This window comes from Silene latifolia, chromosome 11 (assembly GCF_048544455.1).
Source record: "Silene latifolia isolate original U9 population chromosome 11, ASM4854445v1, whole genome shotgun sequence".
NCBI classification, from domain to species: domain Eukaryota; kingdom Viridiplantae; phylum Streptophyta; class Magnoliopsida; order Caryophyllales; family Caryophyllaceae; genus Silene; species Silene latifolia.
In genome coordinates, this window is record NC_133536.1 from 123,375,862 (window position 1) to 123,447,950 (window position 72,089).

At 37.4% G+C, this 72,089-nt stretch overlaps 1 protein-coding gene and 1 long non-coding RNA gene across 3 annotated transcripts; both read right to left on the reverse strand.

Moving 5' to 3' along the window:
* Positions 1-6,270: 6,270 nt before the first annotated feature.
* LOC141615065 (protein disulfide isomerase-like 1-3) lies at positions 6,271-33,236 on the reverse strand. 2 transcript variants are annotated; one of them, XM_074433635.1, is made up of 12 exons: positions 32,516-33,236; positions 31,707-31,836; positions 9,559-9,724; positions 9,028-9,146; positions 8,870-8,950; positions 8,570-8,656; positions 8,412-8,486; positions 8,245-8,313; positions 8,075-8,155; positions 7,807-7,941; positions 6,691-6,747; positions 6,271-6,577 (listed from the first exon to the last, which is right to left on the reverse strand). In XM_074433635.1, the coding sequence occupies exons 1-12, from the start codon at positions 32,974-32,976 to the stop codon at positions 6,449-6,451; spliced, it is 1,590 nt and encodes a 529-aa protein (XP_074289736.1). In that variant the 5' UTR covers positions 32,977-33,236; the 3' UTR covers positions 6,271-6,448. The 2 variants fall into 2 exon arrangements, with proteins under 2 accessions (XP_074289736.1, XP_074289735.1); XM_074433634.1 differs by having other exon boundaries at positions 8,570-8,659.
* Positions 33,237-35,023: 1,787 nt separating this feature from the next.
* Positions 35,024-37,720, reverse strand: LOC141611893 (uncharacterized). Its single transcript, XR_012528860.1, has 6 exons — positions 37,472-37,720; positions 37,178-37,246; positions 36,330-36,411; positions 36,146-36,235; positions 35,501-35,626; positions 35,024-35,265 (listed from the first exon to the last, which is right to left on the reverse strand). It is a non-coding gene; the product is annotated as an uncharacterized LOC141611893 (long non-coding RNA).
* Positions 37,721-72,089: the final 34,369 nt, after the last annotated feature.

A 72,089-nucleotide genomic window follows, 5' to 3' on the forward strand; every position in this document is an offset into this window, starting at 1 on the left:
ACCTTGAATCTCAAACCATCATACTTAGGGAAGCTTTACATCGAAACTTTTTCCGTCTTAAAGACATTAAAGTGTTGGAAATAATTATCATACTTACCCGCATTTGTTTTTATTTTGTCAAGTCAAATATCGTCTTAATTGCTTCTTAATAATGTAACTTGGTTTGTAATAGCATGTTTCCTCTTATGTTGGAATTTTCCATCTTAAAATTTTCAAGAAATTCGAGACAAATAATCGTTATGTTAAAGTTTTAATATAGCAATTCACATTGGAGTCAAGTTTGAGTAAAATTTGTATAATAAGGAAGAGCATTTTACAAAGTTGCTAGAGTTGAGTTTTAAAGTTGCATCATTTTATAAAGTTCATCATATTTCAAGTGTGCTATTAAGACAAGTTGTGGTTTGGTTAAAATACAAAGGAAGTCATGTCGTAATTTCTTTAATTCCATTCTTCGGATTAAGTAAAATCCATCTCAATGACAAGCTCGTGTCAAGGGCTTAATTTAAAGTGTTGGTCATTGATCTAAGGCGTTGGGAAAAGTTTCCATCTATTCCAAGTTATTTGATTTCCTACCTCTTCCTTATCCGTTCCGGATTGTTTTAATTCCCATTGCTCCTATCCGGAATTTGACTTCTAGATTGAATTCCGGGGCGTGCCGAAGTCATCCAGTAACGCGAGGATCAACCAAGCAAAGGAAGTTTGCTAAGAGCCGGTGGTACCCTATGTGATTGCACCCCCGAGATCTCCGGGCATAGAAGTTGTGTGTGAACCTAATAGATTGATTTACTCACCCTAGCCTTAGGTCTATGACCCTGATAAGGTATATGATATTAGATATAGTCATCGAGTTTGGGAATTTGGAAACACTAGAAATATATGTTAATATATGCAAAGTTTTGAGTTGAGTGAGTAGATCATGAGAGACAATCTACAAATAAGGAGTGGAGTGCGACCAAGGTTAGATATTTGGCGGTTGTTCGGACTCATAGTTAGCGAACGGAATTTAAAGGACATGTGAGAGCGACCTTATTGAGTATGACTCGAGTATTGTGGGATAACATATGTTTGAGTTGGAATTTATGGAATGATGAGATAATAGTGAGGTACCAAGAGTGAAAGGAGAGTAACGACATGAGTTTATAAAAGTTTTTAGAAGGCGTGAGATTTAACTTAAGGGATGGTATAAATCGAATAAATGGTGACAAAGATTTATGAAACCGTAATATAAGAGTGAACACTAGAACGAGGGATGAGTGTGAGTTTTAATAATTGAGATATATGATGGTGAATTTAGTAATACCAAGCTTGGTTTTCGTGATTATGAGAGTAAGAGTGTGATATATAATGTGTGTGAGTTTAATCATATTGTTAAGAGATTTAATCAGTTGTGTTATATAGTATGGTTACTTAAGCTAAGTGTGTATGCATGGAGTGTGAAAGTAGTTGGGCGAGGTTATGGCCTATAAGCGGTAGTATAGATGTTGTTTGTAAAGTTGCCTCCCAATCGTCGAGTGAAGCACCCACGGTGTATCTTGTGATCTTGTTGTAGTGTCCATTTGATGAGCTAGAATGATGGCCTTAGGGCCAAGATTTCGTCTATTAGCATTGGTGTGATGAAATAGGAAAGCTTGGAAGCGAGTTTGAGAATGAGAACCTTCTGCCCAGGTGACACTCAACCGAGTGCACCACGCACTCGATCGAGTGATCGCCTACTCGACCGAGTTGTCTCCTACACTCGACCGAGTGGCCGCGTACTCGGTCGAGTGCCCTCCTACACTCGACCGAGTGGTCTTCCTTGACCATTGTTCTGTCCATACTCGACCAAATATCGAGTGTACACCCGTATTTTCATGATTTATATTGGTTGGGTTATGTCGAATAAACATGTTGACCCCATATGGGTGAGACCTACTGAATTGTTTACGTTTGACCATATTATGTGGCTTTTACTATCATGAAATTATTAATTGACATGTGTAATTGGATGATAAGAATAATATGATAATCTTGTTTAGTTTTGTGTTAATTGAGGTAATTTTATTGTGTACAAGTAAGATGAAAATGCAAGTTATGCGTCACATAGTGGTCATTGCATGATAGTGATTGTGGTCTTTCGTATGAGTGGATGTGTTGAGAATGGATGGGAACGGATATGGAAACACATGTGTGATCATGTGGTGGATTTTCCGCGGTATATGCGTGGCATGATGTCCGGAAATGGGAATGTTGAGCATTGTTGAGTCACATAATGAGTAATTTTGCATTGTTTGATTGTTTTATAGAGTACACGTATTCGGGATTGATGTGCATACATGTGAACATATGAGATTTGACTTGATATAGATAGGTAATAATAATCGAGTTATAACCCGTGATATATACGTATACATATGACCAACATAAATTGGGAGCTAGTCATGGGATTATAGATTGGAATCGTGGGTTTGACATGGCGCTTGACCTTTGGGATGCTTGTAGGTGGGGGGGGGGGGGCTTGAAGAGGCTTCTAGAGTGGGACTAGAGCATGGAACAGGAACATAGGGGTCGTTTGGTTACCCATTATAAAACACATGAATTACAATTCATGGGATTTGCAAAATGGGAGAGTTGTTTGTTTGCCCAAAATCACATGAATTGAAGTTCCATAGGAACTCCAATTCCTCCATGATGTGGGAAGTTGCTTACCTAGGCCCCTCTAGGTAAGTGTGAATTCCTGTGGAATTAACTTCCCACATTCCAACCAAACAACTTTTTTCCATTTCATGTGATTTACAAAATCATGGGAACTCTTATTTCCTTGGAACTTCAATTCCCTTAGCGAACCAAACGACCCCATAGCCATTTATGGAATTTAGTAACGAAAATAAGAGACCACATTTTGAGGTTGGATAGTCGAACTTTGGGTCGAAGTTCTCTTTTAGGGGAGTGGATGTAATAATTCGGAAATTTATGAAAGAGAAAGTACGGAATGTCAAAAGTAATGAAGTTTGAACAAGAACTTTGGGATGAGTGTAATATTATGAATGAGCGTATACGGTTGATAGACATGTGAGGTGCGAGAGAGTGCATGAGAATCGGTGATGAGACTTGAGGAAAGGAGAGAGTGAGGTGAACTTCGGGGACGAAGTTCTTTTTAAGGAGGGAATACTTTAATACCTCGTATTTCTAAGGTGTTCACTCGACCGAGTAGAATGAGTGGACCGAGTATAACCAATACTAGACTTAGTAGAGTTGTTATAATGTCCGTCTATAGAAGGGTCGTCTTAAAACTGTCATAAATTTAGATTTAGATATGTTAATGATGTGATTCTTATTGAAGGTGATAGCTTGTTCTCTTACGATTCCAATGGTAGGTCACACGCTCAAAATGACTAAGAAACGAGTGAGATATGACTGTTTTACGAAAACTAGTCATTGCTGACAACCGCGTTGTACTCAACCGAGTGAAGTGTCACTCGACCGAGTGTTTGGCACTCGACCGAGTGGACTCGGTACTTGGTCGAGTGCACTCTGGTCAGACGAGTTTTAAACCCGCAAACCCTATTTCTTCTATTTCATTTCTATATTCTTCCTTATCACTCTAAACTCTCTCCCTTCTCTCTAAAACCCTCACAAATACCATATTAGGTGATTCAAGCTTGGTTTGGTGGATTTATCACCTTCCTCCTTCCTTCCTCTTAATTTGTAAGTATAGATCTACCCTTTTTATTTAGTAAGAACCCTAGAAATTGGGGGTTTTGTTATGGGTAGTTAATTAATAATTAATATATGTTAAATGGGTAATTAATGGGTAATAATAAGGGGTTTGTATTGTATAATAGATTAGGATGTATTATGATAGTTATTATGTGATTATTGTAGGATGAGATGGTTTTATGAGATGGATTCTTGGTGTCTTGGATTTGCTTATGGAGAATGCTAAAAGGTAGGTTAATCCTACTCGGTTTCAATAATGTTGATGTTTTAGTTAGCCTTGCATCATTAGGGCATTTTCATTATAACATGTTTAATGGTAATTGCATCATTAAGAGGATGATTATGATATGTTGGTTATGGTTCATGTATTGGTCATTATCATATGTCTGAGGTTTGTTGTTGTTGTTGTTGTTGTTGTTATTGATTTGGAGACATAAGACGGTTTGGAGACCGTCTTATGCTTAAGTCGCCTCTTGGAGCTTCCCACTCCAAGAGGGATGTGCACATTAATGGCTTGAGTTACGGAGGGACTCGTGTGGTTGAGACACGACGTCTGGGGATCCGGTTGGCTTCCAGACCCGGTACGTATGGGCGTGTCCTGGTACCTGTTTGTAGTTGTTGGTACGTCTGGGCGTGTCATGGTACCAGTGCGGTTGTCGGTATGTCTGGGCGTGTCCCGGTACCGTGGTGGCGGTGGTTTGATAGCATCTCATTTACATTAGTAGTCATGTTGCATGTTTACACTTAAGTCGTGTCATCCTTTTTTTGTCTATTGAAACTGACATTTGTTGTGTCTGCGTATTTGTCACCTGTCTTTTTTGGGGTGGCTTGTGTTGATCTATATGATGTCCTTTGGTCATATGAGGAGCAGGTTAGGCACAGGTTGTTTGGGTAGTACGCGGGAGACGGGACGAGCTTGATGAGTCACGAGACGTGTGTAGTTAGCTAGATGAGTATAGTAGCTATGAGTTGTATTTCATTCATTAGTTAATGGTTTGTAATCACTAAACTTGTCATTTATAATAAATGTTTCTTTATTGTATCTCTGGCTCACCGCCTCGGGAAACCGAGAAGGTAACATCTCCCAATTACCTTGGTCGGATAAGAAGGGGGTGTTACAACATTAATGACTTGAGTTACGGAGAGACTCATGTGGTTGAGACACGATGTCTGGCAGGCGATCCGGTTGGCTTCCGGACCCGGTACGTCTGGGCGTGTCCCGTTACCTGTTTATGGTTATTGGTATGTCTAGGCGTGTCTCGGTACCAGTGTGGTTGTCGGTATGTCAGGGCGTGTCCCGGTACCGCGGTGGCGATTGTTTGATAGCGGTTCATTCATGTTATAGTCATGTTGCATACTCACACACTTTGAGTTGAGTCACACTTTATTTATTTATTGAAACTGATGTTGTCTGTCTGTGTAATTGTCACCTATTTCCGTGATGGTCTGTGTCGATCCATATGATATTTCCGATCATATATGGAGCAGGTTAAGTACAGGTTTTGCTTGTTGACGTGATCGGGATTTGGGCCGCGCCTTGGACTCGGAGTCGAGAAGCCTAGCATAGATGACATAGATGGTAGTCGACGTGTAATTTGTATAGTTTACATTCATCATTAGTTTATTTTTGTAATAACTAAACTTGTTATTTATTAATGAAGTTTCTTAATTGTAATTACAATTTCACTGCCTCGGGAAATCGAGACGGTAACATCTCCCAATTACCTTGGTCGGGTAAGAAGGGGGTGTTACACTACTCCCCACCTTCAATTTGAAGGAAACAAAAAAACGAATACAAGTTACTTGATGAATGTGTAAATATGTTGACATCAACAAGTATATTATACGAATACGAATAATGTAGCAAAAAAAAACTACGTATTCAATATATTCTTAACATACCTTCTTTTAATTTATAATTGTGATAAATTGAGAACTAGAATCTATTTTCTCGATTGGATTAGTTCGATCCGGCAACTGCTACATCTACACAAGCATCGACGGTGCAAATCGGCGAGGCTGCTGATGAATGGATGTAGAAATTTGAGCAGTGATGAATTAAAGAAGATCGACACTTTCCCTATTCCTAAATTCGATCAAGCACTCGATATTTGAACAAGAGAACATTCACAATTGAAATTAACACCTTATTTTGATTTGAAATGTGAAAATCGAATCTAAGGTTGTTTTTGTGTGGATCGAAATTTTTTTTTTTTTTTGATGAAATGAAAAGTAGGAAGATGAATTGGTTGAGGAGATATGTAAAAATGAGAGTTATTTCATTTTTTTTGTTTGTCGTGATATGATTGTGAGGATGCAAATGATTCTTTCCGATTTCTGGACAAGACACTTATTTTTTTATGCTATCTCGATCTGTTTATTTCCCGATTTCGATTTTTTTCCCTCGATTATAAAATATTTTGTAAGTATACATACTTTTTATTGTTCCATTTCACTTATTAATGTATCACATACTTCATACGGAGTACAAATTAAACGTAATATGATACAAAAAAATTATAAATTTATCAAATAATATCTATTCACCAAAATATATAATGTATTTATACATACCCGTGCAATTTTGCACGGGTTCTAAATTAGTTAGGTTGTATATATCAAAACCCTTAAATCAAATATTTTTCCTTTAATTGAGAAGAAGTTTAAATATGAATCGCCCTTTGTAATTTTTCTCACTAAGATTCCTCTAAATAGTGAAAAGAAAATCCATAAGCGTCCATTCGGACAATGGTTACAATTCATCCTTGTCTTCTTGGATTGTTTGTTCATCTTCTAGCTCTTGAATTGTAAAAGAAGTAGAGGCATGCTTTTTAAGAAAGTTGTACAGAGCCACAACAGCTCTATCCGTGTCGACCATGATCTACATGATATTCAAAAACAATTGCTTCTGTGATTTATAAGCTATTTAAAAATGGCAATGTATTCAACAAAACACATATCTAGAAAAATATTTGAATATTTTTTTTTACTAACCGGATCATATTTTTTATTTCCTGCTGGGAAGAACAGAATTGTAGGAAATACTTCTGCCTGCAACATTTATAATGTATAAACTTCAATGAGAATTGTTTATACAAACAACTAAACTGTATAATATTCTCGTCAAATTTACGAAAATAGTTTAGGACACAAATGAAATCTCGATTCATAGGCGCAAAAATATTTCATCCAAATACTAAATAGTTTGTATAAAATAGTAAAATCTGGCCTAATTTTGTGAACCATATATTCATAGTGGCGGACCTAGGTGGGGGGCCGCGGGAAGCACGTGCCCCTGTAGTTACTTTAGAAATAATTATTTAATATGGTCTATAATTAGCATTATTCTATAGTGGCATAGCTGGTAGGAGTCTTTCCCTTTCACACGAAAGATTGCGTGCTCGAATTCTATGAGCAACCTTTTTAATTAAACTTTTATTTTTGGTTTTAAACTTGGCCCTTCTCATTTACTCATTATTATTTATTAATAGTGAAAAAATTGGTTACTCCTATGGTTTGATCCTTAAACCTCCCAAAGTATATACAAACTCTAAACCATTGAAACACAAACCGTAATTGTTAAGCAAAGTTCTATAGAATGTTACTATATCTTATACGTAGGCTATGTTTGGCAAGACATTTTAGGTACCTGATTTGACCAAGCAACCTGATTTGACTAATATTTCAGGTAGTTGTTTTACCTAGTGCTGTTCGGTAAACTCATTTCAGGTACCTGAAATGACTTTTCAGGTACCTGAAATAAAAAGCTACTTCATGTAGCTTTTTAAAGTTTCAGGTAGCTGAAATGTTCTACTTTACATATTTACCCTTTCTTTAAATTAATTTATTATAATTATTAATGTCCTTTTATGTCATTTTATAAAAAATCAGTTAACTTTTCAGTTAGTTTTACCAAACACATTACAATTAATCAGCTAGCTTATCAGTTTCCAATTTTCAGCTAGCTTTTCAGGTACCTTTTTAGTTTCAGGTACCTTATCAGGTTTCAGGTACCTTTTCAGTCAGTTTTACCAAACAGGGCCGTAGTACTCTTAAGAAACACTGAGCTTGACTATAGAAAAAACTTGCGGCTTATAAGATCAAACGTACCTTGACTTTCGGATGTTCATTTATGGTACCATCCATCTTGGCTATGACTATGGAATCAACTTCTCTCATTTGTCTTGCAAGCTTGTTATATATCGGTTCCAACGCACGACAATGATGACACCACGGTGCATAGATCTATTATTGATCAAGGATGCATACAACAAAGGTAATATAAGATATAGATCTATGAAGGATGACAAATTCGACCTACTTATTAACATAGATTAGTTTAATTATCGTTCTTTACTACGACGACTGAAACAAATACCTGAAGAAGCACATCTTTTGATTCGTCAAGGACAACTTCGTCATAATTCTTCCCCACAACTATTTTCACATTGCTGTCATTCTGGTTAAAATCATTATAAGACAAATATATTTTAGAATAGATGCCTTAACTTACCATAAAACGATTCTTTGGGGATGTCAGTAACTTACAATTTCAGGAATAGGGCCAGATTTGTAAAATGGCTGAAGATTGTCTGCTAGAAAACTCTTGGTGAATGACTGCTCTAGTTGAAATGATTAGCAAATTAAAAATAACAATCTAAAATACACAAACATAATGCTTAAAGATGATTGAGGATGTTTGAAGAAATTTTAACCATAATGTTATCCAGAGTGATATCAGCATCCATCATAAATTTTCTTCCATCCAAATGGCCAGCATATGCAATAACCTAACAATTTTAAAGTATTAAAATAAAAGTTGATAAGGATGTTTGAAGAAATGATCCATCATGATCTCAAATGCACAACTTACAGTAGGCGCATCCTCGACTATGCCAAAGTGATCTACCATCGCCATTCCATAATCTTCATTTTTGGTATCCACATAAACAAATACGATCTGCTAGAATTGCACACATAATGAATTTGGGATATCAGATCAAGGCATTAGACCGACCTTTACGGCAAAGAAAGAATACCATGAACAAAATCAGATAAATATATCAGGATGGATCAAGTACTAGTTATTACTACTGAGCTTTTTTAATATTAATGTTTGCCAGATTATAGCTCTGAATGCATGTATTAGCATTCAAACTTGAACCTTTATTACCTTGTCTTTAAAAGCTAAGGCTGTCTCCGAGAATGAATCCGCAAACTTTTGTCTCTCTTTTCCACTGGTGAAAAGCAGCATCTGTATCATATAATTCCCCTTTAAAACATCCACAACATAGCCAACCATAAACTTAATTTGAACCTTTATAAATATACCTGTTTGTTGAGTGGATTCTCAAATATTAACTCAAGAGTTTCCCTTGAAAAGGTGATCACTAAGGGTAGCTTTTTGGCCGATACAAACTCTGTAATCGCTGATTTCGAAAAATTACCATCTGCAACCAATAACAGAAGAGCATTATTACCTCTTTCTAGTCAATAGTGAATGAAGCTCGCATATATATATATATATATATATATATATATATATATATATATATATATATATATATATAATATATATATATATCAACCATGGACGAGATTCTCTATTATAGCTAATCGGAATATTTGGTATTACTCCCTCTCATCAAACGAATTATATACCAAGTACACTTGTTCAATATATGAGAGTTTACATGTTATAAAGTGTGTTAAATTTATTTGAATTGAGGAAGTATTACTCAACTCAAAAAATTTTAGATTGATGCGATAGTAAATAAGTCAATATATCTAAGTACATGTCACACGTTCAACACTAAGCATGGACTACTAAAAAGGATAGCTACGATGGGGGTCAATGCATACCAAATACAGACAGTTTCTCGGCCTCCTTCTTCACCAAAACTAATGCGGGACGTTTCGCTTTCGGGTCTATCTCAAATAGCATGGCCACATCAGAACTTGTTGTTTTATAGAAGTTTACTTCATCCTCTATTCTGGCTGCCGCATCAAGCTCCTCGCTCTCATAACCCTATCATTTTTAGGATGTTAGTTTTTGATTGAAAATAATCAAGAACAAGGGTAGTGTTTGATAATCGGTTGAACTAGATAATAGAGTAGAAAAGTAACATTAGGATACATAAATCAATAAGAGATTTAGAAAAAACTTTCGAATAAGTAATAAAAAGAAAAAGAAAATTAATGTTACCAAAATGGTAATGAGCCTACATAGTGTTAATTAAACACTATGGTCAATCTACTAACGGGATTTACTAGTAAGCAAAAAGAGTTTTCTTACAAGTGTGACCAATCGAGTAATGGGATTTACTTGACAGACTAGTTTTACGCCTGTGTAAAAAAAAGGCGTAAAAAATGTACGGGTTTAATTTTATTAAATTGGAATTATCAATAAGAAGGTGAATATATTTAATAAAAATATGATTTTAATATTACAGTTATATCGATGTAAGAAGTAAGGAAATTTTATACGCTTAACTTAGACGTAAGTAAAAACAACGCATTAGCTCGACATTATAATGATATTGGTCTCTATGTTAAATTTAGTGTATAATGATATGAATTTGTTTGTCTATATTTTATTTTTTATTATTCATTTGGTTTGTTATTTTCTAATTTATTAGTTTGAAATTTATTAATTTATAACGTTTAACATATGGATTTCTGTACATATTTTCATTTTTTTTGTTTCTTTTTTAGCATATCATAAACTTAACATATGAATATGAATATTCTGAAACTTGTAAAATGGAAAACAAATGAAATTGGAGGAGAGATAGTAATTAATTGGGAGAAATTAAGGTGAGGTCCATTGTCCTAAAACTAAGCAGCCAATAGGAAGTACATATGCTTTAACTTTTATAGATAGAGGATTACAATTGATGCGACTTGCTCGTATTAGATTAGATATATAATTCAGTTATTATTTACTACTTGGCCAAAACATTATTCTAACCATGGTGACCAATCTACTAACGGGATTTAGGTTCTGTTTTTTTGGACTTCTTTTAAGTTCTTATAAGTTCAGTTTAGCTCTATTAAGTTCATTTCTGTTCAGTTCAGCTTCATTAAATTAAGTTCAGTTCAGTAATTCAGTTCAGTTTTAGTTCTTTTCAACATTATTATTATTCTTACTCCCTCTTATTCACTATTTTCTTCCCTATTTCCTTAAACGGATTATTCAGGATTTCTTCCTCTTTCTTATTTTGGAAACTTTTACTCTTATTTTATTCATCCCTCTCTCCTATCACTAAACTCCACCCAACTCTTTTACCCATATTTTATTACTTTCCTTAATGTTTTGGCCCCACAATTACTTATTTAACTCCTAATTATTCATACATCTCTCATATCATCAAACCCCACCGAACTCTTTTACTCTTATTTTCTTCCTCGCCTTAATACACGTGCCCACAAACAAAGGGAAGAAAATAGAGACTAGGAGGGAGTATTATTTATTATATTAATTATATTGTTATTATATTTATATTTAATTTATTTATTTATTTATTATTATATTTTGGTACATTCTACCTGGTACCCCTATGTTTTTGCATATCGTATGAGCTACCCCTCTTTTTGAGCTAAAAATCTTTGACTGTGTAATTCTTGGTCACGAACTCAAAAACGACAATTTTTTTTCAAATTAAAGATGTCCTAAAGACGATCAATTAGAAAAAAAAAATTGTTACTTTATGAACTCGTAGCCATGAGATCGATATAGCTGGTCAAAGTTTAATTGGTTAAAAAGTTTGACCGACCGTAATTTTTACAACAAGTTTCAAATGTGGCAATATTTTTTTGTAAAATTGAATATCTCGTAAAGACGATCAATTTGAAAAAAGAATCGTCGTATTCCGAACGAATGACCACGAAATATGGGCTGTTAAAGTTTTTTCACAAATTCTTGTTTGTGACGGCACATATCCGTCACTCTTGAGTGACGGATACCATTTTACCTCACAAAGTACCTACTTTTTCTCTCTCTGCAACATTATTCATGTGGTCCCCTTTCTCCACTAACCCATTTTGTTACCATTTTAACTCACAAAATATCCGCCACAAATGGTAACCCGTCACAAGGGAGACCAATTGAAGTTTTTTAGTGCGTGCTAAAAGAGAGGTACCCTTTAGAAAACAAAAAAAGCGCGTGGCTAGCACGTAGATTATGTAATACCCGCCCTTTTAGGGATCCCTTTGACCAGCGTTGACTGTCCTTGGGGGCGGGAGTAACCTTAGGGAAGTATGCCAAACCATCTTGGGGTGCGTTTTAAGGGTGGTACTCGATAGAGTAGAGGCTACTCGATCGAGTAGCTAGGGCACTCGATCGAGTAGGGGGTTACTCGATCGAGTATGTTGGGTACTCGATCGAGTGCCTGGTTTTCAGCGGAGGTTTTATATCGCGTTTTGTTAAACCCGCAAATCACTTTCGCCACTTTCCTCCTATCCTTCAGCCGCCTCTTTCCCTTCCCTTTCACCTCAAAACCTCCATGGATGTCTCTTGAAGATTCTTATGCCTTAGGGGGGGCGTCCCTTGAGTCGGGTAGCGGTCTTTTGCCTTGTCTCTCCCTAATAGGTATGTCATAATCATCATCCGTGCCTTTGTTTCCGTAGTTAGGGTTTTGCTTGTAGTAATAGATATTTGCATGATGGTAATAGGCTTTGCTTGTGCGCTGGATGCTGTGTTTGTCGGCATGGATTGGTTGCGGATGCGTAAAGGTAGGTTCGCCTACTCAGTTGCTGTAGATCGTCTAGTGTGTCGGTCGTTGTGATAGTTTGTGGTTGCTTGACATAGTAATTGTATTGTGTTGTGGTTGTGGTTGTGATCGTTGTGATGGTTCTCGAGATGCGTTCTCGGCTGAGTGGGGTCACTTGCGGGAGTGACTTCACGCCCTAGTTTCGCCCTTCGTGGAACCCGCCACGGAAGGGGATGTGCACATTAATGAGCAGGGTTATCGCTCGTATGATGAGCGGGGCTTAGGTGGGAACGGTTGCGGTCCCCCACTGGCAGGACTGGTCCAGTGGACAGTCAGTGACAGATTTGGTTGGGTTGTTGAGGTTGCAGTTAGGACTGGTGTCATTGTTTGTGTTGTCGTTTGTAGTTGTCTTGTCTTGTCTCAGTACTGACCTTATGTGTTGATTGTTTGTTATGTGTCTGCCGTGATCCCTTATGGTGAGCAGTCGGTCTTAGCAGGTGTTGATGTCGTGGATAGCTGGAGTCCGGGCGGGGATGGGTCTTCACGAGATATGATGGTCATAGCGAGTAGTCTTTGAGTTGTACCTTGTATTGTATTTTGGTTTGAATCACTTGTAATATAACTTAATAGTTCTTTTATTGACGTTTGGTAACTGCTTTCCTCGGGCAACCGAGATGGTAACGCCCTTATATGCTAAGGAAGGCCTAGTTAAGGCTCCTCTGGATATGGGGGTGTTACAAAGTGGTATCAGAGCGACGATTTTGGAACCTGTAACAAATGAACATAATGAATGTAGAGAGTCTAATAAAATGAACCTGGTGTATGTGTAATGGGAGCCCCGGCTGATGCTAGATTTTGGGTGAGTAGGCGCCCTCATTTCAAAATTTTGGCCCCATGACACTTAAGCCAGTCACATGGGATGGGAAGGTGGAGTCCGTGTGTCTATGTGCGCTATGTATGTTAATTGTGCCGGAGCTACCTCCGGTTAAGTTTTGTTAGAATTAATAGAGGTGTGATAGTAATGTTTGGGCCGAGTATGGTAATTAGTGACGGGATTATTGAAGCTCGTTGGATGATGAGTGAGCTTATAGGATAGCTAGGAGTTATGTGACGAGATTATACGTCATGGAGATGCGTGAAAGTGTGCATTTGAATGTGTAATATGAGTAGCGAACATGTAAGGGTTTGTCGTAAAATTAATGACAATTATAGTATGGATGAGTAATAATTCGAATCATGGTATATGGTAATGTGTATGTGCTTTATTAGCTAGTTGGAATTTTTCCGCTGCGAAATATTTGAATTATGCAAAATAGATTGCTTAGAATAACATGTAAGGCATAATTGATTAAGTGATTGGCAAAGTATATAATTATGTGATAAGTAAATATGGGGAATTAATGTGAACTATACGTTTCAAGTTGATGTAAACACGAGTTTAGTAATGGCATGAAAAGTAAGTTTAAATGTAATACAATGACACGGCTAGATTTGTACATAACTCGGTGTCAGGTAGACCGAGTTGGGTAGTTTGTATAACGTAACGTGATATGTCTCTTAGTTGTTGGAGAGTTGTATTTTGTGTGACGATGGTTATAAAACGTGATTGAATGTGATGATTGGTGTCGAATCCCGAACATAGTTGGAATCGACACGCGATGTTGTTTTTGCAGGAATCTCCAAGTTACTTCGTATTTTTGATCGGGTACTTAACTATACTTGACCGAGTGCGAGTGCTTACTTGACCGAGTGGACCTCACTCGATCTAATTAGGAAGCTGTGATGTCGGGATGTGGGAAAATTCCCGCAGTTACTCGATGATTTAGCTCCTACTCGATCGAGTAGGGTGGTACTCGATCGAGTACCCCAGGCACTCGATCGAGTAGGTTACTGTACAGTGATTTCTACGGGTTTTCTTAAAACCCCTAATCCTCCTATATCTTCTTCTTATTCCTCCCTATTTCGACACAACCATCTTAACCTCTCTCAAATCCCTTAATCTCTCTCAAATCCTCTCTTCCTCTTGGGTTAGTAGTGAGTCTTGGGGGTTGATTTTCTTGTTAATTCGTTTCTTTATCTTGCTAACCAATCAAGGTATGTTATTCTTCTTAATTTATGTGGTTGTTTCTTTAAACGTGTTAAAATAGAGTAATAATCTGAAATTTTCGATTATAATGGTCAATTTGGTGCTCTTAATTGTTGAAACATGACTCACATGCTTTCTTGCTATGTTTGTTGGTGGTTAATTGCTGTAAATTAGATTAAAAATTGCAAAATTGAACCCGAAATTTCTAGGGTTTCCAAAATTGAAAACGATTTTTGGTTGTTTTATAATGATTAGATAGTAAAATTGAGCCTTAATTATGGTTTATATCATGTTGGAGGATAGATTTTGATGATTTTACCCTTAGAAAGTTGCCTTAAAATTCCGTCTTAAAAGTGTCTTATGAGAAATTCGTGACTTAGAATGAGAAAATTGATGTTGTAATTGACAATATAAGCATGAATTGAACTTCAATATGAGAATAGAAACAACGATTGATGAATACATGCCACAATTGTCACAGCTGTAAAGACCGTCTGAAAGTTTTGATTGAGTTGTTTTACATAATGGTGAAGGGTGATATTGATTTGTCATAAATTATTCGTTCTCTTGAATTAGTAACATGTAATTAGCAATGTACTAGAACAACCTTTAGAAGCATGATAGGGTATTCAAATTCGCTGAACATATGCGGCCATCATGATAATTACTTTCACCACTATGCCTTATGAGTAGTAATAGTATGAACTTGTGTGATGAAATCGTAGAAACTGCTAATGAGCATGTATACTTATCTTAATACTCAAAGTAACAACGTGAAATACGTGCTTCACATGCTGAGAATTTGTTGGTAAATTGGTGTGTAACTAGCGGAGCATCTAAGTTTGGTGGCATGATTTATGTGCTTCATATATGGAACTGGTTGATGAATTAGTAGACTTACCAAGTATATAGAACTCAAAATTACATGAAATATATGCTTGCATGTTTATATAAATTGTTTGAACATATGTCTAAAGCAGATGCCGAGGCTAAACCTTGGAACCCGTCAGAGTAAACGGGGAAGGGTTGATCCACTCGAGAGGGGGGAGGCTAGTGGACCGGTAGTACCCGCAGTCTCTGAGTACCCTTCTGTTGTTTTTGTTGACTTTAAGCAAAGAGAGCGTTTTGTAGCTTTACAAAAACGCAAGATGAGACCCACAAAGCGTATAGACACCGGTGTGCTAGAAGAGTTGGAAATAGAGACGGATGTCCGTCATATTTTCGAGACCTTGGGGTTTACGGGTTTGTACAGGCTAAGGAAGCACACTTACCCTTTTCTTACCCTAGAATTCATGAGCTCTTTTAACTATGACCCAGCGGGTCAGACTGTCGAGTTTAGATTGATGAATACCAGCTTCTTGTTGACCATGGACCTGTTTGCCTCTCACCTTGGGTTGGCCAAGCCTCCCAAGGACTCCATCACCGACATTCCAGCTGAGTGCGGCGTCTGCCGCCTAATGCCTTGCTTGACTGGGAAGCAAGCTCCCACCTCGAGCAATATGCTGATTAACGACGTTCGGCACATCACCTTGAGAATCTTCCTCCGTTCTCTTTCAAACCTCCTCTATGATAGAAAGGATATCAGTAAGTTGAACAACCATGAGGTCTTACTTCTGATGTCGTACCGAACCGGAGCGGACCAAGAAAGTGGTCTTCAACGCTTCTTCCATAGTTTGTGCTGCTCTTGCCTTGATGGCTTCTTCTACTTCTCGATACCTGAGCTGTGGTGCTATTGCCACTCGGTTAGCTGAAAAGCTAACCTCTTTTGAGGCCTCTTCGGCATACGTGCCTCTAGTTACCCCTGTGCCTACCATGGATCGTGAATACTATCTCGACCTGAAATGGTTGAGAACCTTGGCTGACGGTAGCCTAGCATGGAGAGTGTATGGCATGAGTTGGATGAAGATTCCGCCCCTCGAGCACCTCCCCCCACAGAGCCCTTAGAGCCGGCGGTGGTGGATTTGTGGATGGGGACGATGAGGAGGAGGAGGAGGAAGATGAGGATACACCCCGCCACCCGCAGACCTATCTCATTGATGGCACGATCCTCCGGGAGATGCCGGAGCCGACGAAGGGCGAGAATGCGGAAGTCCGGAGGGTGGAGAGACCCAGAGTGGTGAGGGGACCCCGTCGAGTGAGGGAGAGGGCCTCGGGGACTAGGCCACAGCCGGAGGCACCGCAGAAGAAAGCAGCAGCAGCAACGGCCTTTCCCGTACTACCCTTACCTTGACACCCCGGAGACGCGATCCGATTACCGGCGGAGAGAGTGTCATCTACCTTGACACTCCGGAACATGCACGAGATGGCGTACGCTCAGGGGATAGGTACAGAGGGACCGCATCCAGTTTGGTGGAGTGGAGTTGGGGACTACTCGGGGGTATTCCATTCCTACGGGGTGGAGCAGTCGACGTGGGGGACACCTCAGTCCTTCCCTTACGGCGGCTTGACTCCATGGTACGCAGCCCGGGAGCGGGAGGAGCAGGGGCGGGGAGTGGATGCGGGGATTGGGACATCAGGAGCTGGTACTTCGGGTGGTGGTGATGATGAGGTGATGTTGGAGCAGCAGCAGCAGGAGGAGTGATACTCCTCGTTCTTATATTTGTTGATAGTAGTTGATGTTAGATGGTAATGTTGTTGTTAGACTTTGGTAGTTATTTCCTTTTATTTTTCAGACTTAGTCGGATTTGTATGATTGGCCATAAGGCCGGAATTGCTACTCTAACTTGTTGCAGGATTATTGAGAGTCGGGGCATCATCCCGACTCAATTTATGTGACAATCGTGTGTTATATGTTGACTTACGACGGGTTATGAAAAATACTTGACCTGCAGGTACTCGACAGAGTACCCCACACTCTATCGAGTAGCTGCAGGAAAGGAGGTAAGGAAACATTCTGATCTAGGGCTACTCGATCGAGCAGCCAACACGCTCGATCGAGTAGCATGCTACTCGATCGAGTAGCGATACTTACTCGATCGAGTGTCACTGTTACAGGGGGTTTTTGAAAATTGAAAATGTTCAATCGTTTTATAACGGCAAGTTTAATGTTTAATGTGGTTATTAGAGTGTAGTAACACCTTTGAACTGTTACATTCATATGTTGGAGGTCGTGCTTAAAGTTTATAAGCGTATTGGTCACAATTAGTAAGGCGTTAATAATTTCTTGTTACGATTAGTGAAGCGGTAGTCATTTTCTTGTTACTTTAATATCGCATACACCTCCTTCATTCTATTTGTCAGCATTGTAACTTCACCTAGGTTCGCGCATACCATTTTAACATGTGTCGACAATAGTAACGAGTTACTTCGGTAACTTGCGTATGGTTTCTAACTTAACAAGTAAGTAATTAGCAAGTAATGTCCACAACAAGTAATATGGTCTCCTTTAACATTAAGATACATGTATTAGGTATTACGCGTTGATATTTGGGTGGTGAACTTCGGGGACGAAGTTCCTTTTTAGAGGGGAAGAGTAATGTCGCGAAATAAAAAGATTGTTTTCGAATAGTGTTTTGCTTGTTCATAATTGTTTTCGAATAGTGTTTTGCTGGTTTATAATATTGTTGGTAGTTGTTTATAAAGGGGTTGGTGTCATGTGTAAAAAAAAAAAAAAAAAAAAATTTGTTGTTGAAGTATAACGACTTATTTTCTTTAGTTCTTTAAAGCGAGTGTGATTGTATCTGAATCATGTTGCCAAGTAACATGGTGGCATTAGTTGTACCACATGAAAGTTGATATGAGATATGTTCTAGGTGGATGGTTGGACAGTAATTAGTGTATGTTGGAAGTTCGTGAGCGGCGATTCGCACTGGGCGTCGGATGTTTTATGTGTATATAAAATAACGGTTGACTGTGATAAAACTTGCATGATAGTGACAAGAGTCGATAGATTTATATGTGGTCGGTGATGATGATGACATGGGGGGGGATGGTATTTTCAGGAGGCAATGGTTTGGCCGGGAAGTTTAGTAAGGTCGTGTTGTTTCCATGTCGCAAGCGGGAGAGGTGAGTTGAACTTCGGGGACGAAGTTCTTTTTAAGGAGGGAAGACTGTAATACCCGCCCTTTTAGGGATCCCTTTGACCAGCGTTGACTGTCCTTGGGGGCGGGAGTAACCTTAGGGAAGTATGCCAAACCATCTTGGGGTGCGTTTTAAGGGTGGTACTCGATAGAGTAGAGGCTACTCGATCGAGTAGCTAGGGCACTCGATCGAGTAGGGGGTTACTCGATCGAGTATGTTGGGTACTCGATCGAGTGCCTGGTTTTCAGCGGAGGTTTTATATCGCGTTTTGTTAAACCCGCAAATCACTTTCGCCACTTTCCTCCTATCCTTCAGCCGCCTCTTTCCCTTCCCTTTCACCTCAAAACCTCCATGGATGTCTCTTGAAGATTCTTATGCCTTAGGGGGGGCGTCCCTTGAGTCGGGTAGCGGTCTTTTGCCTTGTCTCTCCCTAATAGGTATGTCATAATCATCATCCGTGCCTTTGTTTCCGTAGTTAGGGTTTTGCTTGTAGTAATAGATATTTGCATGATGGTAATAGGCTTTGCTTGTGCATTTGGATCTTTGTGTTTGTCGGCATGGATTGGTTGCGGATGCGTAAAGGTAGGTTCGCCTACTCAGTTGCTGTAGATCGTCTCGTGTGTCGGTCGTTGTGATAGTTTGTGGTTGCTTGACATAGTAATTGTATTGTGTTGTGGTTGTGGTTGTGATCGTTGTGATGGTTCTCGAGATGCGTTCTCGGCTGAGTGGGGTCACTTGCGGGAGTGACTTCACGCCCTAGTTTCGCCTTTCGTGGAACCCGCCACGGAAGGGGATGTGCACATTAATGAGCAGGGTTATCGCTCGTATGATGAGCGGGGCTTAGGTGGGAACGGCTGCGGTCCCCCACTGGCAGGACTGGTCCAGTGGACAGTCAGTGACAGATTTGGTTGGGTTGTTGAGGTTGCAGTTGGGACTGGTGTCATTGTTTGTGTTGTCGTTTGTAGTTGTCTTGTCTTGTCTCAGTACTGACCTTGTGTGTTGATTGTTTGTTATGTGTCTGCCGTGATCCCTTATGGTGAGCAGTCGGTCTTAGCAGGTGTTGATGTCGTGGATAGCTGGAGTCCGGGCGGGGATGGGTCTTCACGAGATATGATGGTCATAGCGAGTAGTCTTTGAGTTGTACCTTGTATTGTATTTTGGTTTGAATCACTTGTAATATAACTTAATAGTTCTTTTATTGACGTTTGGTAACTGCTTTCCTCGGGCAACCGAGATGGTAACGCCCTTATATGCTGAGGAAGGCCTAGTTAAGGCTCCTCTGGATATGGGGGTGTTACAGATTATCGCTTATATATTTTGGTGTAACGTAAGCTTACATTAATTAAAAAAAGATCATATTACAACCTAAGGTATGACTCATCCCAAATCATAATAACATGCATCAAAAAAATCAATCACTATCAATTACCCGGCACAAACCATTCAACGTCTCTTTCGCTCAAAGGTTTTCCACCAAGAGCAAAGACTATCCTCCAGATCAACAAAAAACAATTTGTTTACTGTTGCGTAAGGAGAAGCTACAACAGCCTTCCGACCACAATTTTTCCTGACTTGCCAAATGCTATAAATCAAATCCACAAACATAACAAATAGACCTGGCAAAACGAGTGAACGGGTCGGGTTCCATTAAGGCCAAATCAGGTCAGGCTAATTCGGGTTTCTCATTGATTTCAGGTTAATTCAGGTCGGGACGGATCATTTTCGATTTCGGGTTTGTTGGTCGTGTCTGTTTCGGGTCAAGCGGGCCGGGTTGTTTTGGGTCGGGACATTTTCGAGTCAATGAATAATAGAGAAATAGTCATTTCAAGTCTTTTCGGTTCAATTAGAGTTATATTTTGTCGGGTCATTTTCAGATTTGGTGGTTTCGGATTGGGTCATTTTCGAGTCGGGCCAGTTGCGGGTCAAAAAAGCTCGAGTCATGGTCGGGTCGCGTCAATTCGGGTTTTCGGGTCACATTCGGGTGATGTTCGGGTCAACTTTGGGTCTCGGGTCAGCCTTTTCGGACCGGGTTAATCAGGTCGGGTTGCTTTTGTCAGGTCTAATAACAAACATGATACTCCTTCTGCCATTAGCATCTTTATTATAATGACACTATTATTTTATTTTGTACATATTGTATTAGATTATTATTATTATTATATATTATTATTGTTATAATCTTTTTATTGTTGTTATTATTTCAGTTTAGTTCAGATAAATCAGTTTAATTCAGTTCAGGTCAGTTTAGGTCAGGTCAGGTCTATTAAGTTCAGTTCAGTTCAACTCTATTAAATCAAGTTCAATTCAGTTCAGACAATTTCTATACAAAAGAACAAAACCTTACTATTTATCATTCGATTGGTAACTATGCTTTTTAGACCCATGATTATGCTTGTTTTGGTTGAATAACACAACTACAAGATGAGAAAAGTAACACATATGAGTGATAGAGAAAGGTAAAGTTGGGTGAGTGTTTTATAGGCAATAAGCGAACGCCTATCCAACTTAATTGCTGAATAATTTCAACACATGAGAAAGTTGTTCTTTGATTGTAGAAAAACAAGAGAGAGATTTTGTATATAGTACCTTTGTGTTTTTGCGATTTAAACGTATTATCCTTATACTTTTCAAAATATACATGATATCCTAAACTTTTATGAGTAACTATAGTTATACCCCTAAACTCTTACTCCTTCAATATATGTGTAATTACTTCGTTAAGTGTTGTGGGTGAAGGTTACATTAGGAGGGGTTTTGAGGGTCATTTTTATTGTCATCTTTGTGACAACTTGATCATGGAATCTTGTGATCATTTCTTTAGAGAATGCCTATTTGCTAATAAAATCTGGGCAGGAAGTATTCTAGGGATACATGCATGCTCATATTGGAAAGGTGCTTAGCATCCAAATTTAGATTATTAATTGGTTGTCTTTAATTCAGAAATACCCGGATTGGGAGTCTTCTACTCATTATTTCCTTTGTATTCTATGGGCTATATGGGGGTGTCGATGTAAAAAGATCTTTCACGAGGATGCTACCTCTCCTTATGGAGCTATTAAAGTTTATGAAAACTCTTACAATCTGACCTTAAAGCTCAGGAGTTGAGGTTAGATCTTGTAGGTTGAATTCCCAGAGAAGCTTGCATTAAATTCCCGTTAACAATCAATTGTTAGACTTAAGGAATAGTGTTTCCTTTGCTCTTATCCCAGCTAATAAGCATAATTGCGACCATCTTGATTTGTTTGTACGTGATATATAAACCTTTCCGTGGGTCTAGGTTAGGTCATCAGAAGGAATTTCGGAGAAGTGATTTGGCAGGGTAGCCGTTGCTTAGCTGCACAAAGTGCAGAACAAGCGGAAGCTCTGGCTATTCGCAGAGGTTTAACTGATGCGTTGAGATCTAATTTTGTTCATATCCCTCTCTTCTCTGATTGTTTGCAAGTGCTATCCCAAGCTCTAAAAATTAATCTACTTCATCATGGAACGAAGATTATCATTGAAGACATTTTTAAGCTGGTTTATAATTTCCATTGCATTTCCCTGTGTTATGTACCTAGAAGCTGTAATATGGTTGCTCATAGATTAGCTAAAGGAGCAACTCGTTTGTAAGTTTTACTCGCTTTTCAATTGTCATATATATATATATATATATATATATATATATATATATATATATATATAGGGGTGGGATCCCGTGCGAACTGAGTTACGGTGCGAACCGTACGAACTACCTAGATACATTTGGTATTACTACCGGATACATTTAGTATTACTACTGGGTACATGTGTATCCAGTAGCACTACCAAATGTATCCAGTAGTAATGCCAAGTGTACCTAGGGTGTTATTTTGTTTATTCATTGTCACCACCATCACCACTTCTCTCACCACCACCACCGCCACCACCACTTAGATACACATGTACCTAGAGCACTTATAAGTGTATCTAGTCTCATATTACATGTATCAACCAACTATGACTGCCACCACCACCCTCACTGCCCACCATCGTCGCCACTGCCCTTACCACACCACCACCACCCCCACCACTGCCACTTCCACCGCCACCTCCACCTCCACCTCCACCATTACGAAGATGATCCCAACTAACACCACACAACTACCACCACCATCCCACAGACAACACCCCACCACCGCCAACACCACTGTAATCACCACCACAGTGACCGCACCACCTGCAGTACCGACGAACCCGACAAACCACCTGCAGCACCGATGAACCACCGCTTCTCAACCTGACCATATTGCAACAACAACATTTCTTGACTCGAAATCCCTCAACTATGCCATTGTTGCGATTACATTTTTGAAATTCGATCACATTTTTAGTAGATCTAGGATTTAAATTACTGTCTACAACGCCGTCACCACAAACCCCACAAGACCATTTGACTAAATCTCACAACCACCAACACCCACACTCAACATCAACATCACGCTTATCACATGAACCACCACCACCGCAGACCAAGCACAACCAAGGCCTGACACCACCAATAACACCAGCGAACAAATTTCCGACCGTCCAAAACCTTTTTTGATTTAAAATGTTCCAACAACATCCATAATGTCCTTATTTTTCATCAATTATATACCATTTTTGGTAGATCTGAAAATTGAGTATCAATATTTTTTATATATGTGGTTGTCGGAGGAGAATATGATTGGTCAGATAATGACAATGAGTTTGCAAAAGGGGAAGAGAAAAGAGGCGTATATTAATGGCGTTGTCGGCGTATGGTTGGTCGGAGGGAGTGTCGGCGTGTATTAATGGCAGTGGTGGAGAGAGTGTGCATTAGTGAGTGACGAGAGGTTAAGGTGAATGACAGCAGGACATCCGCCAAACGTTTAAGGACGGTGCTCGCCGGAGACTCGCCGGACGGTAGCTGACGGTGGCAGGAGGTGAAGAGAATGAGGATGGAGATGATGGGAGGTTTTTGGTTTATTATTGAGTTTGCGTGAGATATGAGTGTTTGTGTGAGTTAGGTAGAGTAATGTAGGCCGTGTGATTTCTTCAATCTGACAGTTTATATTCAGTTCGTACGGTTCGCACCGTAACTCAGTTCGCACGGGATCCTGATTCTATATATATATATATATATATATATATATATATATATATATATATATATATATATATATATATATATATATATATATATATATATATATATATGAGATCTAATGAGTCCACCCAAATTCATTGAGTCCATAAGTCCTCTTAAGGGTCATTGAAAAGATAGGATGGAGGGTTGAGATTTAAGGGGAAACGGGAGGGATTAATGCTAAATAGAGGGGATTGAAGCTAATTAATCACTTTCCCTCACTACCTTCACTAATCAACCACTAATTTTACTATATAACATTTATTTTTCACTCACTTCTCTCTCATCTCACACAATTATCATTCCTCTCATCTCTCTAAAAATCAAAAAAATTCAAAAAATTCAAAAAAAAAATTTCCACTCATTCTCTCATTATCCTCATCAGTCATCACCCACCACTCACACACCCGCCACCACCACGACACACCACCCACCACTCACACACCCGCCACCACCACCACGACGCACCTTTCCTGCCCGCCACTCACACACCACGCACCATCCACCCACACACCCGCCACCACCACTCCCCGCGACAACCACCACCAGCATTACCAAAAACACTACACACCACCCGACCAAAAACGCCACACACCAGATCTGAAAAAAAAGATCTAAAAACCCTTTCCTCCCCTCCTCTGCTGCCTTCTCCCTCCCCCTCTCCTTCTTGACTTCGCTTCTCCTTCTCCATTTCGCCTCTCCGTCGCATGCCACCAACCAGTCACAACCAACAACCCGCCAGAACCGCCCACGATCTCCCACAACCACCACCACCACAACCCGACAAGCTCATCTTTCCCGTCATATCCCCAGGTCTGCCACAACGTACCAACCACCACCACCACCACCACGAGCAAACCACCGCACACCCAGATCTGAAAAAATAAAAGAGAAATAAGAAGAGGCGGCAAGAGGGTGGCAAGATCTGAGGAGGTGACGACGGTGGTTAGAAGGTGATGGAGGCGACAAAGATGTTGTTGTCCAGTTGTGTTGTCGGTCCCTGGTGTCGACGGTGGTGGTGCTTGGTTTAAATTTTGTTCCACCTTTTCTCCATTCTTTGTTTTCGTTCTTTTTTATTTTTTTATTTTTTTATTTTTTCTTCCAAATTTGAAGTTTTATTATGAGATCTAATGAGTCTCATTTTTCTTTCTAAGTCATATTATCAAGTATATTTGGTCTCATTTATTTTGGTTGATTTCTTTTTTTTTTTTTTTTTTTCCAGTTTTCTTTTGTTCTTTTTGTAAATGTTAGTTGGTTTTGTTTTAAGCTTATGTAGATTTTTGTGGTTGGTTAAAGAAGAATGAGTGGATTATGTTTTTTTTTTTTTAAAAGACAATTACCTTTACACTCGTATTTCTTTACCTTTACACTTGTATTTCCACAATTTTCTACTCGTATTCTTTTTGTTTTGTTTTAGTTCTAGTTTGTTTCCTTTATTTTTCATATTTTTGAAAAAAAAAATCGTATTATCATGATTTTTATTTCTAGATCTAATAAATATATTTATTATACTCATATTTTTTTTCATTTACAATCATACTTCTTTACATTTACACACATATTTCTTTACATTTACACGCATTTTGCAGATTTACACTCATATTTTCTTACATTTACACTCGTATATCTGTACATTTACACTCGTTAAAATTATATAGATTTGCACTCATACTTTTTGTAGATATGAGTTGGTGGTGGAGGATGACGTTGGTGGTGTTTATTGTTAGTCGGACTAAAGTTTTACTCGTAAAGGACCAAAGTTAGACTTGTAAAGGACCAAAGTTACACTCAAATTACCAAAGTTACACTCTTAAACCTTCAAATTTACACTCGTAAACCTTCAAATTTATACTTAAAATACTACATTTACACTCGTAAAACATCACATTTACACTTGGTAACATGTTCAGATTATATAAATTCAAAATTTTATATAGAAAATTGCCTAAAAAATCAAATTTATACTCTTAAAATATTTACATTTACACTCGTAAAACATCAAATTTACACTCGTAAAATGTTAAAATTATATAAATTCAAAATTTCCGTCACAAAAAATCAAATTTACACTCTTAAAATGTTACATTTACACTCGTAAAACATCAAATTTACACTTGTAAAATGTTAAAATTATATAAATTCAAAATTTCCGTCACAAAAAAACAAATTTACACTCTTAAAATTTTACATTTACACTCGTAAAACATCAAATTTACACTTGTAAAATGCTAAAATTATATAAATTCAAAATTTCCGTCACGAAAAATCAAATTTACACTCTTAAAATATTACATTTACACTCGTAAAACATCAAATTTACACTTGTAAAATGTTAAAATTATATAAATTCAAAATTTCCGTTACGGAAAATCAAATTTACACTCTTAAACTTTTACATTTACACTCGTAAAACATCAAATTTACACTTGTAAAATGTTAAAATTATATAAATTCAAAATTTCCGTTACAAAATATCAAATTTACACTCTTAAAATTTTATATTTACACTCGTAAAATATCAAATTTACACTTGTAAAATGTTAAAATTATATAAATTCAAAATTTCCGTTACAAAAAATCAAATTTACACTCTTAAAATTTTACATTTACACTCGTAAAATATCAAATTTACACTTGTAAAATGTTAAAATTATATAAATTCAAAATTTCCGTCACAAAAATCAAATTTACACTCTTAAAATATTACATTTACACTCTTAAAATGTCAGATTTACACTTGTAAAACTCATACAACATTACATTTACACTTCTGAAATCTGAAACTCAAAACTGATTAATTAGGGACTGAAGAGAGAAAGAAAAATTAATTAGTGTATAGAAATTTGATTAGTGGTAATTTTTTTTTTTAGTTATTTTCAATCTCAACCACTCATCTCAATCCAACCATCCACATTTTTTCCCTTTTCTTTTTAGTTACCCTTAATCAAATTCATCTCAACCATCCATTGAGTCCATCCAATGGCCCTTAGAGGGACTTATGGACTCAATGACACATGTTGGACTCATTAGAACTCATATATATATATATATATATATATATATATATATATATATATATATATATATATATATATATATATATATATATATATAGAGAGAGAGAGAGAGAGAGAGAATTAGGATCACATGAGTCGACCTTATCTTTTTGAGTCCGTGAATCCAAGATACAATATCATACGTTATATTAAACAATATCACAGCTTACAATATCACACGTTATACTTAACAATATCACAGCTGAAAAAAAAAAGTTTTTGAAAAACAAAATTCAAAAAAAAAATCGTAATATTATTTTGTAATACAATATCACACGTTATACTAAACAATATCACAACTTACACACACAAAAAAAAAAAAAAAAAAAAAAAAAAAAAAACATTTTCGTAAAAAAACTTTGTGACAAAAAAAAAATTGAAAAAAAAAAAATCGAAAAAAAAATTGAAAAAAAAAATTTCGAAAAAAAAAAATTCGTTATATTGTTTTGTATAGTGCGTGATATTGTTTTATGGACTCATGGACTCAAATATATAGGTGGACTCACCGGATCTTGCCAATATATATATATATATATATATATATATATAGAGAGAGAGAGAGAGAGAGAGAGTAAAGTTCTTATAAGTCCTTCATATGTTTTGAGTCCATAAGTCCCTCCCACAACCCTTAGATCATGCTTGGTGGGTGCTTGAGATTGAAAGTAAGAAACACACTTAACACTAATTAATTCACTTCTCTCTCTAGTTTTAATAATACATTTACTAGTTCATTATCATACACAATTAACACCACCTTTTGTCTTATACTTCAAAGTTTATGAAAATTTTGTTAACATTTTTTCTGTTTCGGGTTTTTTTCGTTTTTTTAGACAAGTTTTCGGCATTTTAGGATTTTACGAGTGTAATTCTAACAGCTAAAAGTGTAACTTTAATCTACGAAGCGGTTTTGACGGATATTATTTTGAAATTTGTAATTTTAAGGAATGTTTACGAGAATTTTGCGTTTTACGAGTTTAACTTCAGTCTTTTTTGAGTGATTTTGACGAATATATTTTGAATTTTTGTAATTTTATCACAATTTATTGTAATTTTATCACAACTTATTGTAATTTTAGCATTTTACGAGTGTTATTTTAACGACAAAAGTGTTATTTTAGTCCAGGAAAGTGTAATTTCAGTCCAATGAGAGTGTTATTTTAGTTCAGGAAAGTGTAATTTCAGTCCAATGAGAGTGTTATTTTAGTCCAGGAAAGTGTAATTTTAGTCCAGCAAAGTTTAATTTCAGTCCACCGAGAATGTAATTTCAGTCTATTGAGAGTGTAACATTAGTACAATGAGAATATAACCAAGTCTATTGAGATAAATAAGTGTAATTCTAATGGATATAAGTGTATTTCTAGCAGAAAAACTGTAATTTTAGCAGAAAAAAGTCTAATTTTAGCAAATAAAAGTGTAATTCTAGCAGAAAAAAGTGTAATTCCAAGGATGAAAAGTGTAATTCTACCAGAAAAAAGGTATAATTTTAACGGAAAAAAGTGAAATTTTAACAGAAGTGTAATTTTAACATGAAAAAAATGTAATTTTAACAGAGAAAAATGTAATTCTAATAGAAAAAAGTGTAATTTTAATGAAGAAAAGTGTAACTTTAATAATAGAACTTTAATAGAAAAAAGTGTAATTTTAAAGGATAAAAGTGTAATTTTAATGGAGAAAAGTGTAATTTTAATGGATAAAAGTGTAATTTTAGCAGAAAAAAGTGTAATTTTAGTAGAAAAAAGTCTAATTTTAGCAAATAAAAGTGTAATTCTAGCAGAAAAAGTGTAATTTCAAGGATAAAAAGTGTAATTTTAGCAGAAGAAGTGTAATTAAAACAGAAGAAAGTGTAATTTTAACGGAGAAAATGTAACTTTAATAGAAAAAATGTAACTTTAATAGAAAAAATAAAAAAATGATATTATGTGAGATTTAAAATTTGAAAAAATCAAATTTATTTTCAAAAAATTACATCTAAAATTTAAAAATTATACCTAATGTCATATTTATTTCCAACCGCCTACACATGTAACTTTAACACAACACCCGAACACCACCAATCTTTATAGATCTAACATTAAAATAAAAGTACCTCTAAAAAAAAGACGAAATTTGAAAAAAAAAATATGAAAAAAAAATAACAAGAGATTTGAGAAATATAAAAAAATAAGAAACATTTATTACCCTCTAAAAGGTAGATCTTAAAAATGGAACTCGAAAAAAAAAACAATTTAAATTTGGATCTGAAAAACGAAAATTCAGTAAACCAACATAAAAAAAATTAAAGAACATAAAAAACAGAGATTTGAAGGGAGGAGAAGAAAAAGAAGAAAAAAACATAAAAAAAATCAAAATAACGAGATTTGAAGGGAGAAGAAGACAAAGGAGAGGATATATCCACAATTAATAATAAAAAGAAAAACAAATAAATAAATTTTCAGATCTGGAAAAAAGAAAAAAAAATGAGAAATGCGGCGGCAGTGGCGGCAATGGGGCGTAAGGGAGGGAGGAGTGAAGCGTCAGATCTAGGTTTGACGTGTGGAGGAGGGTGGTCGGGCGGTGGTGATGACGTACGGCAGTGGAGGTTAAATTGTGTAGTGACATAGTTACGCAAATTCAAGAATTTAGTGAACGTTTCAGATTTGAATTTAAGGGGATAGACCCACACAAATTGGGTGAAATTATCAATTAAAATAAGGTAGTATTTATAGTCTGCTTTGCTCATAATTGGTGACGTCCACAAATCACTGTGAATAATATCAAACGGGGCTAAAGTATGGGAATGAGAATCATAAAACGGTAAGCGACGGTGTTTACATTTGACAAGAATGACATAAAGATTTATTATTATTTGAGTTACAATCGATGCTAGACTGAGACTTAAGTAAACTTAAAACATGGGCACCCGGATGACCGAGACGAGAATGCCAAACATCGGAGGAGAAGGCTAAGAGGTGCGGACTGGGCTCGGAGGACTTCGTGGTGGACTCGGCTGACACGGGGTATAGGTCACCGTCACTGTTGCTCCTCAGAATCAGATTCCCATTCGCTAAATCCTTCACAGAAAAACCATGTGGGTCAAATTCGACGGAAACATTATTTTCTTTTGTAAATTGTCGAACGGAAATGAGGTTTTTAATAATATTTGGGGTATATAAGACATTGTGAAAGTGGAGGGTCCTATTCGGGTTTGCTAGGGTAGTATGGCCGGACCCGTGAACTGGAATCCGAGCACCATTACCGACATAAATAGACTTAATCGTACTAGAATTGAGTGGGAATTTAAACGTAGCCGTGTCCGCACTCAAATGGGACGAAGCACCTGTGTCCATGTAGAACGGACTTTGATGTGCAGCCTGCAACTGAAGAGCAGCAAACGCCTGTGCTAAATCCGTAGGCTGCTGCTACTGTCCCTGTCCATCGTCAGAGACGAGATGCGCTTGACCAAAACAAGAGCCAGACCCACGCAAACTTCCACGAGCAGGTGAACTCGAGGTGACCGAGCAGGAGTAGGCCAAGGCTGCCATGGAGCACTTCACCCCGGGTATGTGGGATACGGGCACGGAGGAGGAGTCCACGGCCACGCCGGCATAGCACCCCAAGGAGAGGCTGGCATAACAGGAGCAGATGGAGTCGAATTCTTCGACTGGTGATGAGACCCCCCGCCATTTGAGCCGCCCTTATTATTCCCACGCTTACCACCATGACACTTGTTGGTGCGCGAAGACGGACCAGACTCATCCCAGGCACGAGATTCATTGGCCGGAGCAGAAGGGACAACGAGGGTCGTGGCTTCCTCACTACTAGAGTGACGGTGATTCTCCAATTCAATCATGCTACGCGCCGTCTCGAAATTAGGCATCTTTTGATTAATATATGCAGCCACCGTATCATACTCTTTAGGTAAACCACGAACCAATTGCAGAACCAATCGCGAATCACTAATCACCGCACCAACGTCTTTCAATTGCCCCGACAACTCTCGTAGGCGCTGACAGTGGGCATCGAAAGAGGGAAATTTCCCGAGTTTGAGATTGTGAAATTCGTTTTCCAAACTAGCAGCACGGGCGCCCTTGTTATTAAGAAAAATATTTTTGACTCGATTCCAGGCCTCCTGTGCGGTGGACTCGGGTTCAAGAATACGAGGCAACAAATCATCGGACATGGTGCCGTAAATCCATTGTAAAACGTGGGCATCAATTTCGTACCAGGCGTCATACAATGGATCGGTCTTAGCAGGGGCAGGCGTGCCGTCAATGTGGTGGAGGACCTTGTAACCGCAAGCATGGAGCGTAAAGAGGCTAACCCATGACGCATACGAGACCTTGGTACCGTCTAACACACGGACTTTGTTCTGTATGTTAGTGACGATGTAAACAGGATGAAGAGAAGGTTTCAGAGGGGTCGAATTTTCACCTTCCACCATTGTTGCGAGAGGCTAGGAGGAGGCGAGGGAACGACGGTTTTACCAGGGGCAAAACGAAGGAGGCAGGAGGATCGGAAAATCAACCTGATACCATGATAGAATACAATCCCTTAAATCGGGTTGTTAGTATATTAGCATATATATAGTGATCATTTACAAAGATGTTAGCTAGCTACAAACTAGGAAACAATAACTATAATCTAGGAAACAATAACCATATAATATTAACAAATAAGCTAAATATACTCTATACAAAAATAGGACGAGATATTGACGAATAGTATGGTATAATGTTAAGTTGGTTATAATCTAATATTATTAGAACTTAATTATGTGATTAAATTAAAAGAAAAGTTAAACTGAATAAGCAGCCACATCATTAATTAACCAACAAATTATTAAAATAGAAGTTTAGGGTTACACAGATGGTTGTTGTTAAAATTTAGAGGAACCACGCATGTTTTAAAAAGTAAAAGGGTCATATGTAAAACTCGAAGAAACACATGGACAGCTTGTAAAAAATCCTCAAAAAAAAAAATTCAAATAAGTAACATAGCAACTGTTAAAGATTAGATATGGGGATAAAAGTTACTGTTAAGTCGTCCAGCAATGCAATCACAATTTTAGGCTCAGTAGCCAAGATCTTGGCTGCCTCCTTTGTAGACATCACATTCTGAACTGCAACGCCTATTTTCTTCTTCAACCAAAAAACTATCGCATCCCTATCATTTAAAAAAAAAGTTAATTTCTTGCCCTGTGATTAGTACATGTATTAATGTATCAATGTGTAGTTTTCGGAAAAATAATTCCTTCACCTCATTTTTGGTCTAAGATAGGTCAACATTTATATAGAATAAACAAAAATGTTATGTCCAACACTAGAGAATAACCAAACGGAGGTCCAACAGGGGCGTCTTAAAATAAATGGAGGCCCGGTGCACCAAGGGCGTCTTAAAACAAATGGAGGCCCGGTGCACCAAGAAAAAATGAGGCCCCAAATATGAATGCACAAGGGTATTATACTTCGATTTTTGTATTAAATTTAATCAATAAGGCTTATAAATTCGGTGTCTAAAACCGGAGGCGCGGTTCCTCCGCCGTGGTTGCATGGGGTGTTAGACGCCCCTGAGGCCCAATTTGCAGATAAAGTGATTTGAGCGGGAAAATCTTAGTTTCAACTTTGTTTTAGCAAGTGGTGGACGTGGAAGATGGAAAGAACTGGTGGTAATGGATCACCCTAGGCGGAAGAAGGTGGGTAATACATTCCCCTTATACATTCCCCATAATTGCGCACCACCACCTTGTTCTACCTCCCATCACCACCGTCACATGGCACGTTGTTTAAGTTGTATAGAATGCAAAATTTCCAAACAAAGCAAAACAAGGAGACATTAAACTCACTTGGTTCTTTCACCATCATAGGGCGTGTGTTGACCATTAGTGAACAAGTAAATTGTTGGGAATGCGCCGACCTTAAACTCATCGGCAAGCTGAGGCTCATCAATTGCGTCAACCTTAGCCAACAAGACATCAGATCCTGCCTTCTTGAGTTCGGTTGCAGCAGCAGCATACTCAGATGTGAGAGCCTGACAGTACCCGCACCACGGTGCATAGAACTCTACCATCACGTTCTCCGTTTTATTAACCAATTCCCAAAAGTTGGCATGATTAAGGACCACCACGTCCTTTTCGTCGTATATCACTGGAAGAGGTGCGTGGCTGTTTTCCCATGCCTTATAATCTTCGAAACTCGGATGCTCGTTATCAATGCTAGTTTCAATGTCGGAGGCTGTCGCGGAGAAGGTGTAGCGGAGGAGGAAGAGGGAGAAAATAAATAAGAAGATGCTTTTCGTGGCAGCCATTGTATGTTAGTTGTTCGATCTGGCCGTGAAAATTAGTATGAAGTTAGAATGTGTAGAATAATATGTCTTGAGTTGATGGGTTCGCCTATCGAATCATGTAGGAGTCCAAAGCAAACAAACGTGAAAAGAAGTCGGAGATCGTGACAAGAAGTTGGCGAGGCGGCATCTTTTATTTTCTGCCCCACAAATAGGTGCCACTCCTTCCATTCCAATTAGTTTGACATTTTTTGTGCGTTTTAAGAAGAGCCGATCACGAGTTATACCGTCCAATAACTTGACCCGTCCAACCCTTATTTTTAGCAGATTTGGACACAAAATATTCTAAATAATGGATCGTGGGATGGACAAGCCCGACTTGATTAAGTAAACGGTCCTGACATGAACAGGATCTTCTCCGAATGGGCCAATCCGCCCGACCTATAAAAAATAGAAGATAATAAGATGTTGTTTGGTCTTACTTATATGAGAGAGCTTTCCGTTTTAAAAATGACCTTTTCATTAACTACTTCTGGGAAAATTGCGAGTGTGGCATAATTTAAAAAAAAAATTGTTTTCATTAATTTAATAAGTTTGGCCAAATTTTTGAACAATTTGATTTTTGCATGTGATAGACTATTGTGTAAGGGAAGTGTTAGGGCGACAACGGATGTTGCCCAGTTTCGGTAACATCCTAATTAAAAAAAATGAAAAAAATGAAAAGTAGTTAAAGTTTTTGCGCCAATATAATATGGATAAAATAGTAATTCACCATCAATTATATTAATAAGGTAAAATCATAACAAACACATCTTTATCTTCATCAAATCATAGTTTACCTTACGAAAATTTTTCTCCACTGGATTCATAATTGTTAAGGTAGCTAACAACCGGAAATATATTCCTAACTTAAAAATGTAATCTGATCTTAGATCAACACTGTTGTTCGTTGAGTTTGCACTAGGCGTATGGTTTCATGCAGTCTATTTGAATTGAAGACTACATATTTGTCGTATCAATTTCCACTATTTCTTTGAGTTCTTTCTCAGATTGCTATTTCACGGACTAAAGTAAAATTAATACGGCTAACTTAAGAGGTGCGGTATCCATTTTTAATATCTGCCCCACTGATATCCCTACGGCCTCGCTCCACCACTGCTCATAGAACTTAATACATAAACAAATGTCCGAGACAAAGAGAGTATTTTTTTTGTACTAGCTATTACACGGCGAATAGCCACCCCAAAAATATCCTCCCTAAGAATGGTACGTAACTCTGTAGTTGAAAAATCTAAATGTGTGGGTATGGTACTCGAGGTAACTCCTTTGTTTGCAAGCAAATCCGCTACTCTGTTAGCTTCTCTGAAGGTATGCTCTCGTTTGATCGCTCAACTGTTTCCTCATATCAAATCTTTACACCTTCGGACAATGAACTTTAGATTGTTGATCACAAGCTGATCTTCATTAATAAGGCTCACACAAGGAGAATTGTCCATATGTATAAGTAGTTTCTTTATACGGAGATCTTTAGCCCTTTCTAAGCCGACTAGTAAGGCCAGAATTTCAGCTTTCATAGACGAGCACGAACCACCTAAAAAAAATAAGCTGTAATAAAATTACCAGTTTCATCACGGAAAATACCTCCACCTCCGACTGGACCTGGCACTACTACAAAACTCGTTATGGACATCAGACATTTTGGTATATGGACATCGGATACACACCCAATGTAGAGTTTGGTCATGTCCATTGTGGATTAATGTACATCGGATTTTAAACCGATGTCCATTAAAATTTGCACAACGGATTTCTATATATCTGATGTCCATATATATTAATATACATCAGTGTATAGTTATAATCCGATGTCTTTTAGTATTATGTACATCAGTGTTTTGCTGTAATCTGATGTTTGTTGCTGTTATGTACATCAGTTTACATAGAACTCTGATATCTTTATGTACCTATATTCATCAGTGTTTACCTAAAATTTGATGTACATAATTTTTTTTATATATAAAAAAAATAGAATATTATGCTTATCGTCACCCAAGACATTAGCGCTCCACATTAGCACAAAAACAAGATGACTAGATAATCAACCAAAAAAATCAATTTATACAATCAACCAATTTATTCAATACATTCCTACCTAATGTGTCGATTTTATTTAGACAGCTAACCTATCAACAAAATAGAAACCGGATGTTAAAAAATATATCCAAGAGGCGAGACTATTAGGCGCAACCAACTTCTTGATAGCCTGATCTCGTCATCCATTGGCTGGTAATCAACACGGCGGACATGTAGAACCTGCATAAATAATCAAATTGTCAATAGATAACTTCAGATCCTATACCAAACCAACATTCCTCCTCACATGCAACTTTTCATCTGTCAACTTTGTCAAGTATGTCCATCAAAGATAATCAAAGAAGTAATAGCTTATGCCCATTCATGACAATACCAGATGCACTGAATGAAGTCGTGGATGCAGCAGTCATGACTAAATTTGTTGCCAAATATACACACATTCTAAAAACCTAACCTGTGCATGTGTGCAATGGTGTTTGGGTACTTATGTCCCTTAGCCTGACAGTAGTGTCGCCTGAACCACTGGCTAACATTTTGCCATCCGGACTAAATGCAACTGAAAGCACGGCTTCGGTGTGACCTGCAGAGCATTAATCAAGCGGATAATCAGGATGCTTGAATAACAACATTCAGATGTTTGAGAACTTAATAATGAGCACAATCAAGCCAGCATCACTGATGTATATATATTCTCAATAGAAGTCGGAACAAAGATTGCTAGTTAAGAGGCGATAAGCATAACAAACAATGCTTTTATTTGAAACAAGTAGACAACAAACCTAACTAATGTCATTTTTAGGAAGCAGAAATCGTTCTCTTTTTTGGAAACCATGTTTATTGTGTTCTATTTGTCACCAGGTATGTCCCCTGATTATAGCCTAACTGATGGTGTTTTTACCATTGTATTATCAATATGCTCGGCCAAACAAAATAATTGGACAGTACAAAAACTTTATAGACGAGAACTGAAGTAGGCAACAAGTGAATGGTTCATAAGATGAGATTGCACCAAATAAGCTATTTAGGAGGAAATAGAACATTAAAATTGATCTAGATCACTCAAAATAACAGAGAGGAAGCGGTATTGATAATAAATTACCAGCTACTGTAGCAGAACAGCGATTAACAGGACGGATGCGGAAGATTGCTTGAGGTTGATAAACAATCTGTACTACCTTCTCCACACAAACTGATCATACACCAAGTATCAGTAAACTCAGGTATAATAAATAGAATAAAATTAACCATTGAAACCTGACTAGAATTACTGAAAAAGTATTAACCTTTATTTTTCTGAAGATAATCTCCAACTCCAACGACAAGTTCATGATCGGATATGTAAAATACATAAGGTAGCTTCTCGTCCTGTAATAACAGAAGATCATGGTCATTGTTTACACTAATAGTTGATAAATAAATTGAATAGCAATGCTAGTTCTAGTTAAGCCAATCTTGTATATGGACTGTTATTAGGAGGTTCATCAAGCCACTAAAACTCAAAAAAAAGATGTTATAAAACAACAATGCTTGGACCAATGACAAAGTGAACTTATCATTCCTCAAGTTCAAATAACAACCCACTCCCTATCTCTATCGCATCAACGATCTGTTTGAACTAATAGCCAAATGAAAGTGCAGCATCACCTAAACGAAGCTCTCATAAGTCATAAGTCCATCGAGTATACAAGGTACCCATACCAATTTTCCATCTATCATTCGGCTATCTTCCCTGTCCACCTACCTAATCACAAATAATTCTGAAAGAAGGAATCTTGCAACTCCAACCAATCCATACAAACCCTTCCAAGGGTAATGAACTATCCCCATTTTACCAGTAACAACAAAAATAACAAGGATGCTTCTTTGTAACCGACTTCCCTAATTGACTACCCTCATAATTAAAACATTAAAATGGGGAAATATTACTGACCAAACTAACCTTGCCCACATTATTTTCATGTATTATAAACCAACAAAGTTCCTTATTCAATATTTAACTTAAATGATACTATCTGCAAGTTAAGGTAGTATTGTGATTGCTTTTGGAGCAAAGCTATGAACAAACACAAAAAAAAAATGAACTTTTTTCTAATAATTGATGAAATGAGCATTCAGCTGAACGATCTCATACCTTAAAGATGTTAGCAAGGCACGCAAATCAGATACAATCAAGCGCTCTACAACCTGAATTCGACCAACCCTAATTGGAAACCATAAACCCTAATTAGAAAATCCTATGAGCATTAGGTAAAAATAAATATACGAAGAATCACACCGTAATTTCAAGAGCAACTCGCCCATACAATCATAAAACAATAGAAATAACACTATACTACAACTAGTTTAGGATAAATTCAAATTTTTAAAAACAATACACACAAATTCTAATTGACTAAATTGAAACTACTGAAGTGAGAGTTTATACCTATTTTATGTAGAAGAGAATGATGATTGACGGTTGACGATTGACGGTTGACGATTGACGATAGTGGGGGATGCGATTAGGATTTGCCTGAAGATAGAAGAAAGGGTGGAAGGCAACGCTAGATGATGGAGGGTTCTGCGTTGGAGTTTCTGTGACAAACTGAAGGGTTTGCTTAAGAGGCAACTGATGAATGGTTTTCAGAGAAGCTAAGAAGTTATGTCATACATTGATCTCACCAGTTTCCTCGTTAAAGTAAAACCGATGCTACATAAATATTATTTAAATACATTGACATCGGTTTCAATAAAACCGATACAATTGAAATAAATTAACATCGGTTTTTAAACAATTGATGTGAAAAACTGATGTAAATAATAAAAATAAAATAACTAACCTCGTTTTCTTTTTAAAATCGATGTCAATAAGTAATGGTAGATTATTTACATTATTTTTACTGAGAAATGATGTTATAATGGCGATGTTAATAGGACTTTTTCTACTAGTGAGGGAGTACGGGGTTGAGGACGGGGTTGGTAGCCGGAGGGAGGGAGAGTGAGTACGGGGTTTTGGGGGTTAGGGTTTGAGAGTGAGAGTGAGGGAGAGGATTTGGGAAAGAATGTATGTAGTCGAAATTATAAGTGATGGCGGTGAGGCAAATATTTTTGTCGTCTATAATTTTCACTTTAGATGCACATCGGTTAAATGCAATGTTCCATGTCCATGACTTTTATATAGACATGGGTTTTATTAAACATCACATGTCCTTTAAAATCAGAAATAATGAACATGTGTTTTTTAATGCAACCGATGTACATATAATTATATGCACATCAGGTTTTTGCAAACAACCGATGTGCATGTTATGTACATCGATTTTCCAGATAACCCGATGTCCATCGACTGATGTCCATAACGAGTTTTGTAGTAGTGTGGGTTGCCTTTCGATGCTTTGGACTGGTTTTGTAAAACAATAAAAGTTATAAGACACTTTAATAGAAATATTGATTTATGTCACTTAAATACGTAAAAGTCGTATTATTCCAACAATAGAAATATCACTCCAAGGATCAGTACATACATGTATTGTTCCAACAATATCGCACACGAAAATCGCACAGAATCTCTTAGCCAAAATTTTTAAAACTTATTATTATCATAATTGGTAAATTAATTAATTGTTATGTTCCTAATTTACCCTTTAACACTAATTAGTTCGAAATTTGAATTTGATGGAGGAAAAGCCAAATACCTAAGTAAATTACAATAATACCCCAGGTGTTACTCAATTTGAGTAACACCCGGTGTCGTCATCTCATTTTTCATTGTAAACAAAAGAAGAAGTAGAAGTAGAAACACCAATTTGCTAATTCTACTTCTAAGGGATGGTTATTAGTTTTTAGTTTTTTTAAAAGAATTTTTAAACTCTCTAAAAAATGGTATTTGGCCTAACTTTTATCTTTTCAGTTATCAGAAGCACATATAAAACTATGCCAAACAGGCTCCAAATTTTCAATTTATTTGTGCACCTTGTTTTGTATTACTATATAAAAACTAGTTTAGGACTCGTGCAAAGTTGCACGGGCGTGTATAGATTGTATATATAAAATTTTTCGTAAATTCTTAAATTTACAACATTATTTTGGTTTCTTATTTGAGGTAATTGATTTCCCATATGTTATATGGAAATTATATATTTGACCATTACAATTACAAATATAATACTTTTATAACAATATGATCTACTTATTTAAATTATAGTATTAATTTGTTTTTTCAAAATAACATTAGTATTAAGAGAGTATTAATTGTAAAAACATAGTTACACTTTTGTTGTATATTATGCTTACACCCGTCGTATCTCATATCTTTAATTAGTGCATGCATATGCCGACATGTTTACACCTATGTTAAAGCATGTTAATAATTTCAAATATCGGCAAATTTTACCATATAGGCTAAGTTTTGAAATGTTTGCACAAAAATTAAAATTAAAATGAGGACAAAATAAAAAGTAGAATTACGAATTAAGTCGAAACAATATCAGTTAACATATATACTTACAAACTTGGCATAAAAGGAAAGAACTCTTATGAGTTACACACTATGATATCTCTATAAATTATTGGGTTATTTAACAGTAATACTCCAACCTATTCAAGTGCTTCTCAAATTACTCCGAACTTTGATTTAACTAGCAATATACCGAACTATTACGCCCCTTCACTATTAATAGAATTACCTCTTTTTTTAACCTAGAGCAGCAAGTAAACCGAACGCGGGACCCACAACTTCATCTTCTCTGATCCAAACTTTCCCCATTACTCTTGCTCATGCCCAACGTCCTCCCTATTCAATTGTTTTTACACCCAACTCTCCCTTAATACACCTGATGAGAGTTAAATCAAAGTTCATAATTACAACATTTCATTATAATTAATTTTTTTATATCCAACTCTCCCCAAAATATATGTAAACCCTTATTATTATACTAGGACCAGTCCGCCCGCTAGCAATCAACCACTTCACCTGCAACGCCAGTCGTCATTTGCGACCCTATTCCACCATTTCCCTTCTCTTTCTCCTCTCCATCTCCACTCTGGCCTCCGGCGTCGGACATTATCACCCGCAACAACCTTCTCCATCCGTCTGAACACTACTACAAATCCAGACAACTACAACGCCCCTTTAACAACGTTTATGCACGAAAATCACAATAGACGTTGTAGAATGTATGACGCGATTTTTACTAAACTTAATTACAACGGGTATGGTTATATAACCGTTGTTATAAGTTTTAACAACGGGTCAAATTTGCACAACCGTTGTTAATAATTTGGCGCAAAATTGGTGCAAAGTTAGTGAAAAGTAATCACAACGGGTATTTTTAAACCCGTTGTTAAAACTTATTTAACAACGGTTGTTGTTTAACAACCGTTGTCAATACTTTCCATACTATAAACCACACAAACACAGATCGATCGCTCTGACCCACAAAACACATACATAACCTAACACAAACACAAACACGGACAAACACAAACACAAAACACACTTTTTCATCGTCTCTTTCTCTCTTTCTCATCGTCGCTTTATCATCTCGCACATCCTTTGTTGGTTTCATCGTCTCTTACTTTCTCTAATTATCGAGTAAATCTCGCCGTCCTTCGTTGGTTTCATCGTCTTTCATCGTCATTATTTTATTTTTTAATTATTTCATTTTCATGTATGATGGGTTTTTATCGATCATTATTATGTTATTATTCGCTTAATTAGCTCGTAAAACAAATTAAATAAAATAAAACAAAGAAGAAGCAAGATGATAGAGAGGAATGCATGATAAATTTAATTAATAATTCATTAATATATATATATATATATATATATATATATATATATATATATATATATATATATATATATATATATATATAAATACATAAATTAAAAAAGAATTACATTTCTAAAAATGCAATTCTTATATTTTCATAGAGAGTCTTATTCTCTTCTATGATATCCCTCCTCTCCTCCTTAGCTATTTGGAGGTTTCGTTCGTCAAAGATTGCTATATCGTCATATAGCCGCAACAATCGCCGCTCTGTCAAGCCATTTCTTTTGGCGTCCTTGAGTGCGGCTTGAGCATCCACAAGATAGCTTCTAAAACTGTCCTCGATGTGGAGCAACTGGCGGATGAAACTGTTGTTGTTCTCGGTCATAGTAAGAGTTTTAAGGATGTAATCGTTCATTTTGTTGATGAACTTTGGAGTTGTTTGAAAGATTAATTAGGGTTTGGAGATTGTTTTAGCAGTTAGGGTTTGAAGATAGTGAGATAATGGAATGATGGTTGAGATAATGTATGTATTTATACTAAGTAATGTGTCCTTTGAGTTGTTTTTTAATTAATATAATATATGCATGTTTAGGAAGTTGTGCCATAATCATTATATCTCCCTGCTTCAAATCTTATGTAAACCCTTCTCATTCCATATATTGTCCATTCATATGCAGGGATGACAGTAATAATGCATGCATCAGAATTATAACGGGCCCCATAATTATGCATACATCTAGTAATATTTAATTTAATTTTTTTATTTTTTTTTATTTTGTAAAAACAAACAACAACGGTTATGTAGAAACAACCCGTTGTCTTTAGTTATAACAACGGTTCTTTGTAAAGTAACCGTTGTTATAACTTTCCCACCAAAATTGAGTCACACTTTCCACAACGGGTTTTTATACTTAAAACCGTTGTTAATAGTTTTAACAACGGGTTGCTTAAGAAAACCAACCGTTGTTAAAACCTTTTACAACGGACGCTTTAACAACGTCCGCTATTTTATATAACAACGGTTTTTAACCGTTGTTATAGCCTGTATCTGTAGTACTGGAAACCACCTACTCCACTGGTGATGTCGACGGTTATCCTTCTATTGTTTGTCACCTTTCACGCTCGTCCTCTCTCCTCGTGTAGGTTTCGATTCCGATGCCGCGTGAACTGTTGGTGGAGAGAGAATACGACGGTGCCGCCTTAACTCGTGACCTTCGTTGGATATTGAGCTGTTCTTCGCGTCGAGGTTGTTGGTGGTAGTGCGAACGGTGTGGGGTTATGATGACGTTGCTGCTGAAGGCCAGAGGTGAATTTTGGTCGTCGATGGAGGGAGCAGGGGTAGTCGGAGTGCAGGTTGCTTCCATAGCTGCTACTGTTGCGTCAAATGACGGGGGTATGGTGGCTTGAATCTGGGCTCATGGGGTGACTTGCTGATCCGGTAGATGGTTATCTGAGTATAATTTGAGAAGAGAGGGCTAATAGTATAGTTTATTGTTAGTTAAATTAAAGTTCAGAGTATTTTGAGAAGGGCGACAATAGTTTGGAGTATTCATGTTAAATAACCCTAAATTATTTTCTATTTGATATACTAATCAGTATATGTAAATGATCATACTAAAACCTCTCCGAGCTTTTGAAATTATTTTACGACCCGTTAATCGCGAAACATATTTGGTCTCTATGTCCTATAACATTACTCCTATCTCATATCTTTTGATGTACACATTCAAAAGTCATAAACTAAATTGAATTTATTTTTTAATTTCAAGGTATTCAATATTTGGCTGGTAGAAATTGCTATAAAATCAATTTGAAAATCAATTTGAGGTTCATTTTTGTTAACATGGTGGGCTCATTTAATAGTCAATATTAGTCGTGTATGAGTTATTAGATATAAATTTGATGATCATTGTGGGCCATTTGATTAGTGGGCTAATGAATTTTGGTAAAATTGTGCTTAGTATGAGGTGAATATTTAGGCGGAAAATTTAAAAAGATATTTATGATTTGTGTTTTATTATTTATAATAAATAAGAAACTGATCACTTTTATCAATATAAGTAGAATTTAGACTGGTAAAAGTGACCAATTTATAAAAAATAGTAAACATTATGTGTAAAAATAATTGTTTTTTAAGTAGTCACTGGCAGTAACAAAATAGTGGTAATTTTTAATATCCAAAGCTAAATTTTTACCATAAAATGGTCATTTTTATGTGGTCTCACCATATTAGGGTATCATATCATAGTATAATTTGTGATTGTGAATTAGGTCATTGACACTCTAGAGTGTAAACACCTTATTCATGTTCGCTAACGTTAAATATACATCCAATCAAAACTCTCTAATTCATACCCTTTAATCCTTTATTAATGTTTAAACAATGTAAACCTACTCATAATCAAATTTCATTCGTATAAATTGCATTAACCAATAAAATTTTTTGAGGGAGATCAGAAATAGTCTCTAAAGAAGTTATTGATATAACATTGTAATCATTTATCGTTTTCATGACCATTATATAATTATATTGTTAATCATGACTTGAAACGACTCTTTAACTTTGTATATATTCTTATAATAAGTGTACTCAATTTATTTTTAACTATGTTTTCATTTTTTTATTGCCCGTGGTACTGTTTTGTATTATAGTTATAAAATAAGCTCATAATAAATTTATTATGGGAGCTTCTCTAAAGACATTTACTCAATGCTTCTCAAATTCAATTTGTTAGTTGTTAAATTATTCAATTTACTCGTGCAAGGAATGGGGAGATGCTATAATAACATGATAATCAAAGATCGGCAACAAAACATTAAGTTCATAAGTAAAAAAAAATTAATCAAGATACTATGGCAATTGTTATTGTTTTATTAATTAGTATAGATAGTTAGATTGAAAGTTATGAACACTTCAACATGACTGGCCGCTTTAACAAATAGCTATTCACGCCGGTTTAAAAACGTAAAAGAAATAATTTTGGGACTAATAATTATCTAAATTGCATGATTAAACAATATTGTCTAATCGAGTAAAAATATGATGCTTAAAAAAATTAAATTCATGCCATCAAACAATTGTATATACTATATAGGATATGAAAATTATTTAAAAAAAACCACAAAATTCTAAAATTAATTATGATTTTATGGAGACCTTAAAATATAGAGAAGTTAGTAAAAACAACAATAAAATATGGTGGTATAAATTTTATGTTAAAAACATAAAATAAATTTTATATATTGGGTTATTTAGTTAGTGGGCCTATTTTTAAGGAATCATAAAATCTATGTTAAATGTGGAGTGAGGTTTTGGAGGGAAAAAATATATGTGATGGTTGTTGTTTTATTATTTTATATAGATAGACAGATGATTTACTTACTTAAACAAAAAAAACATACTCCCTCCAATTTCATTTATTGTCCCTCTTTCCCTTTCTATCCATTTTCCTTATTGTTCCCTCTTTTTTTTTTGGACAACTTTGTGTGGTCCAAAATCAATTTGTTGTGGGGTCATGTGTATTATATGGTCCAAATTGATTCCCTTATTTCTTATGCCAAAAAGAAAGGGGAACAATAAATGAAATTGGAGGGAGTACTTATTTAATTAACTAAAACTTAGACACTTTCAAATAGTCCTCTCTCTCTCTCTCTCTCTCTCTCTCTCTCTCTCTTCCTTTCTTCTCTCTAAAAATTCTAGCCTCCAATCAATCAAATTTGGGGCTTCCATCGACTATTGACCGATGGTAAGTCCTCCCCCCCCCCCCCCAAATAACTTTGTTTATCAACTTTTAGTATGAAACTTTATGAATTAATCAATAAAAGTCACCCTTTTGGTGAGATCTGTTTGTCCGTCTCTATTTTCGGAGTTCTTTCATTCCTTGGCTTTCTGGGTTTTAGTTCTATTGGAAAGGTAGATAAGAGTGTCTTGGTCGTTCCTCATATGGTAAAAATACGGAAAATCAATTTCGTAATGGATCGTTATAGGGTATTACATATGTTGTCGATTTTTTGGTTGCACTCAATTTGGTTAAATGAAATCGTCTCTCGTCAAAGCTCAAGATTTTATGGCCATCTTGTGAAAAGCTGTTTGCGGCGATATGATAGAGGGTGTGCTTTGGAGCAATTCAAGTTTACAAATATTTCTTCGAACGAGATTTTATTTTATTTGGTTCTAGTCGAGTTGTACCCGGTCAAATTTGACACATGTTGTAGATGTCGTATGACTATTTATTAATGAATTGATCATTTCTTTCAAAAAAAAAAAAAAGAACTTAGACACTTCATTAAAAATTTAACCTATATTTGTGTATGCTGAATATACCAACCGAGTAAAGTACTCCCTCCGTCCCGGGCAGTTATCGTCCTTTGGTTTGGCACATAGACCAAGGAATGAGGAGAAGACAAATGGTTAAATGACAAGTGGACCAAATTGAGTGTGAAAGATCAAATTGCTCATCAAATGCATTTCTAAAATAGAAAGGACAACCATTGACCAAGATACTCCAAAATGGTATAGGAAAACAAATGACCAGATAGATGGAGGGGGTAGTCTTTACTCATATATCCATGTCTACATCGAAACCGTTGCTTTTAACCTTATATGTCTTTCTTCTCTATTCACGTATATTTTTTACCTCTGACTTTAAATTTCAATGGGATATTTTACGATGTATCCTCGATTTTTTTTGGTTTTCTATGTTGTACCCCTACATTTATAAAATTCTATGGAGTACCCTTGAACTTTATACATTAGTGTACACTATGACCTTATTTATTGTCTTTGCTAACTTAGCTTCTCAATTGATCTATTAAATCATCTATTTATCCTTCCAAATACTCGTTAACCTACTCATTTACCTAATAGTTCACCGAATTACCCATTAACCCACCAAATATTATACGAATTTAACTAAAAATTCACCAAATTACCATTGTTATTTAATGAATCATAAAGAAGGTTTTTAATAGTAATTTGTAGTTATTAAAGGTGATTTAGGAGGTTTCTCATATAAGATAACGATACAACATTAATGAGTAAAAAAAAAAGAGTCAAAATACGGTTGTTTGATAGTGATAAAATTAATGGGGAGATAAAGAAGGTTCTGATGGAGAAATAAGTAAGATGTTTAGGGGTAAATTTTAGAATATAAAAAAAAAGGAGAGGTACAACATAAAAACCCAAAAAATATAGAGGTACATCGTAAAATTTTCCAATTTCATATCAAGACAAGATACAAAAAAAAAAGGATTATTTAACATAAATACTCCAAACTATAAGGTGTATTCTCATAATAATCCAAAATATATTTTTGTGACACCTCTATTACCATATAGCCTTTAGCACGGCTTCCCTAATAAATAAGGGCGTTACCATCTCGGTTGGCCGAGTCAGTACATATCATCACACAATACAAGAACAGTAGCCCCATTTTTCCGGTCCCTAGTTTTTGAGCTTTGGTCTCATTTTGTACATTTGGAGTTTCTTTTTTGCCCATCGGTTACAGTATCGGAGTTATGTACAAGTGTAACACCCTCATTTACCAAGGAACGAGACGATATTAAATTGGACAATAAAGAAACATTTTATTAATTCATTACAACTTACAGCAGAAATAAAATTTATACAACTCTTCTACTCAAACAAAAGTACAACCGATGGAAAACTACTAGTATCAACATTCATGAAACTCTATGTCACGCGATCCCTCAAAAACAGCCCAGCAGCCAACCAGCGCGAACATAAGACATCTGAAAGTCTCACTGCTCACCATTTTTAGGCAATATCAAGTGGATCATTGTAGACACAAACAAAGAGGAAGACAACTAACAAACACCACACAAGGTCAGTAACCGAATACCAATGCAATTAGAAACAATAGTGCAATCCACGAGGGTTTTTCAAACACTTGGAATCGCCATCAAATTAAAGGAAATTTGGAAACCGTTTTAGAGAAAACGGATTTGTGTGAAAGTACGTGTTGGGAAGCTCATTCAAACACCCAACCCCGTCCGTTATAAACAACGGCCTATACTAAGTCAAACAATGGCCAATATAAACAGAACTAGTATTTGTCGATATGCATCCATCATATTAAACCCTAACATGTGACAAACAATTCTACGAGGTTTAAATGCAAATAACTTCGTCAAGTGATTTAAACATGTGAGTTTATTAAGCTATTCTAACATATAAATAAACAAACAAAGAGGAGAGAAAGAAACTTCTTACTCTAGCAGCGCTGTAACAAACATGGGTTAGATCACAATAACAATTGCAATAAAAACCAATAAGCAAACAAGGCGTTAACAAACACCTATAGCAACGAAACAAGGCCTCTTCGACGAACCAAACACACGGACATATTGGCCTACCATGGGTGCATACATGACCTATTCTAAGTCAAGTCGGGTTGCAAACAAGTGACATGTGATAACATAATCATATGCAAATGAAAAGAAGCAAACATGCATCCAAATCAGACAATTGTTTCACAAACGATTGGCATATGATGAAAGCAAATAAGAAGACTAAACTTAGACCTTAAACACAGCCTAGGGAGACGTGCCATATGACTCCACACACACGACACAAATGAACCAAGCAAGCAAGCATACCGATAATTTGATAAACATGCTAACAGTTTCAAATATTCACAATTAAAACAATTAGATCTAAACATGCTTATCTAATCATGTGAATCATACCAAAACTTAGGCTAATTCTTATCCTAGAAATCCGTGACACACGACATACACACGAGACAATCAAATCGACACAAACAATTCCAATGCATGCGATTTCATGCAATTCTAATTAATTAAACCTAATTAACTAAACTAACATGTGAACAAGCAGCCAGATTAAATCATACAAACATGCATAATCTAATTTAAACAAACAAATCTCATGTTCATGTATACATCTCATAAATCATGTTAACATACGAATTAAAATTAAATAATTTCATTATTTAATCCAATTAATCATAAATTAACAACAACAATATCAAAGATGCAAACTTTAATTATAAACATACTAATTAAACATAAAAAGCATGTCATAATTTCAGATTTAAAACATGAACATTAAATTAACCATAGATCTAAACATACGAGGATAAATCTAGCGTAATTAACTATAATCATGTGATAACAATTCATATATCAATATAAATCATTTAATTCCTAACAGAAATTAATCCACATAATTAAGAGGCCATCCATCGGCATTCACAATCATAAATAATCCCGTCCTCCTTCATAATTATCAAAAATAACAATATTATCGTATAAATAACATAATTAATACCAGAAAACAGTGAAAGCGATAATTAATGAAATAAATTGAATTAAGAGAGAAAAGGAGTGATTTTTGGCACCCTCAACTTACATGTATCTCAGATTCAAGCTTCTTGGTACGTCTATGACGGTTTTCAAAGCCATCAAACAAAATCAAACTTTGAACCACACAAACACGTTTCACGCGTTTGGCACACTTGCTCAACGATTTTCAAACGATCACTACGACTTCAATACTCAAAGAATTTTAAATGCGAAAGATGTTTTGCAGTCCTTGAATAACAAAGTTTTCAACTTTGTCAAAATAAAAAACCAGACTAAAATTGCTTTTAAAACGATTAAAAACAACAATGAACAAGGACTGGACAGAATGCGAGCAAGGGTAAAGAATCGAGCAAATTAATGCTCTAAATGTTACCAATTGTAACACCCCCATTTATTTAAGAGCCTTTACTAGGCATTCCTAGATAAATGAAATTGTTACCATCTCAGTTTCCTGATGTAGTGATTACAAAGATAAACAAAACCACAGTACTTTAAATAAAAATAACGTTAAAATGGCCTTATTACATAATCCAACATAAATAACTGTAATTAATTAAATACAACTACAGCGGAAACTAACTAAAATGAATAATAAATATTGTTTGACCAATCTAAGTGATCTAGACAGCTAAGTAAATGTCATAGCCTCATGCCCTCCAGCTCCTCTTCCAAGCCAACTCAATTACCTTAGATCAATCTCCTCCCCAATTGTTGGTTCATCAAAAGGTGTTTAACGAATACACGTTCAACCCAACGGTTGAGTAGGAATATCTAAACAACAAGAATAATACAATAATAAGACAAAACAAATATGCAAATGCTCAATCCCTTTCACAACTCCAATATCCACATATGATCCGAGACACCCATCAATATATATTGCCCGAGACACCCATATCAATAACCCGGGACACCCATATAAATAATATCAATTCCCGAGACACCCTTTTATATACCGCCACCCCTGGACCGGTTCTTCAATATTATCTGCAACCCTTGGACCGGACCTTCATATAAACAATAATACAATATGCAATATAGATAATAATAAATCAACGGATAAACAATAACAATAATAATCCAATAACCAACATCCAATTCCAATTAACGTTCAACATATAAATTACACCAATACACATTCAAGTTGAGTAGATAACCTACCTCAGCAGCAAAATCCAATTAAACAATCTAAAAAAAAATAATCAGAAGTACTCCACTTCAAAACCGTCTAAACGAAATATTTTAATTTAATTATTAATTATTCAATTCATTATATTAATTTAATCAATTATAATTTAATTAAATTAATTATTTCTCGTATGATTATTATTACGTAAAAACCCGTCTTAATAATAAATAAAACCCAATTACCCAAACACCCTCATACAACCGTGGAAACAACCCACAACCTCACCCACATACACGGTTTAAACCATGTACACTACCCCTCTTAAACCCGCTATTCCCGACACCACCAGCCACCTATCGATACCACTAACCGAACCGCCACTAGCCTGCACTACGACGATCCCCGACAACCTCTAATCATTAGCCCAATCGTCCCCTACAACACGCATAAACACGCCCTAGCCATCTCCTTTAAACCCGACACAAAAACAACACAAACCCACACATATCGCCCATAACCACCCTATTGCAACCAGTGGCCACCACTGGCCACCACTGTTGCCTCCCTTAACCACGGTGGTCCCACCACCTTGCCACGACAACCAGGACAACCCACGATACACCCACGACCAGTTTTACATACAAACACACTACAACCACCACCACCCGACATCCACCGTACCAACCACCACCTGCAACCACCCCGACACCACCACTAGGACCGCCCATAACCGATATAACCAACTACCCAGGTCCCACGTCCATTCGACAAACACACAAGGTATAAATTCCGTCTTAAGGCTCACGACAAACACCCCTTTAGACGCCAATTCCGCCACCCACAGTGGTCAACGACGGTCAACAAAGGTCCTAATGAAATCACGACGGTCAAGTGCAACTAGTAAGGTCAATGACGCTGTTCATGGTGGTTTATACGGTGCATAAACGATAGATTAATTGATTAAGACGATATAAAGATAAATTATGACGGTTTTAACTCTTACCTTGAGGCGCTCATACTTTGATGAATTCCCTTATTTTTCTTCCGTAGATCCTTCTCCCTTGCCTTAGATCAATTATTTATTTGGGTTTTTCTACATGGTAACCCTGTGTTTTTATGAATTCTACCCGGTAACCCTTCGTTTTTCCACCACCCACATGGTAACCCTGAACTTATAAAAAAAATTATTCGTGACCCTCAACTTTTATTCCGTTAAAATACTCCGTTAGTTCGCATGTTTATTGGACTTGAACTTATTTTTTAGACATCAAATGCTTAAATGGCCAAGTAATTGTGGTTTTCTCAACTCAATTAAATAAATAAACCTCAAATTATCCTAACAAATAATCAAATTCTAGGTATGGTAAAAGTATAATTCATAATATTTTTATTATCATTATTATTATTATCATCATTTTTATTGCTTAACAAGAATATTAAAGTGGTAAATATACCGAAACAAATCTTATCTTTGTTTTTTGTTACAATAATAATAATAATAATATTAATATTAACAATTATAATCCAATCTAATTTATGACAAATGTAAGATGTGTTTCAGTATATTTACTACTTTAATATTCCTTGTTAAGCAATAAAAATGATAATAATAATAATAATAATAATAATAATAATAATAATAATAATGATAATAAAAAGATTATGAATTATACTCTTACAACACCTAGAATATGATTATTTATTAGGAAAATTTGGGGTTTATTTATTTAATGGAGTTGAGAAGACAACAATTACTTGCCATTTAAGCATATTTGAAGTCCAACAAGCAAGCCCAAGTCTAATAAACATGCAAATTAACGGAACATTTTAACGGAATAAAAGTTTAGGGTCATGTAGAACTTTTTTTGATAAGTTCAGGGTTACCATGTGGGTGGTTGGCAAACGGAGGGTTACCAGCTAGAATCTTAAAAAATACAGGGTTACTACGTAGAATAGCCCTATTTATTTTTTATGTTGTATTAGATTATGGGTAGGTAGAATAGCTTATTTATATAGGTGCAGGAAGGAAAGAGGAAGGAAGTTTCCTTAATCCAATTCTTTTATTATTTGTTTTTCCTTTTCTTTTTATTCATTATTATTAGTAGTAGTATAGAATTACAATTCCTTCAATATTCCCAATATACACGTCCTACACGTGTAACATACACGGTCCAACAAATTCCCATCTCAAACATTATTTAATTATTTTATTTCCCGTCTCAATCATTATTTAATTAACTCTTTCTTCTTTGTTAACTGTTTGGGCTAACATAGCCCCTATCGCAATATCTGTAACAGTTAGATACAATGATAAGGCAACCTGGCTACACGTGGGCTTAAAGCTGGAGGAGAAGACAACACTTCCTTTATTTTATCGAATGCGGCATGACACTGGTCATCCCACATAACATGTTCTCCGACCTCCAGTTTCTTAAAGATCGGTTCACAAATAATCGTCAACTTCGCGACGTAACGGCTTATGTATTAAACTCAACCAAGGAAACCTCGAATTTCTTTCTCGGTATCGGGATGGGGCATTTCCATAATGGCTTTGATCTTTGATAGGTCGATTTCGATGCCACGGTGTAGATACCCAGTATCTGTTGAATCCCTATCAAACACCCGATGATTATCGGACTACAACATGCTTAGGAATCGCTACGTTTAATCGACAGTTTGTATAACTATACGTCCGAAAACTCAAACACTACAAGAAAAACGCGGGAAACTGACGGAAAAATAAAGCCCATACTGACGGCCTTTCCGTCGGTATTTCACTTTACTGACGGAAATTCCGTCAGGAATCAGGGGTCAGCTTATTCCTGACGGAATTTCCGTCAGTCTTCCAAAAAACTGACGGATATGTGACGGAAAATCCGTCTTTATTTATAGGTCAATAGTGACGGAATTTCCGTCAGTGTTTAGCATTACTGACGGAAATTCCGTCAGTTGTGTCTGACACGTGGCATTCCACGTAAGTTTCGAAATCACATTAACGAGAGGGTAGTGACAGAATTTCCGTCGAGTTTTTAGTTTTCCGACGGAAATTCCGTCGATTTGTGGGACACGTGGCGTTTCTAGTTAAAACGGAAAATGGGGAGGAAAACGCGATGACGGAAATTCCGTCGGTATTTTAAAATTACTGACGGAATTTCCGTCAGATGTATTAAATAACAGGCCAGGAAACAGCAGCCTGCTACCCAGCCACGATGCGTTTTTTGCATCGTTTCAAATACGACTTTGCGACCACGATGCCTATTTGCATCGTTTCCAATATAAACAAAACCTGCAAAACACATCCAATCGTCGACCGCCAAGCGGGAATCCATTTTCACGTCGACCGCTAATGCGGGAATCAATAGACAACAAAAGAGAAGGGGACGCAAATTGTTTTACATAAAAATTACTCCTAGTGAGTAATTTTTGAACGGGTACTAGGTCAATATGAACAATAATTTTAACAATATTAAAAACAAAACATACAACAATGACTACTTTTTCAATTAACAAAAACTAACATGATTTACTTTTCATTTTACATATCTAGTCTAATTCATATCTATTCTAATTAACATTTAACAATAATCTAATTTTTAATAATAAAATTAAATATCTATCTTAACTCAACATGCATACATTAAAAAATAAATAAATTATAACTAATAATCTAAATTAACAACATACATCCGTCACAACATTGGCTTCTATCCTAAGTCAACATGCATCAACACCAACCCTTTTTCAACAACAATTAAAACAATAACTAATAATCTAAATTAATTAAACTAATTAAAAAAATTAAAAAGAGTTAAAATCCGTCAGTTTTTCACAATTCGACGGAATATCCGTCGAGAGAAACCTCGACGGATTAAAACAATAACTAATAATCTAAATTAATTAAACTAATTAAAAGGAGTAATACCTAATTAACTTGACCAAAAAAAATGAAAAAGGAAGTGCAGTGGCGGCTGCGGCGGCTGGCGGCGGCGGCTGGGGGCGGCGGCAGCGGCTGGCGGCGGCGGCGGCCTACTATTAACAAAAAAAAAAAGATAAATAAGAAAAGGAGAAGGAAAAGGATGAAGGAGAAGGAAAAAGATAATGGAAATAGAAAAAAAAGATAAAGTTAATTACCTTATAGTGATGGCGACGGCGTGGTGGTGTTGGTGGTGGTGGTGGCGCCGGAAGTGGAGGAGGGTGGTGGTGGTGTCGGGTTTTAAGGAGGTAAGGGGTTAAGGCGATTTTAATTGATTTGGGGGAATTTTAGTAAAGTGAAGGAGGATCTCTTCGCGTGTTGCAGTTAATAGAAACCACTGACGGAAATTCCGTCAGTTAAATAGAAATCCTGACGGAAATTCCGTCAGTATTCTTATTACACTGACGGAAAATCCGTCACTGCTCACTTTATCAGAAAAATAATGCAAGGACTGTACACGTCAGTTAAAGTAAAACTCCTGACGGAATATCCGTCAGTTTTTTCAAAATTCTGACGGAATATCCGTCAGTAGGTTAATTATTGTGACACCCTGTCACACACTACCACCAACTAATAATTGACCAAGTGACGGATATTCCGTCAGTTTTTTGAAAAAACTGACGGATATTCCGTCAGTAGGCTAAAGTGATTTCCAGCTGTAATCCAATTTAACGCGCAAAGACCATTGACGGATTTTCCGTCAGTATTAAAAGATTACTGACGGAATATCCGTCACAGTTCTTTTGGCGCCTTTGACTTGGTCAACGCGCCAATAGATACTGACGGGATATCCGTCAGGAAACTTTACTGACGGAATTTCCGTCACATATCCGTCAGTAACCCGTGTTTTCTGACGGCCTCTTTTTTCCGTCGGTAGGGCCGTCAGTAACCCGCGTTTTTCTTGTAGTGAAAACGATTTCGAAAACAAAATATTTTCAAGTACCTGGAGTGTTTTATCCACGATGATAGGGTTGCAATGACACGAACTAGAGTCCTAACCGACACCGGACAAAAAACCGACTCAAAATTCAAATCCAGAGTCCAATAACGAGTCAAACCGAGTCAAACACAAAAAATTTACATCACAAACCTTCCATGCTAAGTATACACGGTATACTTGATGGTCAAGTACAACACTCATGATATCCAAAACCTGGGATAGAACAAACCATGATTTCAAGTGCGTGATAGTGACAAGACAACTCGAAGACCCGCGAAATGGCTCGCATCTCTTCGAGTAGCCCAGGTGGCCACGTCGCTCTAAACGCACACAACCACACAATCCTCTATAAATACCCTTCAAATGCCAACATTTGAAGGTACGCGACTGTCCGCCCCCTCATTTATCCCTTAAAATTCTAGACTTGACTTCTCAAGTCACAAATCGACACGTATTTTGGACCTACCGATCGAAAATACGAGCCATACACATTGTTTGGTACCGCCATCGTGCATTAAATCACTTGACCGACCATTTCGACCAACTACACAATCACTAAACAAAACAACACTCTTTACATTGCTAAAACGGTTTTCAACCGAGTTTTCCGACCTAACAAGTTTTTACACTTCCGTCGATTTCTCGCCAACGACCTAGCATGTAAGTATGAGGGTGTAATTAATCCTCTTCTTTCATGTTCTTTTATCTGTTTTTATGACCTTAACATGATAAAACACGTAAAACATGGTCCAAAATACGGATCGAAAGAGCCAAAACCGAGTTTTGACCTGAAACAGGAGCCCCTAGTCACAACTAGGTGGCTCACGCCTATACTGGCTATCCAGGTCAGAACTCAAACGTGTTTGAGTTCGTTATTTCCTTTTTCATTTCATTGTACAATCGGTTTTTATCGTTTCAAATTATTTTTATGATAAACCTTTTTAAGCATAAATTATGTTCACCCTTGGTTCTTTATACTATGACGGATTAATCCGTGTTTCGGTGATAATATTTGATTAGCTACATTTTAAAAGGTATTTTAAAGCCATTTATTTATTTGTTTACATTTTCCAAAACAACCATATTAGTCATACATGCATAATCCTCCTTGGTTCCACATACCATGTCGGTCTAGTCCGAGTACGATGATAAATATTGACTAATTACAAAACAATGAACTTAACACAACTCGTTCATAACAAACATATTTACATCCCTTTTCACAAAACTATTCATGTCAAGCTTGCAAAACCGAACCCGACATCGAAGATTATTAACACAATAATGATTATTCAAGTCCCGTTCTTCATATTAGCACAAAAGCTGTCTAAATGACCTTTTCAATAAAGACGGGTTCAAATACCCTTTTACAAACAATTTCATAAACATCTTTCAACAACCAGGAGACACCCCTTTGGGTCGTCTGCTGCCACGTGCCTAAATAGGCCCTCTGATTTCCAATTTTCAAACCTGGACAGGCTTCTCTGCATCGCCCGAAGGTTTGTGCCTCAATAGGCTGCCTGATTTAGGCCCTGTTTCCTTTCCAGCACTCGTAACCCGAATACAGAACGGATCAGATTGACAAGTCCACATTTTACTTCATATTTGCATAACGCTTTTTTAAGACAAATGGATCACGTTATGCTCAATAAACCTAACTCGGTAAATGGATGTTTAATTTCCATCTTGCATGTAAATCAACACTAAATCCAACCTGACATCAATTACTTGATATTTGGATAAACAACCGACATAGAGAACTTCACATGTTAGGTTTAAACTTGTGTATGCGCATTCATGCATTTTCCCGTTTTATCAACTTTTGCATTCAACCAACCAAGATCGATAAGTAGAGGCCGCTATCGCGAGTGGGATTGGGTGTCCGATTAAAGGGCTTCCCAATACATACCTTCACCTCTTACGCAGAAATTTTGAATAGTGGACGACCTTATCCAGGGCGAATGAGAGTCATTCTAGAGTTAGGATGCTAAAGAGGGACGATTTCTTATCTTTAGTACCTATGTCAAACACCGCTTTTGCCTTGATTCACCCAGGTATAAAGTGGAGTCGAACGGTTTCCAAGCATCCCGGAGTTTCTTGGTGGCGACTTCGAACATCTCTAACATCGTTTCGAGGCCCTTGCCGAGACGAAACCGACCGATCTAAAACGATCCGATCAGAACCATTTAATACACCACCGAGCGTGGCTTTCTGACTGCCGTATGTCAACAGATTGGCTTGGCGTGCGGGTGGCCCATGTCAACAGATTGGCGAATCCGTTGGGGATAATTAGGACACTTGTGTCTTTGCGATCTCTAGATGGTGATACTCGAACGAGGTCTTGGTTGAAATGCATTAGTTGATATTACGGTCATAAGTCGGGTTCCTTGTCTGGGCCCATAACCTAACCTTCACCGACCAATTGGCTCGTCTCGTCGGCGTGAGTTTTCTCATCCCCGCGTTCTGAATCCTGATTGCGTCAAGCATACCATTGACGTTATCAATTTATGTTTCGTCAAAGGGCTTTTATTTCCTTCGTGCACGAGGCTAGGGCACTCTCCTTACACATTTTGATTGGATTGGTAACCCTCTCAAAAATCGGGGACTGATCGCTTGGTGTTTAACCACCCTTATTAAGCCAAAACCCGTGTCAACATTATACATAATATAATGAACTCTGAGTGCTTCTGTGCTATGCGATCATAAGTCCTTCTGTGTCATTTTCAAGCTTTCAAAAACACCTTTTTTCTCAGTTATAATGGCCATTTCAAACCTCGGTATTTTGCCGTTCGTTGCACACCTTTTTAGGTCGTCGTAGTGACGATTTCCAAACCTTTCACAACTGTTTCAAAAACACCTTTTCATGCCGTCGTAATGACTATTTTCAAACCGGTTTTTCACATCCAATTCAAAAACACCTTTTCATGCCGTCGTAACGACGATTTTTAAACCACTTTTTTACAATCGTTTCAAAAACACCTTTTCATGCCGTCATAATGACGATTTTTAAACCGGTTTTTACAACGTTTTAAAAGCACCTTTTGAGGTCGCCATAATAAAGATTTTCAAAACGGTTCTCACATACCATTTCAAAAACACCTTTTTACGCCGTTATAATGGTTGCGTCAAGACACGGATTTAAAACCGTCTCGCGCCGACATAACGATCCTTTAAAAACCCGAAAATGACACACCTTTTGGGAGGCTTTTTCAAGTCTCGAGGATAACACACCGTCTTCGAGATCACAGCAATTTCAAACCTTTCAAAACTCGATTTTCAAAACGTTCAATTTTGGATTTCGAAAAGATGTCTTCGGAAACAACACATTGTTTTTAAAGCTGTCGCAACTTTAACTCAAATCGTGTTTTGAAAACAAACCTAAGACAACCCTTTTCAATTGGCTGACTATTTGAAGATCTCTACTCTTCGGAAGCCGTCCATAAAACAACAAATGAATCTTTTTGAAAATTTCTATTTTCAAAAATTTCAATCCACCATTCCAATTCCGCCTCGTGTCTACCAAGTCAAAGCAGACGTACTTATGGGTCTTCACTTATGAGTCGTCTCACCTCGAGACTCGTTCGACGGCGTCACGCCGTTACGTTGAACGTGAGTCAAGGTCCGGTTAACACCGTCACACCATAAACCGAGTTAACACCGAGGCACCACACACGGTTGCCCTCGTCTCGTTGAGTCCAAGGTGTCTTTCTGTGCTTTGTGTTGTCTACGTTTAGTCGTTAAACCGTGTTGGATCGGGATGTAACGTGAGCCATTTTCTTTCTCAGAACCATGGCCCCATCTTCAGCTTCGTCCAACAACAACAACGATGACAACAGAGATCTCACAACTTTTCAGCTAGCCAGCCTGCTCACGGCCCTTAAGGACACTTTGGACCGTGTCGAGACCCGTATCGACACTCTGGAAAACAAGGAAACCGGAGAACACAACACTCCGCCTTTAACCGAATCTCAGAAAAGGCTCAAGCTCTTGGAAGAGCAACTCTTAGCCCGTGGAAACAACATCCACCTTGAAAACAATCGAAGATTCGAACCCGTCGGGGATCAGCTGCCTGAAAACTTTACCTTAACTGATGTGCCTAAGTTCAAGGAGGTGGAGGACCCACTCAATAACATTCGGGCCTTTAACTATTACATGTCCATCAAAGGGGTCAAACATCAACTCTTCACCCAGATCTTTCCATCATCCTTGAAACCGATTCCCTACCAATGGTACTATTCCCTCGACCCAAATAGGATTACCATTTGGGATGAAGTCGCCGTTGAATTTGCTAAACAATATGCCAACAACGTCGAAATGCAAGCCAACACCCGCACTCTTGAGGTCCTAACTCAAAATGACAAAGAGGGATTCACCGAATTTCTAACCCGTTGGAGGAGGGTGAGGACCCAATTGGTCAGTAAACCGAGTGAATCAACTCTGGTGGAGAAGTTTGTCAATAACCTCCGTCCAGTTTATGGAAACCTACTGAGATATCAAAACATCAAAACCTTCCAGGATCTGCAAATCCTCGGGACTCGCATCGAAGATGACCTACGCACGGCCGTTCTAGCCAAAACTACAGGTAGAGGCTAGCAAGGGTCTACGTCAATTGGATCTTGCCCCTACAGTCAAACAAACAAAATCGACGAGGTCAACCTCCTCGAACCAACTATAAAGAAAGCTGAGCGTCCTCAAAGGGCATTCACCAACTTGGGAACAAGCTATGCTAGCGCCCTAAAGAGACTCATGGACCAAGGGAAACTATAACCAATCGGGCCCACTCTGGACCCATCTGAGGACAAGAAAAGCCGCTTCTGACACCCTAACGCCTATTGCTATTATCACTAAGGCAAAGGTCATGACACAGAAGCTTGCTTCAAGCTAAAACACGCTATTCAAGATATGATCGAGAAGGGAGAATTACCCTTAAATCCGCCTAAAAAACTAAATAACAAAACAAACCCCTTGGGAATCCACACCATCTCCAATGACAAGCCAACTCTTGACTGCTCACACCTCATTCTGCCTATTAAGGACGAGGTGAACGCCTTGGAAAAGGACACCCCAGACGGGATGTTCGTATTCAGCGCCGGAACCATGCTCACTATGTTCCAACAAGTTGAAGAAGCCATAGCCAGTCTCTCAGAAACGATCACCCGACTCGAGGATGCCTACCACCGGCTGGTATTCAACCCTCCAACACCAACGCCACACACAAGGGAGGGTTCTCCAAGCACCTAGAACTCCCAATTCCAGAAGGCATTGCTCCCGTAGCCATTCTGGCATGCACCCCATAATAATCAACTCCACAAAAACGACCCCCATAAAAACGTCCCCTACAAAGAATATCTGCCGAGGAATACCCCTCCAAGGTACCTTCGTGACCCCGAAATCAATGGTATCTGGAGAGACGATGTATAAGATGTCTACATTGTTTCGGGAAAGGGCAAACGAGCAAAAGAGATCAATCACCTTACTCGATCCGGACGCCCCTACCAAAATCTGAACAACACAACAAATAATCGAACAACAAATGACCAAACCATCCCGGACGTGGACATTCAACCTAGAGTTCCCAAAAACTCGATCCTTAAGCAACTACAAAAGGCCAAGGCCGAAATATACATTTGGCAACTGATCGCCAAGACCTTCAAACATTGGCAGGCTTTGCTTCAAGCCTTGGGGAAGTTGACAGTGCCCTCTACCTCCTCTCCTCAAGAAGTGATAGCTCATATAACCAGGGATGTCCCCGAACTAAGCAACCATGTCATGTTCTCCGACGAAGATATCCCTCCGTTTGGAGCCAATAACTTGGCCCTGTACATCACTGTGTAGTGCCTGAAGTAGAACGTACCTATGGTCCTAGTGGATGACGGATCTGCAGTCAACGTCATTCCCCTCAAAACGGCCCATAAACTGGGTATCAAGGAAGTTGACTTGATCCCTACTAATCAAGGAGTTTGCGCATATGACGTCACTCGTCTAAGGTCACAGACCTTATCACCCTGACCATTGCAACATGACCCTTGGAAAGACAAGCCAGTTTCCAAGTGGTTGATATCGACACCTCATTGAACATGCTCTTGGGGAGCCCCTAGATACATGCGGCCAATGGCGTCACCTCAACCCTTCATCAGAAAATCAGGGTCCCCTTCAACGAAAAAACAATCACAATTCCTGCATCCCCGATTAAGACTATCATGAAGAAGGGAATTGCCTCCCAAGTCATTGAAGAGGAGGACAGTGAAATGTGGGGATTCCAAGCTGTGAATACCCTAACTGACGAACCATCACCCTTTGATTGTGACCCGTTCTTGAACCTCACAGTCAACCGCATTTTGATGCGCCAAGGTTATTTCCCGGGCCTACCTCTCAACCCACTGAAAAACACCTTGCCTCCCATGAAACATGACAAGGTCCCCAACATCCCTTTCGGGCTAGGCTACGAGCCAACTGACGAAGAAATCCAGGAAATGGGTCTTTTAATGCGGAAGCGCAAAAAGCAAGGAGTCTTTCTCCGCCCCTACCACTTGACTCTCAATGGTTACTTCGTCCCCGAGGGAGAGTCCGATCTTTACAATGGCTTTCCTGAGCCAATCTACGACCCCATAGCAAAGTCCAGGTACCCGGGGGTAGAGGTCTTTCAAGACTGCTACTTCATCTGCGACAACACCAAAGATGCGTCGACCAAGTCTGAATCGACCCCATGTCTAGACGGGCAAGTCGCGAGTCTCCTTTTCGGAGAAGACAACATCAAGCACCTCAACTATAAGGACATCATCAACATCGCTCTCAAAGACAGCCAGTTCGATCCCACTGCTTTGATCTCTGATATTGACCTAGAGAACGCTGCACAAGGCTGGACGAAAATTGTCAATGTAACACCCCGTATTTTATAATAATATTTTATTATAAAAGTATTTTATGAAATTAATTATTTTGAAGTTTAATAATATATTTTGGAAATATATATTTATAGCTTCCGTTCTCTATTTTATTATTTATCGTTTTGACCTACTTTCGGATGGGTTAAAATGTCCGTGTACGATTTTACTATTTTAATTTAATAGTTACTTTTCCTATTTAAGCTTTTCTAGCATTTTAATAATATCCAGTTGGATTTGTAATCAGATAATCCATTGCATGAGCTAATGGACCCAAAGCCCATTAGTTAATCCCCTTATAAATATAAAACCTAACCTAGCAGGCAAGCTTCTCTCCTTTGTTTTCTCACGTAAAGTGCCGCACGACAGCTTCCTCTATTTCTCTCTTTTGTTCTTCTTTTCTCCCTTTGACTCCATTGTTGAATATCTTTCCTTCCTGAAACTCATACACAAATTATATTTTCACAATCCTTACTGTTATCTTTACAACATATTCGTCTCCAAATAATTTTATGAGAATTATTTGTATGGACCTTTAAACCTACCTTTAAGGTCTCTTATTTTTAATGGGTAAAGAAGATAAAGAGTCTTTTATGGTGTTTTCATGGATTTGGATTCGTGCATGCTTAATGTCGATTTTGGGAACGTTGACACGTGTTGGAGACAAGGCTTTGTTGGTCGTTTTCTTTTTGGAGGTATTCATTAATTGCTAAAAAGGTAACTAGGTGTTTTCTTTTAATTGTGTTTATGCCAATTGATGTAGTTAATGTGATTTAATGATTGATTTGTATGATTGGTACATGTTTGATTGTTTATTATCATGATTAACTATGTTTTCTCATGCTTGTATATGTTTTAATGCTTTAATTATATATCGTATGTTGTTTATACGTTTATTATGGATGTCATGAGCGCAATTAGGGTTTACGAATAAACCCTAGTGGCGGCATGATAGGCTTCCAAGAGTGCTATCCGAAGTTATAGCTAAAGCTAGTATAACCTTGATGATGATTTGAGTGTTATAGTTGAAGTTAGTACAACTTTGGGTTGTTACTCTAGTTATTGCTGAAACAGGTATAACCTTGGAAATATGAATCCAGGTTATAGCTGAATCTACTATAACATTGGATACGAGTTAAGGTTATAGCTGAAACTAACGTAACCCTGAGATTATGGCTCCAGGTTGTAGTTGGAACTAGTATAACTTTGAGTTGCATGCCAAGGTTATGGTTGAGGTAAGTATAACTTCAAGTTGTATATGTTGAAGTTATAGTCGAGGTTACTACAACCTCGCATCCGGAGTTGATGTTATAGTTAAGGTTACTATAACATTGACCGTTAATACTTGTTTCACATGTTATGTTATGCTCAGTTATTATGTGACATTGTGTTTGCATATATCTTTGGTTACTCTTGTTCATATGATAAGTAGGATGGTCAGTTATACTATCCTATGAGTTGAGTCGTGATGATGTTCACGCATGTTGGTACAGTCAGTTATACTATGCATTTGTTTGTTGGCTAGTTTGAATAGATTACGGTAGTTACGGTTATGTGCTATCGGAATGAACCAAAGCCACCCGTTGATACGGGATTTATTTGGTCTATGTTTGGGATTGGGCAGAGACAGTGGTTATATGCTCTGTTCCCCGAGTGTCGTTCGGTGTACAGTTATTGCACCGAGAGTCTGGCCAGGTCTTAGACATATAGGCAATGATTATACGCTATACATAGTACCGATGGAGGAAGTGAGTGTTTATACGCTCCGCACCGATGGAGGCAGTGGTTATACGCTCCGTCAGCTAGAGGCACTGGTTATACGCTCTGGCAAGTTAGAGGCATTGGTTATACGCTCTAACGGGCGTTCACTCTATTCGTTATGCTTTGTTGCTAGCTTTGTGCCTTCTGTTGTTGTGGATTATGTATTACCTTATTCGCTATGATTTGATGCTAGCATTGTGCCTTAAGTTATTATGGGTCGTGTGTTACTTTGGTTGTAAGTATACGTGGTCTAGTGGTTGCATATGATCTAGGTTTGCATGATTTCGTCCGTTTAAGATTGATTAAGTCATGGTAAGCTGTATTGGGTTTTCATGAGTGTAGATGGTCTCACATGTTTACTGGTTTTACATTTCAATTGTTAATAATTGTTAGTTATATTCAATTGTTGTAAACATGACTGAGAGAGCATCTAGTTACTCCCGACTGATTGTCGACCCCCCCATTCTCAGGTTGTTCAGATGATTTGCTGTTTTGGATGATATCCTTCTAGGTAAGTACTGTGCGGCGAGATGAATAATAAAATAGAAGTTTGCTTTATGTTTTAAAAACCTTTGAATAATATATTAGTTTGTTTTGGTTTTAGTAGCGAACCGGATTGGTCAGGTGTTTCCGCTACCTTGACCCTTTATTAGTATTATACTCTGATATTTACTTTATATAAGTTTTTCCTTTGTTTTATAATCCGGGTTGTTACAGTTGGTATCAGAGCGAACAAGCTCCCAACTCTCGCTTAGTTGATGACTAAAATAAATTGACTTAGTAAATGAGTGAGAGTAAATGGGGTAGAAACAATTAAGGACTTCTTTGTTTATGCCTTAATATTTCGTATCGTTAATAATTGTGTTACATGTGTTGTTTATTCACTTGTTTATTTAAGTCTTAATGTTTCGCATCGTTATTAATTGTATTACATGTTTTGTTCATGCACATGTTTGTAATGTTTCGTATCTCTGTTAATTATATTAAATGTATAGTTTATTTATTGTGTTGTTTATGAGTTGATGCTTTGTTTCGTCATTAATTGTATTAAATGTGTTGTTCGTGTATGACATTTTCGAGCATGCTTTGTTGATTTTAAAGATGGTCAATTTTGAAAGTGTCCTTTGCATGGTACGTGTCGTGCATTTTCGTTATATGTTGGTTAAAACTTTTAATCCTTGGTAACCCGAGCTTTACTCTTATTGTACTTTCATCCTTTTGGATTTTTTGGTGGTGTTGTCCTTGCTTGAGGTGATTTCGAGGTTGAACTTCTTGTGGTTTCATGAGGCTTCAAGTTAGGATGGATTGGCAGGTTGGGATGTCCAAGTATGAAAGAAAAGAACGTTTATTATTATGGGTTTGGTAACGAATAAGTTTACTTTGGGATTAGAGGTTGTTGAGAAGAAGTTTACTTTGGGAATAGAGGTTGTTATGACGATGTTTCTCTTCGGATTATAGGTGTTAAGTTCTTTTATTTATTCGAGGAAATCCTTATTTATGATAGTGAGTAGTGATATGTGGCACGATATATATGATTATGGTTTCATAGTTCATAAGAAGTGAGAGACATAATGAGTAGATTCATCTTATGGTCTTATTTGGGAATATCGTGGCTTATGCTTTTAATGGTTAGAATTATTGGATTTTAGCCTGAGTTAAGGGAAAAGTTATGCGAGTTATTTATGGATCGAGAGTAGAATAATGGAAATGAATTGAATGTTATCGTGGAGATAGGATATAACATCTTGGAAATTTTGGGGATTTTGCTCATCTTTAATTGGGATATCTTGTTTGAGGAGTAAGAATCAGTAATGGTGAATTAGTGAGTTACGAAAGATTTGATGACTTATGTAACACCCCCATACTCCAAGTGCCTTACCAGGACCATTCAGGTATAAGGATGCTACCATCTCGGTTACCCGAGGCATGATAATCATAAGACAATGAAGAAACTTACTTTATTAAACAAGTTAAGTGATTACATAACAAAACCAACTGTAGGCAAAATACAACTGCTCTCAAACTATAATCCAACTGAAAGGAACTGTCCTAACAAACACAGCGGAAGACTAAAGACTCTGATATGTGATGACTCCATCCCCAGCTAGATCCCACGCGTATCCAAGATATACCATAAGAAAAATCGCTCACCACCCCGAATGGATCACCACGAGTTTTAAAACATTTAAACGGGGTCAGTACTAATCACACAATTCAATATATCAACAATAAGATAACCAGACAGCTTAACGTCACACACACACACTCAATCACACCAATCCCAACAATCTCAATCATCGACTGTCCACTAGACCAGCCCTGCCAGTGGGGGACCGCAGCCGTACCCACCAAATCCCCGCTCCACATAGTGAGTGATAACCCTGTCCATTAATGTGCACATCCCTTCTGTGGCGGGTTCCACAGAAGGCGAAACTAGGGCGTGAAGCCACTCCCGCAAGTGACCCCACTCAGCCGAGGCTACGCCTCGCGAACCATCAACAACGATCACAACCACAATCACAATACAATTATTATATCAAACAACCAAATACAATACATCAACCAATATCCCATTATGGGACTAAATGCGAGTAGGAAATCCTACCCGGTAAGCACACAATCGACGGTCTCTCCGCTTTGAGTCAAAAGCTTCCTCTATGAACCCTCCTCCTATCATACAACATATAGAGGCTACCAAATCACATACTACACATAAACCCCCAAATCTCTAAATTAGGGTTTAACCAAATCAAAAGAAAAGACAATAAAAGGGTACATAGATCTTACCCTCGACGCAAGGAATTCAACGGTATAACCAACGACGCGAACTGACCTTCCAAACTCCGGGGATTGCTAATTATGCGATTAGAATGAAGAACTTGCTTGCTTTCTCTCTTAAACAGTAATTTAGGTTTTGCAAAAGTGATTTAGAATAATGACGACAAAGCTTATATACCTTAATCGCATAATTAACAAAACCCGAGAAAACTCCCCGTAAAACCGGCTACTCGATCGAGTACCCAAGGTACTCGATCGAGTACCCCCTTACTCGATCGAGTATCCCAGCTACTCGATCGAGTACCCAACAGGTCAGAAACTTTTCTCAAACGCAACTTACCCTTACTCGACAGAATAAGGCCTACTCGATAGAGTACCCAAAGACTTATAAATACGGAGTATTACAGTCTTCCCTCTTTAAAAAGAACTTCGTCCCCGAAGTTCAACCCATACATAAAAACAACCATACCGACTCGACCAAGACACAACATCTTAGCTAAGGACTCAAGAACTCGACCGAACATAGAATATGAACTCTTAACACCCACTCCACCAACTATGTTTACTTCCACAACATGACTCACTATACCGTATCTACCACATATCTATCTCTCACGACACCAACTCCATACATAACTAACTACCATCCTCTAATGCTGCTAGCTCCATAATATCATCAACTATCAAATCCAATACCAAGACACTCATAGACATCAAACGGAATGTTACATTCTACCACCCTTAAAAGGAACTTCGTCCACGAAGTTTACTCACACTCGTAACCTCATCATCCAACTGTCAACACTAGTGAAATATTCTCACACTCCTAAACATCACGCTACTACAAGCACGGTCATGACCTTTAATAAAATCGCCCACAACACGAATCGATCTTTTATTCTACCTCAAGACTCAACTTCCGAATATATTATCATATGTACAACCATCAACATCTGTTTTATCGCATCCTACTCCTCTTAAGACAAATGTTACGTCCTCGTAACTCACTAATACCAAACCATATCTATATCTCATTACCCTCTGTACCACCACATGTCAAAGATAACCGTCTATAAACCAAACACTCACCATTCTTATATCCAAGGCTCCCATACATAAACATTTCTCATTCCTCAACTCATTCGGCATAGCACCTAACCTATACCATAAACTCGTAGCAAATCACCATACCCACTCTTCATTATTACTGCCAAACAACATACCTCTCTATGTAAGGCACTTATCTCCCAGAAGCATAACTCACGGTCCGCACTCGTTACGTACACGCACACTAGATCCTCAAGTTTTTTCTTTCATTACCGCAAAACTCATACACAACTTAACATGACACTAATTCCCCCAACACCCTACACTCACTATCTCAACAAAAGATTATGAACTACCTGCCGCTTTCAGATCATTACAACACACGTCCCACGAATCATTTTCCATTACCATGTCTACCGATGTTTCATCTGAAAACAAGATCAAAATTACTGTAACAACCTCTCACAACCGTGTCCCATCAACAGAATATCACTATATCATGACAACAACGAAAACATATACAACTCTATTTCATATCATACTCTACCTCATTCCCAACTTAACATGGTAAAGAAAACATCAATAAACACGACAACTGTCTATCTGCACAAACTGGAACTCGCAGGGAGCAACATCAAACAAAACAACAATCTATGTATAACTGGTATGTACTTTCGAAACTCGAATCATAATCATCCCGCCTACTCCACCACAACCGGTGACGGCATCACAACACCGCCACCAACAGCCACACCGTAGTGCGAAAATACCCGCATCACAGCACTATGTACCGTGCCCGGATCACCACCCGAGGCATCACAACTACACCGATAGACATCACAACTGCATACAATTCCCATAAATACTGACTCAGCATAACTTCTCAGACAAGAAAACTTACTCAAATCTACTTTATTAAATCACCACGCAACATATTATATGGATAAACAGATAAGCATCTCATGAACATCATCTCTACCATTTCACGGAATACACATGTGTTATCAATACACATAAAATTATAACTAGCCATGTCAAATCAATCAAATTATTACCTTTTTGGATATCATTCAATTAAATTACCGTGTCCAACATATATATTACAGAACATTCATAAAACAACTTTATAATTATCACACCATACCACTTCTTGTGAGGTCAGAACCTCACACAAACATTTACACATATCATAGACCCGTAATCACAACCAACTAGTCAATCCTGACCACGTAAGTTACCACTCGATAAAGGTTACCTGTCGCCCGAGTTTAACTCATATGCACCTCATAACATATTCCCCCATTCGCACAACCATCACTTCCTGCCAAATATAACCATACCTTTACTATTCAACTATTAGCATCCGCCTCATCTAACCACATCTTATACCCTCTCACAATCATACACAACAATCAGGTCCCTACCAAATCAACCTCTTTAGAATTGCTACCTTTCTAATATACCATCACTCCTAACCACTAGTGATAACACCACAATGCCACCACTGCTCGTATATCAAACCTCTTACACTCATATCAAAATAACATGGTTTTTCTCCTATTTTTGGTTAACATTCCAAATAACGGACATCAGACCCATCCACAAAATTACCTCAACATTATTCCCAATACTATCTTATTTGTATTGTCATCCAACTCTCCACCAAATATCTCGTATCATGCCAATACTCCACCAACTTCTTACTCCCTTAATTCCTCGAAACTCATTATCAATCATGTTGTCCTGAAACTCCTATATAACCTTTAGCTAACATCCTCGTGATACTATCACACATTTCGATGATTCCTTACCTTTATATCACATAGCTCCGGTGAACATTTTCCTCAGCTTACTTTTATCCTCCTTTTCTCTTTACACTCAATAATACCAATTAATAATTCAACTCCTTATTCCCTCTAGCTAACTCTCTAGAAATCCAGTTACCCCTTCGTTCCTCTAAAACTCAAATTCCATTATTTTCTACCGACATCATCTCACTCTTTCTTACCATGGATCTTCCCTTATTATGCTATCACTCACACTTGCCACTAATCTATCCATAGAATCAACGTTTAATGTTCAAACAATTGCATCTCCCCTTTTTTTTACATCTCTAGCAATCAGAATTCATTTAATACCGTTAATTACCCAAGGAAATCACACAGTAGTTTCATCTTTTAATAAACCAAACCTCCCAAACTCACTCACTGTCTACAAATACACCTCGCGACATGTCTCCACAAAGTTAACTATATTTTACTCTTCTCAACCCCTTTAAACGAACTTTCACTACATATATCCATAACCCACACGACTCCTAACCATTTCCCTCCATAATTCTTTACACATCTCAAGCTGCCACTATCCACATCCTTACTTTCAATCTTTTATTCTCACGTTCATTATACTCACATCATCCCTTGCCCATATTCACTTACTTTTACATTACTCAACACACAATCATATCACTCATCCCGTCTCGCAAAACGTGCGCCATGCCTCAATAAACTATACCAATCTTCCTTTTCTTTTTCCACCATCTATCATAATCACATATAACTCATGTCCTCCCCACCGAACTCATACTCATCATAAGTGCCACTCTTTACATCATAAGATTGGGTAACTTACGCTTCAGGACCAACACATACGTGAAACAATGCATAAAGAAGTAATACAACACATTTGAATTAAACATAATATGCAACGAATGTCAAAAGATAAACATATGACCCGAAACACGCATATGACCTGCACAAACCCCACTCGATCGAGTACCAGAACCTACTCGATCGAGTTGAGGCTACTCGATCGAGTGCCCAACATGCTCGATCGAGTGCCCCGACTCCAGAACCCAAACAGACTTTCTGATCTCTGACTTACCCGACCGAGTAGCCCGGCTACTCGATCGAGTGACCCCATACTCGATCGAGTTCCCGAGGTACTCGATCGAGTGCCCAAAAACACGATTCTGGTCAAAATAACGACAAATACCCACTCGATCGAATCAAACTCACTCGATCGAGTCATGCAGACTCGTGAATACTACCCGCATGTTATCTCACATACCCCAACGTACTATGCATTCATTATTATTTCAACATTATAATTACAACTACGCATGCAAATCTGCGCGACTCCTCATACAATCAACAAAATAATCTACTTCATGTTATCAAGTGCCACGTTGTAAACAACCATCATGCTTTTCATCCAATTCGATATACAAACACATATCTTTGAATCCCTATTCTTCATGTTACTACTTACCAAAAGCCAAACATTACCATTTATCATGCTCATATAACATTCAACTTATCAATCATGTACTACCCGCAAGTTTTAATTTTATAACTTTGCATAACACAAATCACACCCATGCATTACCAATCCTACTTCCATGTTGCTAATACAACAACATTACAACTCCACTTCATCACATAAACACTTTCATAATCAAGAAATTCATATCCTTATGAAATTGCCACTTCATCTTTTCCAATCAATTCATCTAGTTCAATCACATACTTCCTCTAACAAGCGCATATGATACGATAGTAGACAATTATATGAACTTTTTATATAACTTTACGCAAACGAAATTATGAAAACAAATCTTATCACACCCCCTAATCACATGTTATTAGGATTGCCTCATTATAAATCATTCATTCTGCAACCTCATTATTCATCACACATCATCATATACGAACTACTTTCTTTTTCTACCATATCATTCATCATTCTTATATACTTTTCCAATGATTCCAACCAACATGTAAACCAACTATCATGCAACATGCTTTCAACAAACCATATACAAAATCCACTGGTTCATACCACACATTACTATATAGATACACAATACACAAGGTAAGCACATAGCGATCCCGACTCATATCCCAAGGTGACCGGTTCAAAATTGTAGGGTGAGTTCGCGACTTTAGGACGTCTCCCAAGTCTTTGCATTAGCTCCTACAACCTTTACCCTGAGTTCTTTTTAATTGACTCCCTATATTCATTGGATTTATTGGTTACAGGTTTCAGGATCGTCTCTCTGATACCATTTGTAACACCCCCATACTCCAAGTGCCTTACCAGGACCATTCAGGTATAAGGATGCTACCATCTCGGTTACCCGAGGCATGATAATCATAAGACAATGAAGAAACTTACTTTATTAAACAAGTTAAGTGATTACATAACAAAACCAACTGTAAGCAAAATACAATCGCTTGCTCAAACTATAAACCAACTGAAAGGAACTGTCCTAACAAACACAGCGGAAGACTAAAGACTCTGATATGTGATGACTCCATCCCCAGCTAGATCCTACGCGTATCCAAGATATACCTGCCAAGCAACTGCTCACCACCACCGAATGGATCACCACAGTTTTTAAAACATTTAAACGGGGTCAGTACTAATCACACAATTCAATATATCAACAATAAGATAACCAGACAGCTTAACGTCACACACACACTCAATCACACCAATCCCAACAATCTCAATCATCGACTGTCCACTGGACCAGCCCTGCCAGTGGGGGACCGCAGCCGTACCCACCAAATCCCCGCTCCGCATAGTGAGCGATAACCCTGTCCATTAATGTGCACATCCCTTCTGTGGCGGGTTCCACAGAAGGCGAAACTGGGGCGTGAAGCCACTCCCGCAAGTGACCCCCCACTCGCCCGAGGCCACGCCTCGCGAACCATCAACAACGATCACAACCACAATCACAATACAATTATTATATCAAACAACCAAATACAATACATCAACCAATATCCCATTATGGGACTAATACTGAGTAGGAAATCCTACCTGGTAAGCACACAATCAGACGGTCTCTACTGCCGAGTCAAAAAGCTTCCTCTATGAACCCTCCTCCTATCATACAACATATAGAGGCTACCAAATCACATACTACACATAAACCCCCAAATATCTAAATTAGGGTTTAACCAAATCAAAAGAAAAGACAATAAAAAGGGTACATAGATCTTACCCTTGACGCAAGGAATTCAACGGTATAACCAACGACGCGAACTGACCTTCCAAACTCCGGGGATTGCTAATTATGCGATTAGAATGAAGAACTTGCTTGCTTTCTCTCTTAAACAGTAATTTAGGTTTTGCAAAAGTGATTTAGAATAATGACGACAAAGCTTATATACCTTAATCGCATATTTAACAAAACCCGAGAAAACTCCCCGTAAAACCGGCTACTCGATCGAGTACCCAAGGTACTCGATCGAGTACCCCCTTACTCGATCGAGTATCCCAGCTACTCGATCGAGTACCCAACAGGTCAGAAACTTTTCTCAAACGCAACTTACCCTTACTCGACAGAGTAAAGCCTACTCGATAGAGTACCCAAAGACTTATAAATACGGAGTATTACAACATATCTGTTGAGGAGTTATTT

Coding starts and splice junctions, on each gene's coding strand:
- LOC141615065 (XM_074433634.1), bottom strand. CDS start 32,976: ATGGCTGCCACGAAAAGCATCTTCTTATTTATTTTCTCCCTCTTCCTC. Junction 9,147..9,558: donor CGAGAAACTGTCTGTATTTG/GTATGCATTGAC, acceptor TATTGGTTGCAG/ATGGTAATTTTTCGAAATCA. Junction 6,578..6,690: donor GAAATAAAAAATATGATCCG/GTTAGTAAAAAA, acceptor AATATCATGTAG/ATCATGGTCGACACGGATAG.